The sequence below is a fragment of the Solanum stenotomum genome, unplaced genomic scaffold (genome assembly GCF_019186545.1).
Source record: "Solanum stenotomum isolate F172 unplaced genomic scaffold, ASM1918654v1 scaffold19040, whole genome shotgun sequence".
Taxonomy (NCBI): Eukaryota; Viridiplantae; Streptophyta; class Magnoliopsida; order Solanales; family Solanaceae; genus Solanum; species Solanum stenotomum.
In genome coordinates this window covers 62930-130969 of record NW_026025338.1, presented here as the reverse complement: position 1 = coordinate 130969, position 68040 = coordinate 62930, and the positions used below count along the sequence as shown (strand labels likewise).

General features: G+C 36.0%; 1 protein-coding gene and 1 pseudogene across 2 annotated transcripts; one reads left to right on the top strand and one right to left on the bottom strand.

Moving 5' to 3' along the window:
* Positions 1 to 25331: 25331 nt before the first annotated feature.
* LOC125850765 (uncharacterized) lies at positions 25332 to 26504 on the bottom strand (annotated as a pseudogene).
* A 1559-nt stretch (positions 26505 to 28063) lies between these two features.
* Positions 28064 to 48195, top strand: LOC125850767 (D-2-hydroxyglutarate dehydrogenase, mitochondrial). 2 transcript variants are annotated; one of them, XM_049530610.1, is made up of 15 exons: positions 28064 to 28236; positions 29866 to 30209; positions 30319 to 30420; positions 32744 to 32791; positions 33041 to 33111; positions 33640 to 33758; positions 34062 to 34157; positions 34238 to 34347; positions 34439 to 34519; positions 34855 to 34955; positions 45625 to 45733; positions 46522 to 46627; positions 47005 to 47090; positions 47167 to 47292; positions 47975 to 48195. In XM_049530610.1, the coding sequence occupies exons 1-15, from the start codon at positions 28131 to 28133 to the stop codon at positions 48068 to 48070; spliced, it is 1701 nt and encodes a 566-aa protein (XP_049386567.1). In that variant the 5' UTR covers positions 28064 to 28130; the 3' UTR covers positions 48071 to 48195. The 2 variants fall into 2 exon arrangements, with proteins under 2 accessions (XP_049386567.1, XP_049386566.1); XM_049530609.1 differs by having other exon boundaries at positions 34828 to 34955.
* Positions 48196 to 68040: the final 19845 nt, after the last annotated feature.

Below are 68040 nucleotides of genomic sequence, written 5' to 3'. Positions count from 1 at the left end.
CATCACATGTCATGATGAATAAAAGGTTTATTAATCAGAATGATTTCATCATTTGGCATGACCGATTGGGCCATCCCGATTATAATATGATGCATAAAATTATTGAAAATTCACATGGGCACACTTTGAAGAATAAAAAAAATCAATCTAAAGAATTCTCTTATGTTGCTTGTTTCCAATGGAAACTGATTATTAAACCATCAACAACTAAGGTTGGGATTGAATACCCTACATTTCTGGAACGTATACATGGTGATATTTGTGGACCAATTCACCCTTCATGAGGACCATTTAAATATTATATGGTCTTAATAGATGCATCTACAATGTCACGCCCCGAGCTACTCCCGAGATGCGGACACGAGACCTAGGACCACAAGTGATCCCAAGCTAACCCTGCTGGCATGATCATGAGCATACTAAATATAATCTGAATAATAGAAACTGTGCGGAAGCTAAATCATAAATAAATCTGAAAAGATGGGGAATACCCATATACTATAACTGAATATATCAAATCTGAGAGTTTAATACAAAAGAAATATCAAACTCAAAATACTAAGCTAAATCTGACTATGTCTGAAATAAGCCTCTAAACTGACTAGAAATGTTGGGATATGCCCCAACTAGGTCTAGCAAAACTGAAACTAAAGACTAAAAGCGATAAAGATAAACATGTCACTAGTCCTCAAAGAATGAGGACTCACCACTGATGCTGCTGAATTGAAGATCGAAAATTGATCTAAGCGTGATCTGGATGCTAAGAACCTGAACCTACATCACGAGAAGATGTAGCGCACGTATGCGTCAGTACTTGAGAGGTACTGAGCATGCAGGATAGAGTAAAGCTAAAATAACATATAACTGAACAAAGCAATAAAGCAATGAAATCATCTGAACATGATATAGATACTGAAATACTGAAATACTGAATACTGAATACTGAATACTGAGCTAACTGATGCAATGACCAAATTTCTAACATGCTGAAACTGAATACTGACTGTACTGAAATATAGTCAATGCAAAAGAGTCTGACTGAACTGTGGGAGCTACTAATAACCGACATTAAACCACATGAGCTAAATGTGGAGTCCGATGTATACCCCTCATCGAGAGGACCCAATATACCCTGCCAGAGGTATAGAGGCATGCTGGCGTGATCACTAAACTAATGTTGCCCACAAAGGGGACTTACACCTACGTGACTCGTAGTTCTGGGACTAAATGGGTACGCTGAACCCTAGTCCAACTCGGTATTATGCTACTCCCAATGAATTAAGTGGTTAACTGGTTATGACTGAATTTCTGTAAATACTGGATAGCTCGAAACTGAACATGCAAACTGAGAATGCAACAATTAATCTGATAATGATGCATTCATAAACTGAGGCATGTAAAACTGAATACTGAAATATCTGACCTAGCATGTGTAATTCAAGAACTAAAGAAATACATAGCTAGGGTTCTGAAATTCATGCGATAAACTGAGCAATAACATGATAATCTGATTTGGAACATTTAAATAACTAATTCATGATGATCTCCTGTAATTCTAGAAACTCTAGGTCTGTTCATAATCATGGAATCAAGAATCTGACTTAATTCTAGGGACCTAATAGGCGAAAGGAATCCACTAGTGAAATCCCACATACCTGGTGACGAATTCCACGGAGAAATCTTTCGATTTCGGGGCTGGAACTGATGGAACCTTGCTGCGTTCTTGAACTAGGGTTCTTGACCTTTTTCTCCTTTTAGCGTTCTAATTTCTTTTAAGTTTGATTAATGAATTTGACTTAGGTAAGTTCTAGTTATGTTTCTAGGCTTAAATTGATTAAAATCTCTTGATTTAGGGTCTAAACAACGTATCTTAGGGGTTAAACGAAATAGAAAAAGACCAAAAGACCCCTGACTTAGCTGCTGTCGGAATGACTGACGGACTGGACTGACGGGCCGTCATTCAATCGACGCTTCGTTGATTGGATCCGTAGGTCGAGTCTGCCCGACAGGGCTTCACTAAAACGAGCATAACTTTTTACTCGGAGGTCGGAATTTAGCAAACTCGGTGGCGTTGGAAAGATAATTCAATTATATATCTAACCATAGGTTAGGGGATACATAATTAGTTTTGTGCTAACATTTAGGACCATCTGAAGTTGACCCATCACCAATTTTCAGCTAATTGGTTGCTGACCCTCATCTACGGTCAGACCTACGGATCGTGGATCGATTGACGGTCCGTGCTGGTCGACCGTAGTTTGTGTCAGAGGCTGGTAAGGGAAGTCTCAATCCACAGACACAGACCACGGACCATGGTCTGATCTACGGACCGTGGGTCTGTCCGTTAGTCGGGACTTAGCCAATTTTCTGAGCTGGTTTGGGGAGGGGTTGCAGTAGTGAACAACGGACCACCAGCACAGGCCGTGGTCTGACCTACGGTCCGTGGATGGTGACGGTAAGTTGCACCTGCAACTTCTCAAAATCTGCATTCTTGTTTGTTTCCAATACGGGGTGTTACATACAAGATAGTCACATGTGTGCTTATTATCAACTTACAACATGATTTTTGCGAGATTGTTGGCTCAAATTATAAGGCTGAGAGCATAATTTCAAGATTATGATAACTAGATCATTACTAATGAGGACAAAACTTCTTCTTTTAGTATGGGGCATGCTATTTTGCATGCAGCAAAACTTGTGCACATAAGGCCAATCAATTTTCGTGATTTCACCCCATTACAATTGGCTTTTGGAAATGAGCCAAATATTTCTCATCTTAAATTTTTTGGATGTGCGATATATGTTTCAATTTCTCCACCATAACGCACAAAGATGGATCCCCAAAGAGGGTTGAAAATATATGTTAGGTATGAATCTCCTTCTATTATAAAATATTTGGAACCCATGACTAAATATTTATTTACAGAAATATTTGTTGATTGTCATTTTGATGAATCTGAATACCCAACATTAGGGGAGAAACATAAGCAATTGAAAAATGAGATAGATTGGAATGCAATATCACTATCTCAGTTAGATCCTCGAACAAATCAATATGAACAAGAGGTTCAAAAGATGATTTATTTGCAAAATATTGCAAATCAACTGTCAAATGCATTTACTAACCTTTCAAGGGTTACTAAATCTCATGTTCCAGCTGCAAATGCTCCAATTCGAGTTGATACTCTGATAGAACAAACTGTTAATGCAAATGAGTCCAGACCACGTCTGAAACGTGATAGACCAATTGTTCTAAGGATAAAAATTCTCGAAAAAGAAAATGAGAAAATGATCATAATATAAAAGTGAGTGCTCAAGGAGAGCCTCAAGACATAACAAATGATGAGACAACTACAAATGTTGACATGTCTGAAAATAATGAAAATGAAGAGATCTCAATAAGTTATGTCTCGACAGGAAAAATGTGGAATTGAAATGATGTTATGTTTGATAACATTTTCGCTTAAACTGTTGCTACTGAAATAATGCAATAAGATGACGATCATGAACGAAAATTTGTCGATGAATGTAGACAGAGAAATGATTGACCAAAATGGGAGGATGCAATTCAAGCAGACACTTCACTTGAAAAACGTGAAGATTCTGGATTAATAATTCGAACACCTGAAGGTGTCAAGCCAGTGGGGTACAAATGTGTTTTTGTGCAAAAAAGAAATGAAAAAGATGAAGTCGTTAGATATCAAACACGACTTGTGGCTCAGAAATTTTCGCAAAGGCCTAACATTGACTATGTAGAAACATATTCTCCTGTGGCAGATGCAATTACTTTCAGGTATTTAATGAACTTGGCAGTTTATGAAAATCTTAAAATACACCTAATGGACGTGATCACTGCCTATTTATGTGGCTCGCTGGACCACGATATTTTTTTGAAAATTTCTGAAGAACTCAAAGTGCCTGAAACATACAATGATTCTTGAGAAACTTGTTNATTTTTCCTTGTGTCTTCATGAAAAGGTCTGGATCTGAATTTGTCATAATAGTTGTATATGTTGATGATTTGAATATCATTGGGACTCCTGAGGAGCTTTCAAAGGCATTAAAATATCTGAAAAATGAATTTGAAATGAAAGACCTCGAAAAGACAAAATTTTGTCTTGGACTACAAATTGAACATTGAAAATGGGATATTTGTTCATCATTCAACATATACTGAAAATATATTAAAGATATTTTACATGGATAAAACACATCCATTGAGTAGTCCGATGGTTGTGAGATCTCTTGATATTAATAAAGATCCATTTCGACCTCATGAAAATGAAGGAAAACTTGTTGGTGCTGAAATATCATATTATAGTGCAATTGGTGCATTATTGTATCTTGCTAATAATTTTAGACCTGATATAACTTTCTCTGTATGTTTGTTAGCAATGTTTAGTTCTTCTCCAACACGAAGACACTGGAATAGGATTGAACATACAGTCAGATACCTCAGAGGGACTATTGATATGATATTGTTTTACTTAAATGAAATCAAGTCACAATTGATTGGTTATGCAGATGTATGATATTTGTCTGATTCCCATAAAGGTCGATTGCAGACAGGCTATTTATTTACATGTGGTGGTACAACTATATCATGACGTTCAACAAAACAAACTATGGTTGCCACTTCTTCAAATCTTGCTGAGTTAATAGCCATTCATGAAGCAAGTCGAGAATATGTTTGGTTGATATCAATAACTCAACACATTCAAGAAACATGTGGCCTTTCTTTGGAAAGAGATGTTTCAACAATATTGTATGAAGACAATGCTACATGTATAACTCAACTAAAGGGGGATACATTAGAGGAGATAGAACAAAACACATTTCACCAAAATTCTTTTTCACTCATGATCTTCAAAAGATGGGTGATATAGATGTTCAACAAGTTCGCTGAAGTGATAATTTATCAGATATGTTTACTAAGGCATTGCCAATTTCAACCTGTGAGAAATTGAGATACAAAATTGGAATGCGTCGTCTTCGAGATATTAAATGATATTTTCCTTAATCAAGATTTTTGTCCCACTGAATTTTTTCTTGATAAGGTTTTTAACGAGGCAACAAATAATGCGTATTAAGAATAACTATGTATACTCTCTTTTCTTCTTCTAGATTTTTTTTGTACATGGACATCCAAGGGGGAGTGTGGTAAATAATGAAATGTGGATGTCATGTGGCAAATCCACACTTCATGACTTTGGAGATTTCCTTCATGACTTTGAAGGATTATAGATATACTTTTACTTTCTATATGTATTCATCTTATATGTAGATATAAATGAATTGAAAGATTGGAAGAATAACATTACTACTCTTTCTCTCCATTTCTTTGTTATTTAATTTCTAATACTTTATTTTATAACAATTACTAAATTAAAAATATAATAAGTAAAAAAAATGCTTTTTCATGATTCGTAAAAAAAAATTTACAAATAAAAAGAATAATTGTACAAGTAAAAAGGGGCTTTGAATTAAAGGTGACATTAAGGTGTCAAAATAAAGGGGCGGTGACATAAGTCTTAATTATTGAGTGTATGTGACAACTATGTGATTAATGATTAAGGATTGTGAAGTTGCCCTCAAGTTTATAAGTTGACAGTTTGGTCCATTGAATTAAATGAGGGGTAAAAGGGTAAATGACTAAAACCTAATTTAACCAATTTTGGTGGGAACGAAAATTGGAGGGAAGCCATCAGCTGTACCAAAAGGGGGGAAATAAAACATTCCNCCCCCCCCCCCCCCCCGTATTCCTCTTCTTATTCTTCTTCTACTATGTTCTTGCTTGGTTGCCTGTCTTTCTTCTTCCCATTCTCTTCATCTTCTTCTTCTTGTTTTCGTACATTGTTGGTCTTAGATACTGGTCCTTCTTGAGCTCTTTTCATCTTCTTGTATCAGATTTAACTAATCTAATCAGTGGACCAGATTTTGTTATGTATCAATTGGAATTACTTCATAAGTGATTGGGTTCACACACCATTGTTTTGGTAGGTAAAATTAATAGTTCTTTGAAATCATTTATCATCATCTGGGTAGCCGCAATTTTTTCAATAATTTGCATTCGTGTTTCCAACAGACGGCTATAAATGTTGCAACATATGACTTATACATTTTGTCACAACATGTGATTTATGTTTCGCAACAGAAAAATTATATGTAGCAACATATGACTTACATTTCGCAACATGATAGCCATATGTTGCTACATATAACTTACACATGTTGCCATATGTGATTTATTTGTCACAACATATCAGTTATATGTAGCAACATATGGCTTACATGTCGCCACGTAATAGTCATATGTTGCAATATATGACTTACACATTTCTTCATTAGTACTAATTGTTTTTTTAATTAATTTCTTCAGGTACAATAAATGGAGGGATTATTTGTAGGGATTGATTGTCGTGGTGAATGGGTCGAGAAAAAAAATCGATACATTTGGCATTGGAAGGATGGCAAGAAATGGGAAGGGTCGATAGGGATGACTGTCGAAAGAAATATTTTGTATGATGATTTTGTGAATTGAGTCATGGAAAAATATGAATACAATTGTCAACTGAAAGATCTTGTCATGAGTTACATTCCCCATTTTTTTCATAATGAGAAGATCTTACCTTTTAAAATAACTGATCAGCCTAGTTTGGTTGTTTATTTTGAAGGAGCAAAGAGACTGCCCATATTAAGAGTCTACGTGGATGGAAATCCTATCGAGGAGGATCATAATCTAGAAGAAGACCAAGAAGATATGTTAAATAATGAATTTGATGATGTGGACATGAATAATCACGATGCTGAAATTGGAAAAGATGACGTGCCGGACCTTGAGAGCCATAATCTTCCTATACCTATTGTTGGCAGTAACATTCCATGTTCTTCTCAGTCATCACGTGTGAATAATGTTCGAGATGATGAAACCGATTTTTATAAGGGAATGACATTCAAGAACAAGGAAGAACTGGCAAATTCAATGAAAATTGCTTGCTTGAAAAAAGATTTTAGACTTAAAAAAGTGATCAATTCTCGTAATGTGTTTTCTTTTAAATGTTCATATCCGGAGTGCAATTGGTGGCTGAGGGCTGTGAAATTTACAAATAGCAACATGTTTGTCATTAGAATCTATGAAAAGTACCATACATGTGGTTCAAAGCATCTTACAAGCCATAATCCTCATGCCACGACAAAAGACATAGGTAAGTACTTTGAAAATAGGTTTCCCAATGGTAAAGGCCCATCCACAAGAGACATGTCAAATCAACTCCGCACAAAATTGCGTTGTAAGGTAAGCTATTGGAAGATTTATAAGGGCATAGATCATGCTAAGTCTAATGTTAGGGGAACACATGAGCACAGATATGCAGTGCTTAATGCGTACCATTATATGCTTGAAGTTGCAAATCCTGGAAGCAAGAAGACATTGTCACTTGATGAAAATGGGAGATTCAAGTACTTCTTTGTATCATATGCCGCTTGCATAACTGGTTTTCAAGAAATGAGAAAAGTAATAGTCGTTGATAGAACATTCCTGAGGAGTAAGTATGAATGAGTTTTGCTATCAGCGGTGGCACAAGATGTTGAGAATCATATATTTTCAGTGGCTTTCTGTGTTGTGGACAAGGAATGCGATGCCTCGTATGAATATTTTTTTCAAAATATGAAAAGCTTTGTAGATGCTACTGATGAGTTGTGCATTATTTCTGATAGGCATCCAAGTATTTGAAAGATGGTTTCGACTTATACCCTACATCTCATTATGGTTGTTGTATGAGACATCTTGGGGAAAATATTCGAAATAACTTTCACAATTCAAACGTAGTGACCCATTTTTATAAAGCAGCAAAGGCGTATGATAGATGTGAGTTCAATGACCATTTCAATCAAATAAGTGATTTGGTACCAAAGGCGGCAGAAACTCTTGAACGTACTGGATTCCATACATGGAGCAGGGCATTTTGCCCGAGAAATAGGTACATTATTGTCTATACCATCTTATTTGATTTTATTGTAATTTTATGTGTTTTGATTGATTTTTATGTTTTGTTGTGTAGATATAATATTATGACGTCAAACATCGCGAAGTCGATGAATTCTATGCTTGATATTGAAAGAGAATGTCCCATTGTCGCTCTATTTGATGAAATAAACAGGAGATTTGCAGTTTTATTTCACCAGAGGCGTATGGAGCTGGTAAACTCTGGAAATAGATTTATTCCTTCAATTGAAAAAGACATATCAAAGTCTGTCAACGCAGGCAACAAGTTGTTGGCTCATCAAATAGCTAACTACAAGTTCAGTGTCACTGGTCATGGTGATGTTGCTACGGTGGATCTACAAAGAAGTCTTGAAAGAATAAGAAATCTTCAAAAATGACTATGAGTAAAAAAAACTACATTGAATCTCTTCCGAGGGAACTACTAATTGATATCGTTGAAAGGATTGCTTCCTACTCCCTCAAATATTTAATAAGGGTTAAATTAAGGTATGTATGTATTAAACAATTTTCGCTCTTTAATTTGACTTCCTAACCATCTGATTTGATTTCTCAGTTCCAGGGTCCTCAATCAGAAGGTAACATTGGTCAACATTCCTTATCGTATATGGTCGATAGTTCAAGAAGCCATTTCTTTCCTGGAAATATGCAGAGCATCGGGGAATTTAGAAGCCTTATATAGAAAAGGCGTGGTAATTTTTTATGTGTTTCGTATGCATTTAAGTTTTTATCAATGTATTTTGCCTTTTAAATGTGTTATTTCTTCTGTAGTTTGATTTTTTCAACCATAACTGAAACGACCCCAAAAAAAAAATGCCCGAAAATGTGCTTCGGAAACACCTAAAATTGTAATTTCCATATATCTCAAAATCCGTGCATCATTTCGGAAATTCGACTTCATATTCTTATTCAGGGGGTCAAATTGAGTGGGAAATGGGTCTAACCCGAATTTTAGAACAATCGTATCAAAATTCGAAAATCGCAAAAAATGCGATTTTGAGGGTCAACTTTAAAGGGGCATATCTCTCAGCACACAAGGAACTAGAAGGAGCTCAAACTATCAAAATTAAAGCTTTGTGAGTTAGCTTTCCAACGCAATTTGTTTCGCCTCATTCCGAGTTAGGATGAAGGAGTTATAACCATTTTCGTAAAACCTCGCCGGCAGAAAAGTGCCATTTCCAGTAAGCCGAAACACTGTTCACCCGCCCCATTATTTTTTCTAAGTGTTGGACAATTTTTTTCCAAAGGGCATATGATATTCCCTATATATCATTAGTTCATTCCAAGTCTCTAAAACATTTCTCAAACATCCAAAAACTCTCTCTAAACCCTCTCCAAAATTCCACCAAGATCATCAACCAAATTCAAGGATCCCAAGCTTTAATTCCGGATTCAAGATTCAATCTCAAGCAATTCTCCATTCCAATCTTCATCAAGAATTCTCCAAAGTTGAGGTATGTGGGTTGATTGTGGAAACCTTCCTTTCCACAAGTCCAACCATTTATCCTCTATTTTACTTCAAGTTTATGGGTCCTTATGATCATTTATGAACTCTTGAATTATGGAATTATTACTACACATCCTATTATGGTCTATTTTTGTATATTATCATGAAATGGAATGATTATATGATGTTTATGGTTTTCATGCCTCCATGATCAAATTATGAAGGTTGTTATATATGTATATATATATGTATGTTGTTGGTGGGCTGTTTTATATGGATTTTGAAATTGGTTGGACTTAGTACTCTTGAAACACATGATTTTATTTACATGAACAAGTAGCCCACCATATGTTTGATAAAATGCCATTTATAGAATTCTTATGAAATGGAAGGTCCAATGTACGTCCTATGAGTCGGATGATTATATAAGTATTGAAATGATGATGAAATGGATACATGTATATGATTTTCTCTATATAGTGTGTGAGTCGACCAAGCCTAGCTCGGGGGGTTGTAGGCCCGGGTAACCGTATCAAGGGGTTGGTACCTTGGTTGCCTAGTACGGGGGGTAGTAGGCCCGTATAACCGTATCGAGGGGTTTGTACCTTGGTTGCCTAGTACGGGGGGTAGTAGGCCCGTATAACCATATCGAGGGGTTTGTACCTTGGTCCCTAGCTCGGGGGGTGGTAGGCCCGGGTAACCACATTGAGGGGTTTGTACCTCTTTCGCCTCTCCAAGGGGGTGGTAGGCCTTGGAAATACTATATTGATGGTCACTCACTACACATATACTATGCCCTACTAAATATGATTTTTATATAAGCATCATTATACATATCATCTCATTAATATGCTATCTATCGGGTACGATTATGCATTTTGCCTATGATGTCCATCCCTTGTTGCATTGCATTGCATCCCATATACTTAGTACATTCAAACGTACTAACGCATACTCTATGCCTACATGATGTCACCATGTAGGGACCGGAGCACCGCTTGACCCTCGTCCTCCGCGTGGCTAATACGATTTTCTATCAAGGTTATTGGTGAGTCCTCCATTCCGGGGACGTTGCTTATGATCTTTTGCTATGTATAAGACTTTTCCTTTTAGTTATGTTTTGACTATGAGGGTGAGCCCAGTTGTTTGTCTTGGCCCCCGCTAAAGTACCTATGTTTAGAGGTGGTGTTGGACAAGTTGTGTATTATGTTTGAGCTTGATTCATCTATGGTATTTATGTATCATTTCTTCTTTTTTTTTTTTTGCTCCCTTAGTCCCGATTTCCCCCTTGATTATGCTTATCGCTTATGGTCATTTTAATTGCTTCCGCGACCAATGATGTGTAAGATACGCTATGAGGCTTGTTTGGGGTTCCTTCGGGTTCCCCATTCGCCGGTCACGTCTAGGCCCTAGGCTTGGGTCGTGACAAACTTGGTATCAGAGCACTAGGTTGATAGATCCTCGGAGTCCAACACACCGCGTTGATTAGAGTCCGATTCATGGTTGTGTTGTGCACCACAACTATGAGTAGGAGGCTATGAGACGTTTTAGGAAATGTTTCACTTCTTCATTCTCTAAGTCGTGCCATAGATCTATAAGCTCTCTCTCTTATTCCTTGTCTTATGGTGTTTAAAGTTGGACCACTTGAAGGGTTCTTGCTAGAAGGAGCGAGTGGTTGTAATGCCAATTATGGCTATGTGACTTGTGAGCTTTGATGGAATAGATTATGAAGTTGTATTTTGTGTGATTAATGCTTCATAATTGTCTTTGTGTTGGTTAGAAGAACTTGTGTAGGCTTACTCCAAAGGGGGAGATAGTGTGCCTACCTAGCAAGGTAATTGTGAAGTTATGTTTAGTTGATGGTAGAACCCGTATGGTCAAATTGTTGATTCCCAAAGGAGCCTATCCGAGAGTGGAGATGGGAAAAGAAATTATATGCCCTAGGTCGGGATTATGTTGTGTTTTGAAGTTGACTTTGAGGGTTGCATGTACCATCTAGTTAAGGTGAAGAATAAGAAGTATAAGTGTTGACCAACTTCAAAGGGTTAGTTGTTGTATTTTAAGATTGATCCTAAGTATGGTCACTTAAGTAGGGTGCTTAGATAATACCTAGGCATAGTTGGTTGGTAGACCCCACCAAAAGTGGTGATAAGGGTTGACATGGTCTAGAGTTGTCTTAATCCAACTTTAGTGAAAAAAAGAAAGGTTTCTTGGTCAAAATTCCTCTAAGTTCCTCTAAGGTTTAACCAAGAAAGGATGTCTACCCGTAAGTCTCAAAGAGTGAGTGGTAGTGGATCTTAAGGGTTCCGGTATGTGTTTTATGTTTTATTGAATTGCGGAAATTCCATGGGCCAAAGATAGAGGAAGATCCTCTAGAGTTTATAAAGGAGTTATCTAAGGTGATGAACCTTGTAGGAGTAATCTTAGTAATACTTGTCTTTCGTGACTTGATAAAGAGAATATCGCGAATTTTTTTTTTGTGTCGTCCTTAATATTCATGGGTTTAGTTATGGCCATATGTGAGTGATTAGTATAACTCAACTTAGTCCTTATGAGTTTTATGATGTGTTGGATTTTGACGAATAGTGATTCTTAAGTGGTACCTAGAGATGTTGAGTGATTAAGCTCCTTTAAAAGAGGGTAGGAGTGAGATCCTCATTGGTTTGAGAATCATGTTGTGTAATGAGATAGTTTAGGCTTACCCCAATGCGGGATAATATGCTTAGATGGTAAGGTTATTGAGTGTCCTTGACGTTTATGAGATAGGTTTGCTTGAATTCTCACCTTATGTGGTTTAGTGAATTGGAGCAATCTAGACCCGGATTGGTAGATTCATATGAGATCTTGAGTGATATCCTAGTGACGGCCTTAGAAAAGGATGCTACTAGGGTTGACTTGGAAGAATTTTTGGGATGAAGGTACCGGTATGTGGTAATTTCATATGAGAGTAAGTGTTATGTTGATTTCCGGTACTACCTTATCTTGTATGATGCCTTATGAGGCTATGAGGCTTAGAGTTCTCCGGATGAGTTAATAGAACCTTTTTCGGATTTTACCCCGGTTAATGGTTTAAAGTTAGAAAAAAAAAGGGGGTTTGTGAAGAATATCTCTTACCTTGTTCCCCTAGGAATACTCTTGTTGACTTAGTGAAACTTGGCATGTTAAGCCTTGATGTGACTCTTAGTATGGATGGGTTGCATACTTGGTGTGTTTTTATTGATGATAGGGCTCGGATGGTTAGAAGAATATGGGGCCCTTGAGTGTGTACTAGTTATCACCTTGTTGAGTAGGATGACATTTGGGTACAATTTCTTCCTATTATGGATTTGGTGTTTGATTGTGTCATATAAGGGTGGTATGGCTAGATGTTGAGGACCATAGACTTTTGCAAAAATGGCAAAATGTGAGTTTGGTTATGTCTTTAGGAGTGCTTGGAAAAAGTTTTCTTGAGGGTTGTAGTGAGGGCTTCCTCCTAAGGAGGGGATGGTGTGCTTAAAAAGCATGATTTGTTGAAATCCCGACATCCTCATCTCTTTCTTCCATTCCTATTCTAGCTTGAGACCAAGAGTTCCTAGATGGGCCTATGTTATGTTTTAGAAGTCATGTGTGATTTTTATATTCTGATGATTTCCTTATGAAAGGTATGTTTTTGAAAATTCATGTTTTGAGATAAAAATGAGTTTTCATGTTTCATGCCCCTCATGTTGATAGGCAATTAGAGTAAGTAACCTATGTGATTCATGAGGTGAATGGTTTAAATGTGCTTTTAAGAAGTAATTGCATAATTGGCCGAAGATCATATGATAAGCATGATTTGAGTTGGAGGAGGAAATTCCTCCAATGAAACGGAATATGTCTAAGTTGCATGCATATTGAGTTCGTAGAAGTAGTCCTATTCTCTCATGTTGTATGATGTGTGTTTTAAATGGAGATTTTTTTTCTCCTAAGTTGTGCATTGTGTGTAATATGGCATACTTGACTTGATGATGTGAATTAAATGAACATGCTTGAATGTGTTCTTATGAAATGGAATGTTAGCTTCTTATGTGGTGGAAACTTTCCTAAAGAGTAGAGGAGGTAGTTCCTCCCATGTTTATGTGAATTAATGAGGTTTGCGCATTTCCATAAAAACTTGTGTTTTTGAAGAAAGATGAGTTGTATGAGTTGTTTCCCTCATGTTGTAGTGCATTGGTTATAAGTGATCTATTGTACTTCATGAAAATAAGGTATGAGCATGTCTTAGTAAGGAGTTGAGAAGTTCCTCCTTGAAAGAGTGCTATTGAACATGGAAACTTGCATATGTGCTTAATGATGTATGGACTATGTAATGACTAGGAGAAGGTAGTTCCTCCTATGAACATGAGAAATGTTGATGTTGGTGTGTTATGACTAGGAGAAGGTAGTTTCTCCTTGAACATCACTAAACATGATAATGTCATTGCATACATTCATGTTTAAGTTGACAATTGGTTCATTGTGGTTTTACAATTATGTTGAGGTTTTTGAAATAAGGTGTAAGTGCATTGTTGCATCCTTATGTGGGCTGAAATTGCCATGTTTGTGTCTCTCATGTATGTTTCTTTAACATTCGGGGACGAATGTTCCCAAGGGGGAGATATTGAAACGACCCCAAAAATGCCCGAAAATGTGCTTCGGAAACACCTAAAATTGTAATTTCCATATATCTCAAAATCCGTGCATCATTTCGGAAATTCGACTTCATATTCTTATTCAGGGGGTCAAATTGAGTGGGAAATGAGTCTAACCCGAATTTTAGAACAACCGTATCAAAATTTGAAAATCGCAAAAAAAGCGATTTTGAGGGTCAACTTTAAAGGGGCATATCTCTCAGCACACAAGGAACTGGAAGGAGCTCAAACTATCAAAATTAAAGCTCTGTGAGTTAGCTTTCCAACGCAATTTGTTTCACCTCATTCCGAGTTAGGATGAAGGAGTTATGACCATTTTCGTAAAACCTGTCCGGCAGAAAATGCAAATTCCAGTAGCCGAAAACACTGTTCACCCGCCTCAATTTTTTTTTAAGTGTTGGGACGTTTTTATAAAAAGGGGACATATCCATACTTAGTCATTTAACTTCAAAACATCCAAAAACTCTCTCTAAACCCTCTCCAAAAATTCCACCAAGATCATCAACCAAATTCAAGGATCCCAAGCTTTAATTCCGGATTCAAGATTCAATCTCAAGCAATTCTCCATTCCAATCTTCATCAAGAATTCTCCAAAGTTGAGGTATGTGGGTTGATTGTGGAAACCTTCCTTTCCACAAGTCCAACCATTTATCCTCTATTTTACTTCAAGTTTATGGGTCCTTATGATCATTTATGAACTCTTGAATTATGGAATTATTACTACACATCCTATTATGGTCTATTTTTGTATATTATCATGAAATGGAATGATTATATGATGTTTATGGTTTTCATGCCTCCATGATCAAATTATGAAGGTTGTTATATATGTATATATATATGTATGTTGTTGGTGGGCTGTTTTATATGGATTTTGAAATTGGTTGGACTTAGTACTCTTGAAACACATGATTTTATTTACATGAACAAGTAGCCCACCATATGTTTGATAAAATGCCATTTATAGAATTCTTATGAAATGGAAGGTCCAATGTACGTCCTATGAGTCGGATGATTATATAAGTATTGAAATGATGATGAAATGGATACATGTATATGATTTTCTCTATATAGTGTGTGAGTCGACCAAGCCTAGCTCGGGGGGTTGTAGGCCCGGGTAACCGTATCAAGGGGTTGGTACCTTGGTTGCCTAGTACGGGGGGTAGTAGGCCCGTATAACCGTATCGAGGGGTTTGTACCTTGGTTGCCTAGTACGGGGGGTAGTAGGCCCGTATAACCATATCGAGGGGTTTGTACCTTGGTCCCTAGCTCGGGGGGTGGTAGGCCCGGGTAACCACATTGAGGGGTTTGTACCTCTTTCGCCTCTCCAAGGGGGTGGTAGGCCTTGGAAATACTATATTGATGGTCACTCACTACACATATACTATGCCCTACTAAATATGATTTTTATATAAGCATCATTATACATATCATCTCATTAATATGCTAACTATCGGGTACGATTATGCATTTTGTCTATGATGTCCATCCCTTGTTGCATTGCATTGCATCCCATATACTTAGTACATTCAAACGTACTAACGCATACTCTATGCCTACATGATGTCACCATGTAGGGACCGGAGCACCGCTTGACCCTCGTCCTCCGCGTGGCTAATACGATTTTCCATCAAGGTTATTGGTGAGTCCTCCATTTCGGGGACGTTGCTTATGATCTTTTGCTATGTATAAGACTTTTCCTTTTAGTTATGTTTTGACTATGAGGGTGAGCCTAGTTGGTTGTCTTGGCCCCCGCTAAAGTACCTATGTTTAGAGGTGGTGTTGGACAAGTTGTGTATTATGCTTGAGTTTGACTTATCTATGATATTTATGTATCATTTCTTCTTCTTTTTTTTGCTCCCTTAGTCCCGATTTCCCCCTTTGATCATACTTATTGCTTATGGTCATTTTAATTGCTTCCGCGACCAAGGATGTGTAATGATACGCTATGAGGCTTGTTTGGGGTTCCTTCGGGTTCCCCATTCGCCGGTCACGTCTAGGCCCTAGGCTTGGGTCGTGACAATAACGATCCAACTGCATTGGGAATGATTAGTTAAGCAGCAAACGATGGCTACTTTGGTGCATCCTATGTGCTTGCCATTATTTTAATCTTCAGTGGCGTTAAATCCATGAGAGAAGGTTTAATGTTCATTGCCAACATGAAAAAAATGGAGCCACTCAAAGTTAGAAGATGTCGACATAATTTGTGAAATATTTTAGGTGGAATGTGGGTGCTAGAACCTCATTTGTTGGGAGGAAGACCCATTTGTTGCACTGTTCATCAATTTGAGCAAATCAGACACAGGAATGGTTAACCTATGGAAGCGACAATGAAGATGATATTCATTGTGACATAGAACTAAATTATGTAATTAAATTTCTGCCTTATACCACTGTGTGGTGTTAATTAATTTACTATCTGTGGCAACATATGTACATAACTTGCAAACCAAATTCACGGTGAAAAAGGTTGTCTTTTTGTGTTTTGTACTTATTTTTGAATTTGTTCTTTATAAAATGTTTAGTCCAAAAATATTTGTTTTTTTCCATAGTGTTCTCATTTTAACCATCCTTGAAATGTCATCTGTGGCAACATATGTACGTTCTGTGGTATAAAATGTTGTATTTAACAGTTTAAACTTCAATAAATATGTCATATGTGGCAACATGTGTATATCTTAAAATGTTTTTTTTGGGGTTAATTCGATTGAATTACGGTCTAATAATTACAACTCTTCATATTTTACCTTTTTTTAAAAAAATTAAGTACTTGTATTTGAAAAGTCAGAAGTGCCTCTTCGTCTTCAGAACTTGCGACTTTTCACATTCATTGCATTGGGATTATATTATATAAGAAGAACACAACAATAGAAGGTCCTTTCATTTAATTTTCTCCAAGATGGAAACGAAGAATAAGAAATCTTCAAAAATGACTATGAGTAAATAAACTACATTGAATCCCTTCCGAGGGAACTACTAATTGATATCGTTGAAAGAATTGTTTCCTACTCCCTCAAAAATTTAATGAGGGTTAAATTAAGGTAAGTATGTATTAAACAATTTTCGCTCTTTAATTTAATTTGATTTCCTAACCATTTGATTTGATTTCTCAGTTCAAGTGTCCTCAATCAAGTCTCTAATGAACCTTCTCTATATCAGAAGGTAATATTGCTTAGCATTCCTGTATTTATATGGCCGTGTTCAGTTGTTCGAAGATGCACTTCTTTCCTAAAAATGTGCAGAGTATCGGGGAATTTATAAACCTTATACAGAAAAGGGGTGATAATTTTTAATGTTTTTCGAATGTATTTACGTTTTTATCAATGTATTTTGCATTTTAAATGTGTTATTTTTTCTGTAGTATGATTTTTTCAAACGTAGCAATTCAAATGGATTGGGAATTCTTAGTCAAGCAGTAGACGGTGGCCATTTTGGTGCATCCTATGTGCTTGCCATAATTTTAATCTTCAATGGCGGTGAATCCATGAGAGAAGGCTTAATGTTCATTGCCAACATGACTCCACTAAAACTCAGAAGATATCGAGAGAAGTTGCATATACTTTATATGGATGGGTGCCAGAACCTCGCTTGTTGGGAAAAAGATCAATTTGTTGCACTGTTCAAAGCCTCCACTTTCGTTGTGAATTATGTAGATGTGATTTAGAAATAGATGAAGTAGTTAAATTTTTGTATTAATTAAATTTTCATGTGTGGCAACATATGCACATTCTGTTTTTGAATTTGTTCTTTATAAAATGTTTAATCTAATTTTTTTTTGACATTTTCCCATTCCTAAATCGCTCAATTTATTGATTAACCGATCCTTGAAGTGTCATCTGTGGAAACATATTCACGTTCTGTTTGATAAATTGCAACAGACATGTAATATGTGGCAACATGTGTATATCGTAAAAGGGTCTTTTTGGGGTTAATTCAATTAAATTGTCACCTAATTCAACTTGTAACACTAATATATAGTCCTACAACATGTCTAAGTACAAAATTATGGTCTAATACAACAACCTTCATTCAATTCTATCAATTATTTTTACAAAGACTATCATCTCACTAGTTCATCATACAATGACCAAGTAACTCCATATGATAGTTCTATAACACCCTTGTAAATCGTTGTTTCAAGTGTTATAACATATTTTATTGCTTAATTGTGGTTCACAGTACTAAAATTTGGTCCAATTTGACATTTTCCCATACCTAAATCGCTCAATTTATTGATTAACCGGTCCTTGAAGTGTCATCTGTGGCAACATATTCACGTTTTGTTTGATAAATCGCAACAAACATGTAATATGTAGCAACATGTGTATATCGTAAAAGGGTCTTTTTGGGGTTAATTCAATTAAATTGTCACCTAATTCAACATGTAACACTAATATATAGTCCTACAACATGTCTAAGTACAAAATTATGGTCTAATACAACAACCTTCATTCAGTTTTATCAATTATTTTTACAAAGACTATAATCTCACTAGTTCATCATACAATGACCAAGTAACTCCATATGATAGTTCTATAAGACCCTTGTAAATCATTGTTCCAAGTGTTATAACATATTTTTATTGCTTAATTATGGTTCACAGTACTAAAATTTGGTCCAATTTGACATTTTTCCATTCCTAAATCTCTCAATTTATCGATTAACCAATCCTTGAAGTGTCATCCGTGACAACATATGCACTTTCTGTTTGATAAATCGCAACAAACATGTGGCAACATGTGTATATCATAAAAGGGTCCATTTAGGGTTAATTCAACATGTAATGTAACAGATCATTCTAGAATACTTCACTAACACAGACTCCACTCACTCTCACTCATTATAAAAGGGTTAATTAGGGTTCCCGTAATTCACAAAAATAAGCTCTCGTTTTATATTTTCTTTCCTTTATTCTTTCTCCTCTCCTCCTCTCATCACACTCAAATTTCCCTGAGAAGATGCTACCACCTTGGACAAATTTAAGTCTCCGCATGCTCTTATTATGGGTGATCAACATAATTATGTTGTTCTCAATTAATATGATGTCTTCTTCATGTGTGTTCTCAGTGCATGGGTGATGTTCGTTGTTTGTTTTTGTCGGATCTTGTCTAATGGAGGGTAGCTTCATCATTTGGTAAGTCTTCTTACTTTATATATAACATCATGTCTACTGTAACGGCGTGTATGGGGTAGTTAACTATGGTTGTTTGTTTTTCTGTAAGTGGTCTTGTGATAGAGTGCATAGGTAGCTCTGATCCACCACCCTTCAAGAATGAATGGTGATGCCCCTCTAGGTTTAATTGCTCAATGTTGACTCTAGATCCTCCAATCAAGTCCTTTTTTGCTGGCTGAAGTAGAAGTATAGGGCTAAAGCGTTTTAAATGTAAATTTTGTTGTTTTTGTTGACGTTAGTGCCTTGTAAATATGGATATGTAGTCTAGCCTAGCCTTTGCATGTCACTAGTTCAACTAACAACTATCAATGACATGTTTATGTTTATGTTTAATGTTTTCCAAGTTTATGTGCTTGAACTCCTCTCTATTGATGATGATACTACTTACATGTACACATAATTGACATATGTTGCAACAACTTAAAAAACGTAAGTACTTTATAAAAGTCATAAGCAAGCCCAACCTGTCCCTGTCCCTTCGGGGACATCCAATTAAAAATAGGCAAGCCCAATCTCTAAAACTAGCCAATCGACCATTATTTCATTTCTAGAAGGGATATATATATATATAAATTAGGGTTTCCATTTTCATTTCAAAAATAGGGTTTTCATTTTCTTCCCTGTCACTTCGGTTCCTCTTTGCGCTTTCTCTCTCTCTCCTCTCTCTTCGCATGGATCTCAGATCTCTGGAGTGCATGGGATATAATGATGTTTTTTATTTCATCTGTCTTTTCTGTTCTTTGTTTTTTAACACGCAACTAATTTGATTGGCCTTTGGTTAAACCAAATCTTAGCACTATCATGTATTGTCAAATCAATAAAATTATTAATTTTGAAATATAGTGGTTGGGTAAGAATTTTTGAGTTCTTTAAATATTGATCAGTACTCTAGATCTAACGAATGAGTTTTGTTTGTTTTTGTTACTTTTGATATAATGTCAAATGCAATATTGAATCGAATTTGTAATGATGAAAATGATCCCATGTTGGGTGTGAAAATCTGTTGCAAACATGGAGACTTACTTTCAATGAAAACTTCATGGTCGAAGGACAATCCAGGTCAAAGATTTTGGTCTTGTGCACGCTATCGTGTATGTACATTTCTACATCTTAGTCTGGAGACTTCTCTTTATTTTTTATTTATTTTTAAATTTAAATTTCTTTGTGGTGTGTATTTTAGGAGAATGCATGCAACTTCTTTAGATGGAGGGATCGTGAAAATGTTGATATTCGATCCAAGTTCGTTATTCTAAGATTGGCGAATAGAATTAAGGAGTTAGAAATTGATGATGAAAATCATATTAAAAGAAGTAACAAATGTGTGATGAAGGAGAATAAGACCAGATGCTGTAACAACTGGAAGTTAATCTTCGTGTTGTTTGTTGTGGTTTTTTTCTATTTTTAAGCATTACCAAGAAGAACACTGTGGAGGATGGAAAATTCATATGTAGTTGTGTACAACCATTAAAATTATCATAGTTGTGGAAATAAAATAAATAAACGTAGTTTTGCACTCCTGTTCTAACATTTTTACTTGTTCTTAACATAACATATGAGTCAAATGTTGCTACATATGAGACATATATTGCTACAGATGACCCATAGGTTGCTACAGATGACCCATAGGTTGCTACATATGAGACATATGTTGCTACAGAGGACTCATATGTTGCTACAAATGAAACATATGTAACAACATTTGATCAAGTACTTGCTCTCAATATAACATCACATACTATGTACTTGCTATCAATATTTAGATAAAATAACATAAGTGATAAAATAAAACATTGTCTTTAATTACAAACACATTATCAAGGTTCCAAGCTCCTAGATACTATCTCAGTAGCCCAAACCCCTTGCATTCGACGAACTGCATTGTCACACAGCGGGGTTTTGGGAGGTTGAATTGTTGTCCTTGTAATCAAATGCTCAATAAATGCAAGCGAATATGACGCGCATGCGGCTTTGCTATCATTTGTTACCATGGGTTCTAATCGACCTTTAAATTCCCATGGTTCATTGAGGAACTTATTTGGCAAAATGCTTCATTATTCCACTTTGCTTCAACAATTTTGGCAGAAACTCAAAGACAGGTTGTATGAATGTAAAAAACTTGGCATGTTCCATACCCATCAGCAGGCAGTCATAAATATTCATGCGACCCTCGTGCAAGAGGATATCAAGGGTCACAAAATGAGCTTTGTTAATGTTCATGACTGCCAAAAGCCTTTTTGCACCAATCCAATCCATGCCTCCATGATATGGTCTAATGCCCCTGACATAGTTAATCATATCTTTATCCCATTCAAACTCATTAATTAACTGCGTAAAGCTTCTGCCACCAATTGTTGTTGCCTCCTCACTCATTTCGTCATATCTTAGTTTGAAGTTGAAATAGTAGTTGAGATCCAGGATTCTATCTGTGGAATCATAGTACTCAGGGTATCTCACATGCCTCTCCCGCATGAGGCTAAAGATTTCATCAACATACTAAAATAAAAAATAATATCCAAGAGTAAAGAAGAGTAATCATTGAAAAGATTAAAAAAATGAACAATATAAATTGAAGGTAATAGAAGAGAAACATTACCTAGTCTTCCCACAAATGTCCATACTTGTCATGATCCTGAAATCTTTTCCACGAAAACAATGCATGTCGTATTCTGCACGCAAATCCTTTGCTCTCACTAGGTCCACCAGTTTGTTCTTTTCAGCTATAGTCATACGCTAATAAACATTCACATGCTTGAACTCAACACTTCCTCTCCTACGGCCATTGACAATTCTCCAAAGATCTTCTTCTTCAAATTTTGTATTGCCTTGATAAAGGATTTTTTCCTCCTCTTTGCCTGTGGAGTATATGGATGCCGAACATTCTTTGATGGAATGACCTTGACCCCCATCTTGTTTTTAAATTATTGATAGCCTGACTCAATAGTTGAAGATACATGATAGAATCTTTATCTTGTTTCTTGCACTTCTCACAGAAAAAGCCAAAGCATCTTCTACAAGAGGTAGCCCCTTGGTCTTGTCCAGCACCAACACCAACACCAGCACCAACATCAATACCACGACCATCACCCCCATAAAAAACAACTAATTCATTAACAACTCTGTCTCTTTTGATGGTTCTTGCTTCAACCAATTCCATTTTAACTCTATCCATAACAGGATCAAATAAAGTTTCAACCAACCCTAGAGTGATTAGATATGACATTTGCAATTCCTTTTCTGTTGGGACAAGCCATGGATGCACAACCTAAATTTATAAACATGAGTCATCCGTAGGAATATTTGGATCAAATATTGCCACATATGTGTCATATGTCGCTACGGATGGGTGATATGTTGACACATATGGTGCATCTGTAGCAATATTTGTGTCACATGTTGCAATAGAGGGATCATCTGTAGCAACATATGAGTCATCTGTAGCAACATTTGTATCATATGTTGCAATAAATGGATCATATGTAGCAACATATAAGTCATCTGTAGCAATGGGCCACATGTTGCTACATATATGAGTGTAATATAATAATAACTTACTACATCATGAGGAGGGTTATAAAGATCTGGAATATTTTTGGCAGTTTTTGTTTTTGATCTCAACCATTTCAATATCCTTACAGATGAGATCTCTTATTCTGCATTTACTTAATGGGTCAAATGAGGAATGACTTCAAATGCCCAAGCCTATGAAAAAGGAAAACATGTTACAAATCAAATGTTGAATTATTCAATATAATATAAAAGATTAAGAACATTTATGTTTATCATGAAAGCCCATGGAAAGCCAAATAAGTTATTGGTCTTTGGTCCTAAAGGTTTCAACAAGTATTTGACAATTAATTCAAAGCTCTCATGACCCCAAGGATAGTTGTTGAAAGCCTCAATATCCTGAGATAAATTCACCCATTTAAGGGATATGTTGTTGTTGAGATCTTTGGCCAAAAGTACATTATGTACAAACCAAAGTAAGCACAATGACTCCTTGTGCTTCCTTGGTGTATCCTCGACCTTCAACAAATATATTAAATTGGGATTTTTGAAGCTTGTGCCAACAAGGGACATCAAGTCCTGCTCCTCAATTGACTGTCTTGTTTCTTCTTTTCCTCCTTTCTTTCGTCTTTGTAGTTCTTTTTTTATTATGAATTCAGGGACTAGCTCAGAAGGAGGATGACATTTTAACTTTGAAACTATGGCAAACTCTCTTCTGCCAAAGAAGAGTGGCATGCCACAATAATTAATCAAAACCTCATAATTCTTTTCAGGATTCTGAAAAATGAACCTTCTTTTCAGAAGTTCATAGACCATGGTCATTTGAAAACGTGCGTTATTATTCTTTGGCAAATCAAGAAAATGGCCAAAACAACTATTCCAAAAAAAATCTTTCAAACCATTCTGCTTGAGGGTGATCCTGAAGGTATCAAAAGGTTTTCCCATTGCTGACCTCATAATGCTATCACCAGTAGCATTAGGATGCAAATGCACAGAAAAAGTGTGTGCATTGATAGTTTTGATCTCATCTTCTTCAACTTCTTTTTGTTTTCCTTTGTCTTCATCAACTTCATTTATTTTTTCTTTTTCCTCCTCAACTACTTCTTTATTTTTTCCTTCTTCTTCCTCAACTTCTTTTTGGTTTCCTTTATCTTCCTCAACTTCTTTTTTATTTCCCTCTTCTTCCTCAACTTCTTATGCTTTTTCTCCATCATCATCTACTTCATTTTTTTCTTTTTCTCTTTCTTCATATTCTTTTTGAGAAAATCCTACTTCTACTTGAGAAGAAGAAACTGCTTTAGATTCAAGTTCTTCTAAAAGAGTGGTAGTCGAATTTTCATTCTTCTTCCTACAAGTTCTAGTCCTAGGCCTTTTTTGGATCTTTGTGTCAGTTGTTTCTTTTGTTAATACAATTTTTCTTTTGACAGGAGCCATTATATTTGTATCTGCAACCACAAAAATTAAATATTTCTTAACAAAAATAACAACAACCAAATACAACAACACAAACAACAAATACGATTTAATACCACACATGAACCAACCAACAAATCACAAAACCCTCCCTAAACCCTAACCAACGAACTACAAATTAAGGAATAACTATCCAACCATCCTACAAACAAAAGGAATAACTATCCAACCATACAAGTGATAAAACCACTAAAAAGGTCCTGATTTAATACTAGTAAGTATTTCTCAAAACTCTAATTAAATTTTACCTGACAAGATATCAACGATAAACTAGAAATGATGAGGGCAACGATGCCTTGTTGTAGAAGAGGATCGCAACAGATTACCACTAATGTTGTAGAAAATATCGCAACAACAACCTTGATCTGTGAAGGAATAATGGAACGAGAGAAAGGAAGGAAAGCAGAGAAAAGAAAACAGAAATTAGTAAAATTAAATTAAATTTGGAATATGAAATGACCTTTTATCTTATATAGATGAGAGGAGAGAGGAAAAAATGAAGGAACGATTGTTTTAAACCTTTTCAATTTTTTTTTAAAATTTTGACAATTCAAAGTGTGACATATGTTGCCACATATACCCTTTCTGTTGGGGCACATGCAGATAATTCTGTGGTGTTTTTTTTACAACAGAGGTTATAAATGCTGCCACAAACACCACATTTCTTCCTTTCCATCATAATTGACATTTGTTCCAACAAAATAAAAATAATATTAATAATTATTAATATTAATATTATCAGCAAAAATGAACAATTGATGACAATATAATGTTGCCACATATCTCCTTTTTGTGACATATGTTACCACATATCTTCTTTCTGTGGCATATGTTACCACATGTATCCTTTATGTTGGGGAACATGCAGATAATTCTGTGATATTTTTTACAACAGAGGTTATATATGTTGCCACACATACCACATTTCTTCCTTTTCATCATAATTGACATTTGTTTCAACAAAATAAAAATAATAATAATAATCATTAATATATATTATCAGCAAAAATGATCACTTCACCAATTATTTTATACAACTTATCAACAAAAAAGTAATTCAAAACGGTATACATAACCATCAATCTAATCAATGGTGGTAACCACAACATTTTCATCGAACTTTGCTTTTTTAGGTCTAGTCCTCTGTGAATCTTCATTGTTACTAACATAGCCACTCCGAGCCTTTAAAATCCCATAATTCCATAGGAGTGAAGCATATCTCAAGCGAAGGGATTGAAAAATAATTCCATCAGATGGTATTTGTAGTCCATCACTAAAAAACTCAGCGTATGCAGTTACAAAAACTCCACAATCACTGCATGGTATATCATCAATTATAAAATATAATAAGCCTAATATCAACATCACATTTCGATAGTGGTAAGACTAAAAAAATAATGTGATACTACTTACAAACTATTGCTTGCTTGTTGGGCAATACCAGTAACATGTATGACTTCGAATGGGTGAGATTTTTTCTTGCCCTGGTAAGATTCAAGAACTGACTAGTTGGCTCGGTCTTTTTGCTCATAAAATCTGCTGGATTCAAGGTACTTGGCAACATTGTAGACAACTTTTGAATCTCGGTGCACAATTTTCTGTTAGTCCTAGATGAGGACATCGAATCATACACCTTTATGCATCGTTTCTTCAATACAACGACTGCCAAGACCCAATGAAACTCCCCATTACAATTTACAAGGACATAAACCTCATCTGTGAGGTGCCAAGGCAGTCCAGCAGGTATACCAAACCCTTTGAAAATGCCAACGATTTTATTCTCATATTCAGGAACAACACTGGCATTGTCAATGTATGTTTTGAAAATACAATTAGTAGTGGTATATCGATATTTAGAATGACTCTGTTGCTTCAACTTCTTCCGCAAATAGTATAAAATGACATCCACATACTGCACAAATGCATCAACAAATGTATTTATGTATCAATTTATTTGTATGTATTCATGTCTTAATCAAAAGATAAAAATGACATGAATTTACCTCATCAGTCTAACACTTATTGGGTTGAGACATTACGTAGAACCAGTCTTTCTTCTTTGGAAATGGAAATACAAAATCAAGTTGTTTGAACTCAAGATCCGAGCAATTGGCTAAGTAGTGATCGTCCTTGTCTCTTCTGCAATTTTGTAATTATTATAAATAAATATTTAGTGGACAACAAGAAGAAATACTAATAATAGTTGAACGACTTTACTTTTTTGCATGATGCTTGTAAAGACCCTCGTTTATCCATTGTGAGAAGGATGACATTAGTTTAGTTGGACCTTCGCCGTCAATGTTAAAACCTTCAAATGGATATTGTTGCTTCACATCACCGACGACTTCAACTTTCTTCTCTTTCTTTTTCTTTCTCTCTTTCTCTTTCGCTTTCTTTTTCACTTTCTCCTTCCTTCTTCTTCTCTTGCTCCTTCTCCTTCTCTTCCTCTTCCTTCTCCTTCCCCTTCTCCTTCTCCTTCTCATTGCCTTTTGGGTTTCAGTGTGATACTGGAGCAATAGTCATGATTTTTTTCTTTCATTAATTATAGATAGTGATTGGGAAATAGATTTTTTCAACCTCCTACACTTCAAAGGCTGTGAAATCTTCTTGGATGTATGGACATCAATATTATAAGTCATTTTCTTAAAAATATCAGTCAGTTCTTTAACACGACTAATAAAATAATCATGTTACTGCTCACATTCTTCGCATAGACAAAAAGAGCATTTGATGTTAGAAGAGGAAGCAACACCAATAAAAGATTGAGTTGTTGTCATGAATGAAGCTTCTTGTATCATTTCATCTACAAGGTAAATAAAAAAGGTTGAGAGTTTACAATTGATTATAAAATAATAATGGATAGCAATTTATACTTATGTTGACACAGATGGATATTATGTTGCCACATATGTACATTCTATTGCCACGAATGAGTCTTCTGTGGCCACAAATGAATCTTCATATGCCACAGATTAATCTTCTGTTACTACAGATGACCATTTTGTTGTCCTAACACATAGGTGATATGTTTCAACATATGACAACTCTGTTGGAATATATACCAACATATCACTAAAATGTAGCAACATACGACACATCTTTCAACAAATGAAATATATGTTGGACAACTGAACAAGACTATATTTCTAAAATCATATGAACAAAATGGTCACAAAAAGAACAACAAAAGCAACAAAAAAGATAAATTTTCACTGAATGTTAACAATACATATACATTTCCTCAAAATTAGGGTTTTTTTGGGTTTGCTGATTTTCTTTCAAAAACAATAAATAATAGCTACCATTACACCATTATTCAACTTTCACATCTATAAAACGATTTATTTTTCATTAACCCAAGAAAAAAACTTAGTATTGTTCAAAAATTGTAAAATCTTTCAAAAAAATGACTTACCCATTTTAACTCGAACACAATCTTCAGTTCCGAAAGATGAGAGAGTCACGGTCGGAGATGAGGAGGAAGATAAGATAATGGGGGAGAATATTTGTTTTGACAGTCAGATTTTCGAATTTTCTAAGGAAGAAGAAGAAGAGAAGAGAGAACGTTGGGAGAAGAACATAAAATTTTATCTTCTTTTACTCTTTTTTTAAAATGGTTTGGATAGACTTATAAAACTTGAAAAATGAAGTGTTTTTTTGTATTTTATAAAAGATTAGAAAGTTCTGAAAATATTAATTTGGTCTCAAATTTACTTACTTACATTTTAAAATGAATTTGACCCTTTCTTGGTTAAAGTGTCACCAAAAATCAAAACAAGATTTAATTGACATCTTTCATTTAATTGTCTTCAAGTAAAAAGGGGGAAAAGTGATTACTGTTTCATTAATTAAGGAAGCAGAAGAGTGAAGGCAGTTGCAGAAATGGAGGACTGGAAATCGACCTACCGTTTACTTACACACTGCAAACACTTTTTTCATCGCCGATTGAGCCCTAATTTTGACAATTCTAAGCCATTTTGCACCTCAGGTACCGCTATTATTGTCCAATTTTTCTCTCAGTTTGATACAATGCTTTGCTCTATTATTGCATTTCATCTCAGTTAAATTTATGCTTTGTTCTATAATTTTAGCAATCCTGAGAGTTTCTCATAGCATTAGAAACTCCCAAGTCCGGATAAATGAGATGAATTATGGTAAAACGAGGGAGTTAAGCTAAATTGACGATCAGGTAAAATAATAGCGAAATTGAACTGTATTGTATGGAATGGATTCATATTGAGTGTGCTTGGTAGGACACAAGTTATTTTTCTGGAAAATTGCGGTCGAAGAAAAACTTGTTTGACTCTCTAAACTCGAAAGGTCCTCATAAATTGAGATGAAGGGAGTGATATTACCGAAGCGGAGAGTGTTTAGACAAAATATGTTAGTAACATGGTCAGTGAGTATGCCACATCCGTGTTATTCCAATAATGTCCTAAGTTGTTCGAACTCTTCGCTTTCGCTACCGCACCCCTGACCCATGTTGACATGACGTGTGTGAGATCCATTCTGGATTTGGTTGACCGATTTTGGGTTCTTTGACTATAATCGACCTGAGAAATTGGGATAAATACCTATGATTTATGAAATCAAAACAAAATCTAAGGGGGATTGAAGAAAATGGAATAGCTTGTATATAATATTTTTTATGACAGTCCTTCTCCTTTTATACCCTTCTGGAATTCTCGTCTTAACCAATATTTTCTCCTTGGAACACCTTGTAAGTTTTCCACTAATGTCTCATAATTTAGGCATATAACTCTATTTTTAGATATTTGAATTATTTTAGCTTTATCTCCGCACCTGTATCCTAATCCCAAATCTTAATATTTAGATCATGAATGATCCAACTACTAGATCCACCTGTATCGGACACCTGCACCTGTGTCCGAGCAACTTAGATGGTGTCCAAGTTTTAGTTGGAGTAAGTAAAATGTAGTTAAAAGTTTAGATAGTTGTAACAAAAATAACACTTCCATCTATAAGGGAGGGAAGTCACTTTTTCCATTTTGATGGAAAATATTTTCCTCGAAAAATGACCTCCACTTGACTTCCCTCGTAAGTGGCTTATCTAGAGCTTAATTTTTGCACTGACCTTGTATATATTAAGAAACCAAATGAATATTTTATTGTGAATGCAACTATCATTGTATATTAACTTGAGGTCGTTGTAGGAATCCCCAAACGTCAAATCCTGGATCCACCTCTATCGTCTGTACCAAACAGTCTGATAGTTGACTCAATTAATTTTGGACTGAGACGTAATTTTTTGATGATTGCATGTGGAGCTGCTCTGATTTAGAGCCTGCAATTTTTTGACTTTTGTTACTTGAGGATGAGGATGCTTGATTGAACCGTTCTCATTTTGTCTTGATTTTTGACAACAAAAAAAATTAGTCACATGGTTTTGGGGTTACTGATTGAATAAAAAATCACTGAGGTAGAACTCCGGTTGTTATCTACTGAGTTTGTTCTGATAAAACCTCAGGTTCAATGAATGAAGTGGCGTTATATTAAGGTTTAGTTGAAAATGAACCCAACTGGAACTAATTGTATGTGTATTCTAAAAGATACTCTGATGAAGCAAACTGACAATCTTCATTTTCATGGTTTGTAGGTTCAAGGTATCATTGTAGCCAACCTTCTGAGTTGGTAAAACCTTATATTGGTAATTATCAACAAGAATTTCAAACATTTAAACATCTCCCGGTATCTCTGGGTACGAATCCATGGAACACATGCAGAAACCAGTATAGATGTTTTGCTTCTCAGGCCACCATTATTCAAAGAAGACCAGATTTTTCAACAATTAGTTCAGAAGACTTGAGCTATTTCAAAAATATATTAGGGGAAAGAGGGGTGGTTCAAGATGAAGAGACACTCGATGCTGTGAACACGGATTGGATGAGGAAATACAAGGGCACCAGTAAACTTATGCTCCAACCTCGGACAGCAGAGGAGGTTGAAATGTCACGTCTCTTCACAAATCTTTTGCTCCTTATTGATAATAGATACTAATATCTACACCTTTTGGTTTCCCATTTGTGTTTCTTTGACTTTGGTTCTACAGGTATCTCAGATTCTTAAATATTGCAATTCCAGGTGCCTGGCTGTTGTTCCACAAGGGGGGAATACAGGTCTTGTGGGAGGAAGTGTTCCTGCTTTTGATGAGGTAAGGAGTTCTTGATTACTTGATGACCACTGATAATTTAATTGTGGGTAGATGGATACAGTACCATGAATGTCGTATGTCCAAGTAGAGATTGTTAGTTTGTTTTCCATTAGTCATATTAATTATAGAATGATAGGCTGCCGTCACATTGTATTATAGCTTCTTCTATTTGGTTNATAAATCGGTAAGTCAGATTTTAGTAAAAAGCAAGAGATCGGAGTTCTCTCTTCCATTGAACTCTAAGGTTTCAGTCTCCCTTCAATGAGCTGAAGTTATATACAAAAATAGGTCGATCTAGGAGTTCGAACAAAGGCAAGGGAAAGTCAAAGTCAATTGATTTAGATTTTCCTGTTCATCGTCCTGTGACTCGATCCTTCTCTAAGAATCCTAACAGATAGGCTGCCGTCACATTGTATTATATCTTCTTCTATTTGATTGTTTACCACTGTTTTTAAAGGCTCATTTGTGGCGCATTTAAGATCTGAAGATAGGTGACGCTTACCTAGTGCACTTCTCCCGCTTAACTGGCATTCAATGTTGGTTTCAAGGCATGAAGATGTGCGCTTCATTAACCATGCTATCTTGAAGAGGTTGGCACTAAAAAATAAATATAATTGGAGAAGAGATATTTTAATTGTTAAGAAAATGGTATGAATGAATTTGGTACTTATTTAGGAAAAGGAGTTTATAGATTTAATATAAGAAAACTTAACCTAAACGGAATAAAAATCTTAAAACTGCATTTTTCATCTAATTGAAATTTTGCTTTTTTTTCCAACCTCATCTATTCCATTTAAATATTTTAATTATAGTTTGTTTCAACTACTTGTTCATATAATTATTATTTTCTGTGATTATAGTTATTTTTTCTTGCATTACATACATAATTTTTGTTCTTCATCGCGGTTTCCTTTAATAACATCCACAGTTTAATTGCGCTTTGAGCTTAAAGCCCTAATAGACTCTCAAAACTTTTCGCCCTCAACAACACTGTTAATTACCTGGTATAGATGTTGTTGATTTGGATCTTAAAACAGATAAACAATTAGTTTCATTAAAGCCATTTTAATAAGAAAATGCTATTTTATAGATCGATTGTCTTAGTTTGTAAAATCAGAGTGAGAGCACAAGTAGCCAAAAACCTTTAAACATAGTTTACCAGGGTATGTTTTAATGTTTCATATCATAGTTTAAGGAGCCCAAAATCATAATGATAAAGAGTACTTTCATGTAAAGTATACATGAAGACTTAATAATTCAGAATAGTTGGCACAATAAAATACTTGTAGAAGTTTTTGGGATCAAATTTTGGTTAAAGTCAAGCCGAATCCATTCAAACAAATTGTCACTGAACTGTCCAAAGGACAAAGGGTAATAATTGGGTCATTAAATTTGACATTTCTGATACCAGTGTGTCCTATTCGGAAGGGCCAAACCTTAATTTTGCTAATTACCTATGGGAATGAAGTTTTCTGATAATTGCCTAATCATGTGAAGTAAACATAACTATTGCTGCATCATGTTGCTTAAACCATCTTCTGTTAAAATGGTAAGAATAGGGGGGCAAACGGATCTCATTTTACTTTAAAGCTTCACCTAGGAGGAATACACTCATGTTTCAGTTACTCTCTTATCGATGTTCTTACAACTTCACTCCGATGCTGCTTAAACCCTTATTTCCACTTTTCTCTCTTTCGGAAGTGGGAAGGATCTGCGGCGGCATTATTGCATTGTTCATTGGGCTGCTTGAAATGTAAACACTGACAAGAAAACTGCTGAATGTTTTCTTGACTCTATAAACAATTGCACTGTGAGGAGAGTTTAAACTTCAAAGCTGTGGTAATGCAAGTCTTTTTTCTCAATTTAACAGCTTAGAACCAAGCCAGAACTTCCTCCTAACTCATTTTAGAGATATTGAACTTGTATTTCTTTTCAAACCAATCAGTTTAGATATCTATGTCTCACACACGAGCTAATCACTGATACTCGTCAAGCTAGAATTAGTAGTAATCGACATCTATCAATCATTATCCATGTTTTCTGAACTTCTAGTCATTTTAAACATCAATATTATTGCTACTGTATTTTTTTTCTGGGATAAGAAATGTGAAACAGATATAGATGATTTATATAGCCGACCACAATTAGTCTGGGATTGAGGAATAGTTGATAGACTGATTGATGTAACTAGTGGTTTTGCTGCTGGATATGTTCGTTGCTGTGAATGTTTGAAAATTCTCTGACATAAATATGTTGGCTGGTCTTATAATTCTTTTCTTAACTGATTACTGATGTATTCTTTCTTTATTTTGAAAATGTCCAGGTGATTGTCAGTACTAGTCATATGAATAAAATCATTTCTTTTGACAAGGTAAGAGTAAGTTTATTCTGAAAATGTGCTGGTGAGTGTAAATACTACATGAACCCTTGCTTTTGCAGGGTGATATAAATATTATTTCAGCGTAAAAAAGATGTCAGTGACAAGATTAAAGTAACTCTACTGATCTATCTTCAATTCTTATTCTTGTCAGATTTAAACTTGATGAAGGAAAGAGTTCTTTACGAATGCATAAAGTCTATGCAGATAGAATAAGTTGTCCTCCTTTACATCTTTTTGTAGGTTAGTGGCATACTGGTTTGTGAGGCAGGATGCATTTTGGAAAACCTCATCGCTTTTCTTGATAACCAAGGGTGATTTTTTCTTACTTGAGACCTTTTATGATTACTATATGAATCATGTCAAGGATAGTGTTTTTTTTTTTGGATAATTCTGCTTGTGCAATTTTTTAGGTTTTAATCTAGAAACAGTGGAACACCTTTGAATACTTTATTGTCATATATTTGCAACTTTCTGACCAAAGAATGTTTCTTTCACCATTTAATTGGCATATAAACTCTGTAGTGTTATCCATCAGAGTGACTCTATTCTAAGCATTCTTACCATGTAATAGCAAGGTGTTTCAGTTTAATATTACCATCTGCAAATTCGTAGACTGATCTTCTCCAAACTCTGTTATCATCTTATTTTAATATCATGACAATAGAAACAAAAACAGCATTGAAAATTCTGTCCTGTTTCTTACATCTATCTTCTGTCTAGTTCGTTTCTATTTATAAACTTATTCTGGGTACTTCTTACTAGCTCTTTTGATGCCACTGAATAAGTTCTTTTTTATTCTGTTTCCTTATGAAATCAATGTCAATCACATTCTGTCTTAGGTTTGTTATGCCACTAGATTTAGGTGCTAAAGGAAGCTGCCAAATTGGTGGAAACGTCTCAACTAATGCTGGTGGTTTGCGACTTCTCCGCTATGGTTCACTGCATGGCAGTGTGCTTGGTAAGATCTGATTGTGCTATCTTATGGAACTTCTGAGTCGAAGTTGTTGACCTAAATGAATCTGTGAGTCTGTTAATGAGGCTGATGAAAGATTTAACCAATAATGAAAATTATGTTCCTTCTCTTAGATCTGTTAGATAAACTTGGGATCCATTTTGTCACATTCGTTTGAGGACAAGGCTATGTATGAGTCTTTCAAGATCTTTCTGTCTGAAAAACATAAAAGTAATGTTGTTCTAAAAAAACATATAAGTGAAGTCCATCCTTCTGTATGTGTTCTCAAATGTACTTTCATCTATTCAGGTCTTGAAGTGGTTTTAGCAAATGGAACGGTGCTTGATATGCTGGGCACTTTACGGAAAGATAACACTGGATATGACTTGAAACATTTATTTATAGGTGAGATTATATTATTTATTCTATGTCAACAGAAGTTGTTTTACATTGTGATAAACATTTTATTTTATTACATGGCATAGGGAGTGAAGGATCCTTGGGTATTGTAACGAAGGTTTCCATTTTTACTCCTCCAAAGTTGTCCTCTGTAAATGTATGCTTTCTTGCTTGTAAAGATTATGCAAGCTGCCTGGTAATAAAGGTTCTACCCTCTGAAGTATGATACAACTATGAAGTTGCTTGGAATGATAACTTTACTTGCTGAAAATTCTGTTTGCCATCAGAAACTTTTGTTAGAGGCAAAGAGGAAACTTGGGGAAATTCTTTCTGCATTTGAATTCCTTGATCATGGCGCAATGGATCTGGTGAGCTTTATGTGTCTTTTTAATCCATCAAGTCACCTGACGATATCATCTGGGAATGTCAAGTTCTTTTTCCTGTTCTATTTGAGTTGCTTTATGTAGGTTATTATACTTGATGAATGATAACTACTGCATTGTTACTTCGTCTGTTATTCAAAATTGCATTGTAAGCTTGCAGGTGCTGCATAGTCAGCCATCTTTCCTTACCTGTCAACTTTGTGCTTAGACTGTTATTTTAAGTTGGAGATTCAAGTTATTTTGACGACTATTATAAATGCTATAGGTCACTCTCATGCAGTATATTAATGCAGCATTATCTATTATGTTACGTGGAGCAGGTCCTGAAACATCTAGAAGGTGTCCGTAATCCATTTCCTTCCTCAATGCATAACTTTTATGTTCTGATTGAGACAACTGGCAGCAGTGAATCTTATGATAGGTAACATCCTCATTGCTTAATATGCTCTACTTGCTTAAAATACTTCATTAACCTTTGGTTGCTCATAACTATTTATATCCTTTATTTGAAAGAACTTTAGTTCATGTTTGTTTTGGATTTTCTGTTCTGGAAAAATCGGAGGAACAATAACCTTTTCCACACAACTTAATCCTTATAAAGGTCCATGTTTCTTCCTGTGCCTCTCAGAGTATAGAGGCGAGCCAATGGATATTATACCGTGCCTTTGTTTTCAGACTTCAAATGTATCATGAAATGTCTATATATCGGAGGACTTTGGCTTAGTTTACTTTCAGACCACTACTGAACAATATTTTAGAATGCCTTTTCATTGTTTGTACCATATGCTGGGTAGTAAGCCGTTTGTGTCTTGCTTACCATTTTGTAAACCCACTCTTGAGTCTGGAAAGAACTCAGCCACATTTTATCCCTCATTTCTTATTAATCAATAAAGTAAAATTACATTGAGCTGTTCCAATTTTCACTCATGAATGTGCTTGCTAATTCTGGTTTCTTCATGTTGATTGTTTTGTACTTTTTCACCTGGTTATTAGATGCTCTGGTTGTAGGATGGCAGTAGGTTGCGCTTCATTAGCTAACCTAAACTATTAGCGGCCCGGATAGACTTCTTATGATCAGAATCGATATACTTTAAGAATCATTGATCAAAGAATTGCTAATTTTGTATGTTATAGAATTTTTGACAAATATGTTATAGAATTTGAAATGCTTAAAATGGTAAAATTACCAAGAAAACATTATTTGTTACTTGAGTTGAAGTTATAAAGAAAAGTTATTAATTTTTATGATGAAAATTTTGACTTCTGAATTTAGCGTTTAGCTATTCATTAGGACATTAGTCAAGTTTTAACTATGGATTTGCTAGTTACTTTATTAAGTCTACCTATCACATAGAAAGGATACAAAGTAAATCCATGCTTGAGTGACCTATTGTAAATAATATATAGCGTTTGAGAGTTGATATCCTTTATGTTTAGTTGCTTTATGAAGCTGATTGGATGTCAGTAGCTGTAAGGAATTAGAGCTTGTCTGTCATTATCAATAAAAGGGGACACGTGTACTGTAGAGATCAAAGAAGAAAAGAGCACGTGGGAGGAAAGGAATTAATAAAGATGAGTGGCTCAGATTATTCGAAGGGATCGAACGGCAAATACTCCAGTTAGTTAGTTACTTAAACTAACTAGATGAAACGAGTTGGGCAGTTAGGAATTTGGTATAATTCTCACTCACAAATATTCTCTCTCTAAATTCTCTTCTTCCTTCTCTTATCTCTCTCGTCTAACCCATCATTCTAATTCTCTCTTTTCAGGTTACTGTAATCACCATAGCTAGGGTTACATCTTGCTTGAGAAGTAAACTGTTGCTGTAAACTTTTCCCCATATCAATAAAATTCCCGATTTGTTCGAATATACTACTTTTTCGCATTTCAGTTCATTACAAGTTGCTATCAGAGCACTTTCTTGGCCCTAAGAACAAGAAGATGACAGGTGCAGAAATTAGAGCTAAATCTACAGGGGAATTTGTGAAGAAATTGGATGGCCAGTTACAAATGTATATAACAGAAAACAACAAAAAAATGGACATGAATGACTCCAAGTTGGATAATCTGAGCCGTTCATCTTTATTAATTCCTTTCCTCCCACGTGCTCTTTTTTTCTTTGATCTCTACAGTACACGTGTCCGCTTTTATTGATAATGACAGACAAGCTCTAATTCCTTACAAAATGCGAAAAAGTAATATATTCGAACAAATCGGGAATTTTATTGATATGGGGAAAAGTTTACAACAACAGTTTACTTCTCAAGCAAGATGTAACCCTAGCTATGGTGATTACAGTAACCTGAAAAGAGAGAATTAGAATGATGGATTAGACGAGAGAGATAAGAGAAGGAAGAAGAGAATTTAGAGAGAGAATATTTGTGAGTGAGAATTATACCAAATTCCTAACTGCCCAGCTCGTTTCATCTAGCTAGTTTAAGTAACTAACTAACTAACTGGAGTATTTGCCGTCCGATCCCTTCGAATAACCTGAGCCGCTCATCTTTATAAATTCCTTTCCTCCCATGTGCTCTTTTCTTCTTAGACCTCTACAGTACACGTGTCCCCTTTTATTGATAATGACAGACAAGCTCTAATTCCTTATAATCCCCGCCCCTTCGAAAAAGACCTTGACCTCAAGGTCGTAGTTGTGCGACAAACTCCGGAAATTGACCCTTGATGTAGCCCCAGTCCTCCCAAGTAGCTTCATCTGGTCCTAGGTTAGCCCAATGGACAAGGACCTTTACTCCCACTGCGTGTTAACCTTGACCATTTTCCGCTGCAAGATGGCAATCAGTTGGATCAAAATGTGACCCTCTGAATCACAGATGGGTGTTGATTGTTGGACCTTGATAGCTGGTCCCACACGCTTCTTCAGCTGGGAAACATGGAAGACAGGGTTGATCGTCGACCCAGTGGGAAGATCCAGACGATACACTACTGAACCAACTCTAGCAAGGATCTGAAAGGGTTCGTAATATTTAGCACTCAACTTAAGGTTATGTCGGACTGCGACGGAGCTTTGACGATAGGGTTGAAGCATGAGGTAGACGTAGTCACCAACTTCCAAGACCCGCTCCGTCCTATTTTGGTCTGCGAAAAACTTCATGCGGGCTTGTGCCTGGATGAGATTATCTTGTAATTTCTGCAACATACTTTGGCGCTGGGACAAAGAAGCTCCAGCAGGGTTGGAGGTTGGATGTGGTAAGGACCCCAAAGGCAACTGGGTGGTGGATAACCATAAAGGGCTTCAAACGGGGTCACTTTCAAGGCGTTGTGATGGTTTGTGTTATCCCACCACTCCGCTATGGGAAGCCACTTAGACCACTGTTTAGGTTGAAGAGACACCATTGCTCGGAGATAGGTTTCTAAACTACGATTGAGCCTCTCAGTCTGTAGATGGTAAGAGGTAGACATGGTAAGTCTAGTACCCATGGATTTGAAGAGTTGTTGCCAGAAATGACTTGTAAACACCGAATCTCTATCAGTCACAATGGATTTAGGGAGACCATGAAGTTGATAAATTTCCTTAAGAAACAAAGTTGCAACCTCCTAAGCAGTATAAGGATGTCTCAGAGCTAAGAAATGATCATATTTTGTCAATCTGTCCACCACCACTAATATAGCACCCTTGTTTCAATGAAATCCATGGCTATATCCTGCCATGGCATGTCAGGGATAGGGAGGGGTTGTAATAAACCTGGGGAATACACATTCTCCACCTTTGTCCGTTGACATAAATCACATTCCGAGACCCACTTAGCAATATTCTTCTTCATGTTGGGCCAACAAAACAACATTCACACTCTCTTATAAGTACCCAACTTCCCTGAGTGACCCCCTAAGGGAGATTGATGTAGGGCTTCAAAAATGAGGGATCTAAGTTGTGCAGATCTGCCCAGAAAAATTTTCTGGTCCTTTCTAATAATACCTTGATGTAATGAGTAGTTGGGTAGTCGGGAAGAGGTAGTAATCAACTCCAATAAAAGTGTATTAGCTACATGGTCATCCTCATAGCTCGAAGCAATTTGTTGCATCCAAGTAGGATCAGCAGTGGTGATAGCACATAAAGAGGCATCCTCACCCCTTCTGGATAAAGCATCAGCTACTCTATTTTCAGTGCCCTTCTTGTATTGGACTTCATAGTCCAGTCCCATCAACTTAGTAAGCCCTTTCTGTTGGAGTACGGTAGTTATTTTTTGTTCAAGGAGATATTTCAAGCTCTGATGGTCAGTCCTAATATTGAAGTGGCCCCCTTGTAAGTAGTGTCTCCATCTGTCCACAGCAGCCAAAACAGCCATAAACTTTTTTCATATGTAGAGAGACCCATATTTTTAAGAGACAAGGCTTTGCTAAAGAAAGTCAAGGGTCTGCCTTCCAGCATAAGCTCAACACCCATACCATTGTAGCATGCATCAGTTTCTATGATAAATGTTTTGGAAAAATAAGCTAAGGCAAGTACTGGGGCACTGGTCATGGCCCCCTTAGGTTTTGAAAGGCAGTGTCTGCATTAGGACACCACTTGAATGCATTCTTTTTTAGCAAATTGGTCAAAGGTCTACTGATTGCTCCATAAGACTGCACAAATCTCATGTAGTATCCCGTAAGTCCCAAAAAACCCCTCAAGGCTAGAGCTGTCAAAACGAGTAAGCCCAGCCCTACCCCACGGGCCAAAGAATTTGATGGGCTGGGGCGGGCCGGCCCTTCATTTCAAAGGGCTATAAAATGGTCAACCCGGCCCAGCCCCAGAAGGGTCAAGGGCTGGGGCGGGCCAACCCTCCTTTTTCTTTATGTCAAATCAATGTCACAAACAGTAACATTGTTTCAATAATTCTAAATAAAAAATCTAGCAATTTATATTTAAAGAAAAAAATAATAATCTCTTAAGCAAATAATATCTGAAAAACAATCTAGTAAACTAAAGAACACTTCTGACTAAAACTTTAGTTAGCAATACATAATTACTTAAAGTATTTTGTTAAATGAAATCAAGAAAATTGTAAAATTGTCCAATGTCGTAGCAGAAAGGAGATGACAATAAAACTATAGGAGTAAAGAGACAGAGAGTTGTAGTTCAAGAATTTAGATATTAGGGTTTGGGGACTTAAGTTTTTAAGAGTAATGGCTTTAGCTTTTTAAATCTTCACGTACTAGTAGTCTAGTAGTAGTAATCTACTATAGCCATATAGGTTAGAGGTTACATTTAGGTTTTCTAGTTTTTTATTTTTATTTTTTTAATATTTATTTTAATTAAAATTAAATAATTTGGCCCATGGGCCGACCCCAGCCCGTCCCCAATCAGGCCTCAAGGGCTAAGGGCCTAAAAGGGTTGGGCTTATAATCCCTGGTTTTTAACGAGCTTGAAAAATTCTATCCCAACCCTGTCCCAATAACGGGTTGGGTCGGGCCGGCCCCATGGGCTAAGCCCTTTTTGACGGCTCTACTCAAGGCGTTAAGCGACTTAGGAGTTGGCCAGTTCACCATAGCCTCTATTTTGGAGGGATTTGTGGAGACCCCTTTCCCAGTGATAATATGACCTAGATATTCTACCTTAGGCTGTCCAAAAGAGCATTTGGACCTCTTGGCATACAACTTTTCCTTCCTCAAGATAGACGTCACCGTCTCCAAATGGACTACATACTCCTCAACACTAGAGTTGTAGACCAATATGTCGTCAAAGAATACTAGCACAAATTTCCTCAAATATTGCTGAAAAAAAGAGTTCTTCAAGCTCTGAAAGGTGGCAGGTGCATTGGTCAATCCAAAGGGCATCACTTTGAACTCATAGTGACCCAAGTGAGTTCGAAAAGTTGTTTTATAAATATCTTCTGCATGCATTGAGCCTCAATAGGAAGGGGGTGAAAATTTAGTAGATATGGAGGAATTAGAGGCTGTGACAAAGGCTATTAGCCTTAATGCACTATTGAGTACAGAATTAGTTAATACTATTCGACCGAAGGGCTATGCCAAGATGAAGTTGTCCATCCTTCTAGACTCGGGAAGTACCCATAGCTTTGTAGACTTGGAGACTGCTAAGCAAATTGGGTACCCTATCAAGGAGGCTCGACGTATGAGAGTTACTATGGCTAATGGGAATTACATCATGAGTTTGTACTCTTGTCCAAAATTTCAATGGAAAATTCATGGAGAAGAATTTAAGGACTCAGTGAGGTTACTTACTGTAGGAGGGTGTAATATGATATTAGGGGGAGATTGGATGAGAAATCACAATCCGGTGTTATTAGACTTTGTGGCTTATGAAGCACAAGTGTCTCACTTGGGGAGAAAAGTGAAGCTAAGGGGAATATGTAATGAAGGGGAATTACAGAAAATGTCATCGAGTAGCCTTAAACAATTTTTCAAGAAAGGAAAAGGAATGTGGGCTCATTTGTTCACCATCACAGCTACCACAGTGGAGAGCACTGAACTTCTACCTCCTGCCATTACTAGCACCTTAGACAAATTTTCAGATGTATTTGAAGTACCTTCTACTCTTCCTCCAAAGAGAGTGCAGGATCATTTCATTCCTCTGGCGCCGGGAGCAGTCCCTGTCAGCATCAGACCCTACAGGTACAGTTTCTTTCAAAAAAATGAGATTGAAAAACAAGTCCGAGATATGTTAGATAGTGGAGTTATCCAACCCAGCCACTCCCCCTTTTCCTCACCAGTGCTATTAGTTAAAAAGAAAGATAGTACATTGAGATTTTGCATTGACTACAGAGAACTTAACAAGATGACTATTAAGGATAAATTTCCCATTCCCCTAGTAGATGATTTGTTAGATGAACTATGTGGATCACAAGTTTTCTCTAAGATCGATTTGAGAGCAGGGTACCACCGAATAAGAATGCATGCGGAAGGTATTTATAAAACAGCTTTTCGAACTCACTTAGGTCACTATGAGTTCAAAGTGATGCCCTTTGGATTGACCAATGCACCTGCCACCTTTCAGAGCTTGATGAACTCTTTTTTTCAGCAGTATTTGAGGAAATTTGTGCTAGTATTCTTTAACGACATACTGGTCTACAACTCTAGTGTTGAGGAGTATGTAGTCCATTTGGAGACGGTGATGTCTATCTTGAGGAAGGAAAAGTTATATGCTAAGAGGTCCAAATGCTCTTTTGGACAGCCTAAGGTAGAATATCTAGGTCATATCATCACTGGGAAAGGGGTCTCCACAGATCCCTCCAAAATAGAGACTATGGTGAACTGGCCAACTTCTAAGTCGCTTAAGGCCTTGAGGGGTTTTTTGGGGCTTACCGGATACTACAAGATATTTGTGCAGTCTTATGGAGCAATCAGTAGACCTTTCACCAATTTGCTAAAAAGAATGCATTCAAGTGGTGTCCTGATGCAGACACTGCCTTTCAAAACCTCAAGGGGGCCATGAACAGTGCCCCAGTACTTGCCTTAGCTGATTTTTCCAAATCATTTATCATAGAAACTGATGCATGCTACAATGGTATGGGTGTGGAGCTTATGCTGGAAGGCAGACCCTTGGCTTTCTTTTGCAAAGCCGTGTCTCTTAAAAATATGGGTCTCTCTACATATGAAAAAGAGTTTATGGCTGCTGTGGACAGATGGAGACACTACTTACAAGGGGGCCACTTCATCATTAGGACTGACCATCAGAGCTTGAAATATCTCCTTGAACAAAAAATCACTACTGTACTCCAACAGAAAGGGCTTACTAAGTTGATGGGACTGGACTATGAAGTCCAATACAAGAAGGGCACTGAAAATAGAGTAGCTGATGCTTTATCCAGAAGGGGTGAGGATGCCTCTTTATGTGCTATCACCACTGCTGATCCTACTTGGATGCAACAAATTGCTTCAAGCTATGAGGATGACCATGTAGCTAATACACTTTTATTGGAGTTGATTACTACCCCTTCCCGACTACCCAACTACTCATTACATCAAGGTATTATTAGAAAGGACCAGAAATTTTTTGTGGGCAGATCTGTACAACTTAGATCCCTCATTTTTTAAGTCCTACATCAATCTCTCTTAGGGGGGTCACTCAGGGAAGTTGGGTACTTATAAGAGAGTGTGAATGTTGTTTTGTTGGCCCAACATGAAGAAGGATATTGCTAAGTGGGTCTCGGAATGTGATTTATGTCAACGAACAAAGGTGGAGAATGTGCATTCCCCAGGTTTATTACAACCCCTCCCTATCCCTGACATGCCATGGCAGGATATAGCCATGGATTTCATTGAAGGCCTGCCTGTGTGTGTCTGACCGCAAGGGTGTTATATTAGTGGTGGTGGACAGATTGACTAAATATGGTCATTTCTTAGCTCTGAGACATCCTTATACTACTCGGGAGGTTGCAACTTTGTTTCTTAAGGAAATTTATCGACTCCATGGTCTCCTTAAATCCATTGTGACTGATAGAGATCCGGTGTTTACAAGTCATTTCTGGCAACAACNTGATTACTACCCCTTCCCGACTACCCAACTACTCATTACATCAAGGTATTATTAGAAAGGACCAGAAAATTTTTCTGGGCAGATCTGCACAACTTAGATCCCTCATTTTTGAAGCCCTACATCAATCTCCCTTAGGGGGTCACTCAGGGAAGTTGGGTACTTATAAGAGAGTGTGAATGTTGTTTTGTTGGCCCAACATGAAGAAGGATATTGTTTAGTGGGTCTCGGAATGTGATTTATGTCAACGGACAAAGGTGGAGAATGTGTATTCCCCAGGTTTATTACAACCCCTCCCTGTCCCTGACATGCCATGGCAGGATATAGCCATGGATTTCATTGAAGGCCTACCCTTGTCTGACCACAAGGGTGCTATATTAGTGGTGGTGGACAGATTGACTAAATATGGTCATTTCTTAGTCTGAGACATTCTTATACTACTTAGGAGGTTGCAACTTTGTTTCTTAAGGAAATTTATCAACTCCATGGTCTCCGTAAATCCATTGTGACTGATAGAGATCCGGTGTTTACAAGTCCTTTCTGGCAACAACTCTTCAAATCCATGGGTACTAGACTTACCATGTCTACCTCTTACCATCCACAGACTGAGAGGCTCAATCATTGTTTAGAAACCTATCTCCGAGCTATGGTGTCTCCTCAACCTAAACAGTGGTCTAAGTGGTTTCCCTTAGCGGAGTGGTGGTATAACACAAACCATCACAACGCCTTGAAAGTGACCCCGTTTGAAGCCCTTTATGTTTATCCACTACCCCAGCTGCCTTTAGGGTCCTTACCACATCCAACCTCCACCCCTGCTGGAGCTTGTTTGTCCCAGCGCCAAAGTATGTTGTAGAAATTAATGGATAATCTCATCCAGGTGCAAGCCCGCATGAAGTTTTTCGCAGATCGAAATAGGACGGAGCGGGTCTTGGAAGTTGGTGACTACGTCTACCTCAAGCTTCAACCCTATTGTCAAAGCTCCGTCGCAGTCCGACAAAACCTTAAGCTGAGTGCTAAATATTACAGACCCTTTTCAGATCCTTGCTAGAGTTGGTTCAGTAGCGTATCGTCTGGATCTTTCCACTGGGTCGACGATCCACCCTGTCTTCCATGTTTCCAAGCTGAAGAAGCGTGTGGGACCAGCTATCAAGGTCCACCAATCAACACCCGTCTGTGATTCAAAGGGTCACATTTTGATCCAACCGATTGCCATCTTGCAACGGAAAATGGTCAAGGTTAACAACGCAGTGGGAGTAAAGGTCCTTGTCCATTGGGCTAACCTAGCACTTAATGAAGCTACTTGGGAGGACTGGGGCTACATCAAGGGTCAATTTCCGGAGTTTGTCGCGCAACTACGTCCTTGAGGTCAAGGTCTTTTTCGAAGGGGCGGGGATTGTAAGGAATTAGAGCTTGTCTGTCATTATCAATAAAAGGGGACACATGTACTGTAGAAATCAAAGAAGAAAAGAGCACGTGGGAGGAAAGGAATTAATAAAGATGAGCGGCTCAGATTATTCGAAGGGATCGGACGGCAAATACTCCAGTTAGTTAGTTACTTAAACTAACTAGATGAAACGAGTTGGGCAGTTAGGAATTTGGTATAATTCTCACTCACAAATATTCTCNAGTTTTTTTGCAGATCAAAATAGGACGGAGTCTTGGAAGTTGGTGACTACGTCTACCTCATGCTTCAACCCTATCGTCAAAGCTCCGTCGCAGTCCGACAAAACCTTTAGTTGAGTGCTAAATATTACGAACCCTTTCAGATCCTTGCTAGAGTTGGTTCAGTAGCGTATTGTCTGGATCTTCCCGCTGGGTCGACGATCCACCCTGTCTTCCATGTTTCCTAGCTGAAGAAGCGTGTGGGACCAGCTATCAAGGTCCAACAATCAACATCTGTCTGTGATTCAGAGGGTCACATTTTGATCCAACCGATTGCCATCTTGCAGCGGAAAATGGTCAAGGTTAACAACGCAGTGGGAGTAAAGGTCCTTGTCCATTGGGCTAACCTAGCACCTGATGAAGCTACTTGGGAGGACTGGGGCTACATCAAGGGTCAATTTCTGGAGTTTGTCGTGCAACTACGACCTTGAGGTCTAGGTCTTTTTTGAAGGGGCGTGGATTGTAAGGAATTAGACCTTGTCTGTCATTATCAATAAAAGGGGACACGTGTACTGTAGAAATCAAAGAAGAAAAGAGCACGTGAGAGGAAAGGAATTAATAAAGATGAGTGGCTCAGATTATTCGAAGGGATCGAACAGCAAGTACTCCAGTTAGTTAGTTACTTAAACTAACTAGATGAAACGAGTTGGGCAGTTAGGAATTTGGTATAATTCTCACTCACAAATATTCTCTCTCTAAATTCTCTTCTTCCTTCTCTTATCTCTCTTGTCTAACCCATCATTCTAATTCTCTCTTTCAGGTTACTGTAATCACCATAGTTAGGGTTACATCTTGCTTGAGGAGTAAACTGTTGCTGTAAACTTTTCCCCATATCATAAAATTCCCGATTTGTTAGAATATATTACTTTTTCGCATTTCAGTTCATTACAGTAGCACTCTCAGTTTCCTCTGGACTTGGCTAATTTCTTGCTTATTCAGTATGCAATTTGATAAGTTGAATTCATTCTTTGTTGGGTTCTGCTACGTGACTATGCAGAGAGAAACTAGATGCCTTCTTGCTTCACTCAATGGAAAATGACTTGATAAGTGATGGAGTTGTTGCACAAGATATAACTCAGGCATCTTCTTGCTGGCATATTCGTGAGGTTATCACTCTATACTTGACGAGTAATCTGACACATAAGCTTGCATTTGTAATCTCTCTCTCGGAAAAAAAAGCTTGCATCTGTAACTTGTGATATTCGACTATTCAGAGTTTTGATAAGTAAATATTTTTTTGGAGAATGAAAGGATGCATAATTTGATAAGTAAATATTCCGTCGTCACTAAAGTAGGGCTGTTCAAAAGTGGTAACCACCATATAGAAGAGGTGATATGGAATATCATATAGAACCTTCAAGATCCCTAAAGTAAATTAAAGTTTTCCAAAAATATCATCCAGTCATCTATGCAAGTGAGAATATTATGTGATCTCCACAATAAATAAAAACAATTCCATCTTTAATTTGGGTAAAGGAGTTCTGTGTCCCTTACAAATCTCTGTTATTAGAAACTCTGTTACTATTATTAACTTTCGTCTGGATCACATTTTTTCAACTCTTACCATTTGTAGATTTTATAGTAGCTGCACCTGTTTTTTATAAAATTGTCAAGACTCGAGACCTATATGTCATCTTTAAAGTTTTACTTGATTAGAACCAAGATATCTGCATCTCCTTCAGTAATGAATAACTGATGAAAACTTTGCCCTATCACTTACTATTATGTATTAGAACCATGGATTTGAAGGTTGTGTACACACCACCCTCCCCAGACCCCTGGATTACATTGGGTTTGTTGTTGTTGTAAATTTATGTTAAAAAAGTGCACATTTTCATGTGGTACGATTCTGTTCATGTCTTGATAAATAAAGGTGTTAATATTTATATTGTAGGGTATTCCTGAAGCTTTGATGAAGGCAGGAGGTGTATATAAATATGATTTGTCAATACCAGTTGAAAAGATGTATGATCTTGTTGAGGAAATGGGAGTCCGACTTGGTAAGAATGTCAAAATTCTTGCTTCGCTGAAAGCATGTTCCATTTCATTCTTATTAGTGTGTCTGGATTATTTATGGGATCAATTCTTCTTAGTGCTTCCTTAATTAGGACTCAGTTTTTCGCTTTTGCCACAGACTCAATTCCAAAAAATAAAAATAAATTCCTTTTCAAAAATCATGACTCAGTTACCTGCAGAAAAAGTAAATGCACAGTTAAATTTGAATGTCTCATTCAGAGATGCCATTTATCATAATTGATGCTTTCATTTTTATCCATCTCTCCATTTTCTGTTGAATCAACAATTTTAGGGGCATGCCATCTGTTAATAGTAACTAACAAACTCAGAATTTAATGTTGTTTTAATTGAAATTTTACAGGTGCTTCAGCAAAAGTAGTCGCTTATGGTCACCTTGGGGATGGAAACTTACATCTTAATATCTCAACTCCTCAGTATGATGATAAGGTACTGCCTTGGCATTCTTGCTTCTCACTAAATTTTATTAGTTGATTATCCCATTAATTGGATATGTTGGTTCCAGATTTTATCACAGATTGAGCCTTTCGTTTATGAATGGACTTCTAAGCACAAAGGGAGTATTAGTGCCGAACATGGCCTTGGACTGATGAAAGCCAATAAAATCCATTACACCAAGTCACCTGAAAATGTAAGACCAGTACTTTTAGTTATCATTTAAATAAAGTGACATCAGTACTACTGAGTCTTCTGTCAGGATGTAGTGTTTGGAAGCACCAATTGTCGACACATCTCAATTTACAAAGTTCTCATTTCTTTCAACGCCAAAAGAAGTATCACTAGTTAGGAAATACTGAAATTTCATGTGAATATATATTCTTTGCATGATGCCCAAGAGAATTTACCCCAAAATGCAGTAAATCCTCGGTATTTTCTTTCTAGACATTCTGGAATAATGTGACTAAGTTCAAGAGATGTGATGAATAATAGTTCTTATCATAGGTTAAGACTGAATGTGGATAAACGATCATCTATGATTGTGTACTGACATCGAGCCCTTGTCTCCCTCAAAAGCATCACGTAGTGAAGATAACGTGAGCTTGCTAAAACATCTCTGTAAACACCCATCTAGCCAGCATGTTTAATAGACTGCCATCAAGTATACATGCCAAAATAATACAATAAAAGAACGGAATGTGGATATTGGTATCGGTTGTCAATTGTCTGATTTAGTCTGCATAGCTTACTGTAAATTGAAAAACTAGAAGGTGAAAATACTACATGTATTATTTTCCTTCCCCTCCCCCTCTCCCCTCAATGTGTGGGTAAATTCTCCTTCATAAATTGCTAAACCGATGCATTTCTTTTCCCAGGTGCAACTGATGGCCAACATTAAGAAGCTACTGGACCCTAATGGAATTCTGAACCCATATAAAGTTCTCCCGCCTTCTCTTTTTACAAAAAACTGAGGTGACTAGTTCAGATTTCCATACTAATTTTAGTTCTCTCTACTTGTATCACTGAATAAAACAGTAACTTGATATCTCGTACTATTTCAGATTTATACAGAATGAACCTCTCCTTAGTTTTTCTATTACGAGTCTGATTGTTTCTCAATGCAAGTGTTACTTCCAGACGAACGTTGCAATACATTGTATTGCAGTAGTAAGATATGACTCTTGCGTGATAGAAGCATGATGTCCAGGCAATCTTTCTGTTTCTGAAAGGGTCATGACACATAAATGTATGGAATAAAGCCATAACTTGCCAAATAATTGAAGAATTTCCATTGAAGACAGTAGTAAAGTATATGCAGGTTATGGGATTGAGTTGGAAAATTAAGGACTTAAAAGTAATTTAAATGTGACTTTTTATTTTCTGATTTAAAAGCTACTTTTAAAACCAATCTAAACGGGCTCTTAGACTTTTGATCACATACAATTTGGTGAAAAGAAATGTGACCACATAATAGCCTTTTTGCCATTCGAAGTGGCTTGCATCGACTGCTAACTTATCACTTAATAAAAAATACTAACAAAAAATCAATTTATTTGGTGAAAATCATTTAAATAAATCTCACACGTCATTCAATTCAATGTTTTAGAGTAATTAGTTAGTAAATATAATCTAATTACTCTTCCCAAGATATGGAGTATAATTTTAATAGAGATAAATTTCATAAATAGCAAAAGATTAAACTTAATTAGTCTTCTTAGCTACGATTTACATAATTACGCTCCATAGTTTAGGACTTAATTACTATGATTCAAGATAATTTCAATAATTAAATCATATACCGTGTTGTCCGTCAGATACATGTATCCGACGGTATGAATTAAAGAGATTCATATTTTAATAATTTTGAATTAAATGTGTGTAATCGATTTTTAAATTTTCAGACTTAAAAACTTATAGTTGTTTGTCAGATACACATTTATTTTTGTTGTTCATATACATGGGAATGGTAGTAGCTCATATAATTGATACAAACTGTTAGATACACTGCTAATTCTCTAAACTCGTTGATATGAGTTTTAAGTTAGAGGCATTGTAATTTATCATTTTTTTGCTAAGAATATATATTTTTTGATAGTTTCAGATACACTATTTATCATATTAGATACATATCTATTAAACATCTGTAGAATACATATAAAAACATGTTTAGATACATGAAATAATTAAATCAGATACTCGTCACCGCCATGAAAGAAATAAAAATTAAGATACGTAAAATGAATTGTATGACCATATACATGACATATATATATATATATATGACAACTAAAATAATACATTGGAGGGGGGAGGGGTAGCGGATAGGCGATTTATGGAGGAGGTTGGGGGAGCGGGGTTGATGAGAGAAAAAGATATTTGTACCATTGTCACGACCCAGACCGTCGTGATTGACACTCATACTAACCCTCCGGTGGGAGAACCATTTCTACAGCCCAACTAACCAACTTAACTAAAATACTACACATTTAAAGATACGAAAGCATGTTTAAATGTCTAAGAAAATAGGGAGCTTTCATAAACTCCGAAAGTTTAACAAAACAATTACTAAAACATTTGCGGAAAAACAACCCCTAGAAACTGAAAGTCATTGTACCAAAACTCTGATTAACTAACAAGTCTAAGAAAATGGGGTACAATCCCCAACCAACATACGAAATAGCTAACAATAGTCTGAGTTTGAAGAAAATGGACTTAAACAAAATAAAGGACTCCACGACAACCTGAAAGAACTGGCTCGCCCTTGAAATCCGGTTTCGATCAGTGATCACCTAACTGAGGTTTATCCGTAGACGCCTGAAGATGCCCTGTACTCAACAAAAAACGAGCAAGTGCAGTATCAGTACACAACCACAGTGTACTGATAGGATCACGCGGCTACTCCAGTAAGCGAAATACATACCAACAATCACAACACAGTAACCAAGCATATACAGAATATATATAATCAATTATCATTTCAGGAGCAATGTACAATTCCACATTCTCAATAGCAAATAGATAAGACCACAATGGTCCTCTCATGGAACCCATACCCAAACTGTTAGTGTGTCGGAACGTGACACCCGATCCAATTAGTGTGTCCGAACGTGACACCCGATACAATGTATGTGTCGGAACGTGACACCCGATCCAATGTACATGTCGGATCGTGACACCCGATCCAATCAACACAACCACAACCACATTCGCACTCATAATGTACATACTCATAATCATACAATCAAGTGTTGATTCATGGCATACAATTGTTCATTTATACTCATTTCATTAGGTTTGATCAATAGTGCCTCATTCACATGCATTCATTACAATGAAGGTCATCCTTCTCGCAATGGATAAACGAGGGTCTTTACAAGCATCATGCAAAAAAGTAAAGTCGTTCAACTATTATTAGTATTTATTTTTGTTGTCCACTAAATATTTATTTATAGTAATTACAAAATTGCAGAAGAGACAAGGACGATCACTACTTAGCCAATTGCTCGGATCTTGAGTTCAAACAACTTGATTTTGTATTTGCATTTCCAAAGAAGAAGGACTGGTTCTACGTAATGTCTCAACCCAGTAAGTGCTGGACTGATGAGGTAAATTCATGCCCACTTTTATCTTTTGATTAAGACATAAATACATACAAATAGATTGATACAGAAAAACACTTGTTGATGCATCTGTGCAGTATGTGGATGTCATTTATACTATTTGCGGAAGAAGTCGAAGCAACAAAGTCATTCTAAATATCGATGTACCACTACTAATTATTTTTTCAAAACATACATTGACAATGCCAGTGTTGTTTCTGAATATGAGAATAAAATCGTTGGCAAGGGCTTGGTATACCTGCTGGACTGCCTTGGCACCTCACATATGAGGTTTATGTCCTTGTAAATTGTAATGGGGAGTTTCATTGGGTCTTGGCAGTTGTTGTATTGAAGGAACGATGCATAAAGATATATGATTCGATGTCCTTATCTAGGACTAACAGAAAATTATGCGCCGAGATTCAATAGTTGTCTACAATGTTGCCAAAGTACCTTGAATACAGCGGATTTTATGAGCAAAAAGATCGAACCAACTGGTCAGTTCTTGAATCTTACCAAGGCAAGAACAAATATCACCCATTCGAAGTCATACATGTTACTGATATTGCCCAACAAGTAAGCAATAGTCTGTAAGTACTATCACATTATTTTTTAAGTCTTACCATTATCAAAATGTGAAGTTAATATTAGGTNGGTAAATTCATGCCCACTTTTATCTTTTGATTAAGACATGAATACATACAAATAAATTGATACAGAAAAACACTTGTTGATGCATCTGTGCAGTATGTGGATGTCATTTTATACTATTTACGGAAGAAGTCGAAGCAACAGAGTCATTCTAAATATCGATATACCACTACAAATTGTTTTTTCAAAACATACATTGACAATGCCAGTGTTGTTCCTGAATATGAGAATAAAATCGTTGGCAAGGGTTTGGTATACCTGCTGGACTGCCTTGGCACCTCACAGATGAGGTTTATGTCCCTGTAAATTGTAATGGGGAGTTTCATTGGGTCTTGGCAGTCATTGTATTGAAGGAACTATGCATAAAGATATATGATTCGATGTCCTCATCTAGGACTAACAGAAAATTGTGCGCCGAGATTCAAAAGTTGTCTACAATGTTGCCAAAGTACCTTGAATCCAACTGATTTTATGAGCAAAAAGACCGAACCAACTGGTTAGTTCTTGAATCTTACCAAGGCAAGAACAAATCTTACCCATTCGAAGTCATACATGTTACTGGTATTGCCCAACAAGTAAGCAATAGTCTGTAAGTACTATCACATTATTTTTTAAGTCTTATTATCAAAATGTGATGTTAATATTAGGTTTATTATATTTTCTAATTGATGATATACCATGCAGTGATTGTGGAGCTTTTGTTGTTGTATACGCTGAGTTTTTGTGTAATGGACTACAAATACCATCTAATGGAATTATTTCTCAATCCCTTCGCTTGAGATATGCTTCACTCCTATGGAATTATGAAATTTTAAAAGCTCGGAGTAGCTATGTTAGTAACAATGAAGACCCACAGAGGCCCAGACCTAAAAAAACAAAGTTCATAGATGAAAATGTTGTGGTTACCACCATTGATTAGATTGATGGTTAAGTATACCATTGTGAATTACCTTTTTGTTGATAAGTTGTATAAAATAATTGGTGAAGTGTTAAATTTTGTTGATAATATTAATATTACTGATTACTATTATTTTTATTTTGTTGGAACAAATGTCAATTATGATGAAAAGGAAGAAATGTGGTGTCTGTGGCAACATATATAATCTCTGTTGTAAAAAATACCATAGAATTATCTGCATGTTCCCCAACAGAAAGGATACATATGGCAACATATGTCACAGCAAGAAGATATGTGGTAATATATGCCATAGAAAGGAGATATGTGGCAACATTATATTGTCATCAATTATTCATTTTTGCTGATAATATTAATATTAATGATTATTAATATTATTTTTATTTTGTTGGAACAAATGTCAATTATGATGGAAAGGAAGAAATGTGGTGTCTGTGGCAACATATATAACCTATGTTGTTAAAAACACCACAGAATTATCTGCATGTGCCCCAACAGAAAGGGTATATGTGGCAACATATGTCACACTTTGAATTGTCAAAATTCAAAAAAACAATTGAAAAAGTTTAAAGCGATCGTCCCTTCGTTTTTCCCTCTCTCCTCTTCTCTATAAAAGGTCGTTTCATATTCCAAATTTAATTTATTTTTACTAATTTCCATTTTCTTGTCTCTTCTTTCCTTTCTTTCTCTCGTTCCATTATTCCTTCACAGATCAAGGTTGTTGTTGCGATATTTTCTACAACATCAGTGGTAATCTGTTGCGATCCTCTTCTACAACAAGGCGTCGTTGCCCTCATCATTTCTAGTTTATCGCTGATATCTTGTCAGGTAATATTTAATTAGGATTTTGAGAAATACTTACTAGTATTAAATCAGGACATTTTTAGTGATTTTATCACTTATTTGTTTGTAGGATGGTTGGATAGTTATTCCTTTTGAAATATTATCTGATTTCAAAAACCTTAATTTGTAGTTCGTTGGTTAGGGTTTAGAGAGGGTTTTGTGGTTTGTTGGTTGGTTTATGTGTGGTATTGAATCATATTTGTTGTTTGTGTTGTTGTGTTTGGTTGTTATTTTTGTTAAGAAATATTTGATTTTTGTGGTTGCAGAAACAGATACGAATATAATGGCTCCTGTCAAAAGAAAAATTGTATTAACAAAAGAAACAACTGACACAAAGATCCAGAAGAGGCCTAAGACTAGAACTTATAGAAAGAAGAATGAAAATTCAACTACCAGTCTTTTAGAAGAACTAGCATCTGAAGCAGTTTCTTCTTCTCAAGTAAAAGCAGAATTTTCTCAAAAAGAATATGAAGAAAGAGAAAAAGAAAAAAATGAAGTAGATGATGATGGAGAAATAGCATAAGAAGTTGAGGAAGAAGAGGGAAATAAAAAAGAAGTTGAGGAAGATAAAGGAAAACAAAAAGAAGTTGAGGAAAAAGAAGGAAAAAGTAAAGAAGTAGTTGAGGAGGAAGAAGAAAAAATAAATGAAGTTGATGAAGACAAAGAAAAACAAAAAGAAGTTGAGGAAGAAGAACAAGAAAAAAATGAAGTTGAGGATGATGGGATCAAAACTATCAATGCACACACTTTTCCTGGCATTTGCAGTCTAATGCTACTGGTGTTAGCATTATGAGTTCAGCAATGGGAAAATCTTTCGACACCTTCAGGATCACCCTCAAGCAAAATGGTTTGGAAGATTTTTATAGGAATAGTTGTTTTGGTCATTTTCTTGATTTGCCAAAGAATAATAATGCACGTTTTCAAATGACCGTGATTTATGAACATCTGAAAAGAAGGTTCATTTTTCAGAATCCTGAAAAAAATGATGAGATTTTGATTAATTATTGTGGCATGCCACTCTTCTTTGGCAGAAGAGACCTTGCCATAGTTTCAGGGTTAAAATGTCATCCTCCTTCTGAGCCAGTCCCTGAATTCATAGTAAAAAATAAAACCACGGAGACAAAAGAAAGGAGGAAAAAAACAAACAAGACAGTCAACTGAGGAGCAGGACTTGGTGTCCCTTGTTGGCACAAGCTTCAAAAATCCTGATTTAATATATTTGTTGAATGTCAAGGATACACCAAGTAAGCACAATGAGTCATTGTGCTTACTTTGGTTTGTACATAATGTACTTTTGGCCAAAGATCTCAACAACATATCCCTTAAATGGGTGAATTTATCTTAGGATATTGAGGCTTTCAACAACTATCCTTAGGGTCATGAGAGCTTTGAATTAACTGTCAAATACTTGTTGAAACCTTTTGGACCAAACACCAATAACTTATTTGGCTTTCCATGGGATTTCATGGTAAACATAAATGTTCTTAATCTTTTTATATTATATTGAATAATTCAACATTTGATTTGTGACATGTTTTCCTTTTTTATAGGCTTGGGAATTTTAAGACATTCCTCATTTGACCCATCAAGTAAATGCAGAAGAAGAGATCTCATCTCCAAGGATATTGAGATGGTTGAGATCAAAAACAAAAACTGCCAAAAATATTCCAGATCTTTATAATCCTCCTCATGATGCAGTAAGTTATTATTATATTACACCCATATAAGTAGCAACATGTTGTAACGTCTCGCACCTAAAAACGACTAGAAAGAGTTTAAAATTTGAAAATAATGATTTTTGGAAAGAATAAGGAAATCTGGAAAATTATGTCTAAGTTAAGAAAGTGAGTTTTTGCCATTTTCAAACGGCCATAACTCCTAGCTCAGAATGAGTTAGGAGCAGTTCTTGATATGGTTGGAAATCCCTTGGAGATATCTTTCCAACGCCGCCAAGTTTGCGCGATTTCGACATCATATGAGTGAGTTATGTCCTTTGGAAGTTGGCCTGTTGGAATACGGAGTTGTCTAATCCGGATTTGAGAAGGGGGATTCAGTCTTTTCCTTAACTAATTAGTCTAATTTATTTTTAGGAGATTAATTGGGGTAAAACCAGACTTTATTCAGTTTTAAAAATTAGAATTTACGCTTAGGTCATGGAGAAAAGTGAAAAGGAACAAAGAAAGGGAGAAAAGCCAAGATCTCGCCAAGAACGTCAAGCGTTTGGAGTGGAAATTCGTCGGGGGTGATCGCTATTAAGGTATGTGAGATATTTTTGTGTTGGGTTAGTTCACCCACACACCAACTTGTTTCAATTCAGCGATTTGGAGTTGTTTACATGTTAAGAAGTGAAGTTCTTGAAGAACATTGTTGAATTCTTGTTGGTTGATTGTTGATTGCATAGTGTTGATTTGATTCGTGTTTCCGGGTGGTTTTTTGAGTTAAATATATTGGGTATTGAGGGTACTAATGATCCTAAGTGTTTGGGAAAGAACCGTAGAATTTTAGAGGGTTTATAGATGAAAAACGAAGGAGAAAAGTTGGAGTTTGCTGGGCAAGGGGTTGGGGAGCCGCGTCTCTCAGAGCGCCCCACTTCAGAGTCTGAAGTTTGGCCTCTGGGGTGACGCGCCAGCCAGAGTTCCACGACTTCACCTCTGAAGTTTGTGCTCTGGCGCCCCACGCCTCTCAGAGTGCCAAGGACGCCAGTTCACCCTTTTTCCCCCATCCTTTCGTACTAGTTTCTAAGTGATGTACCTATATTTCCTAGTTGATTCTAACACTCTAAGGTACATCTAACCATCATGAAATCATCCATAAACATGAGATCATGAACCTTGAATCCAAAATCCAATTCAAGGAAAGTTAAGATCAAAGTGAAAGAAGTTAAGAGTCAAGTCAAAGAAGTTAAGAGTCAAGTCTAGAAGTTAAGTAACAAGTCAAAGCAAAGTTTCTTAAAGTTTTCAAGAGTCTTTAACAATGTTCTAACTTCGTTTTAAGACTCAAGTTTTCAAGTTAAGCAAAAAGTAAAGAGTGGAGTTCATTTCTCAAAAAGCTATTAGGGAACTAAGTATTCCCAAAGAAGTTTATAAATGTTTTCACATTTGAGCAAGAAAAGGGAACATCGATTCCAAGAGAGCTTTTATACTAAGTTTTGAGTAATTATCTCAAACCAAAGAAAGAAGATTGTTTTTAAAACATATGAGCTAAGTATATTTTTGTGAGTAGTATTGAGCACCGATATGGGGATGCGAGTTCATATTAACTCAAGTCTCCATAAACCATGTAGCCATCATGGGTAGTAAAGGATCATATTTTTTAGATGACTCCTTAAGATGCTTTTAGCATAGACTAGTGGATCCACTAAGTTAAGCGTTCTATATGACGGCAAAGTATAGGACAATTCTGGCAGCGTGGGCAAGACGATGTATCACCACTTAGGCTCATAGTGGTGATTGTCGGTTAGAGAATCTCCCACAAAAGTTATGTTACTTTAATATATAAGTAAAGCTGAGTTTGTTATTGCTTTATCTTTAACGAACTAAGTTGTTTACACTATTTTACAAGCTTTATATATATATATATATATATATATATATATATATATATATATATTGCATGTGTCTTATTGCTTTATATTGAGTTCAGTTATTCATGAGTTGAACAGAGTCAAGGTAAGTGTTCCTTTGTACTCCTTTTAAGCTTAAGTTGTTGTTTAGCTTTCCAACTCGCATACTTGTACATTCAATGTACTGATTCCAGTTGGCCTGCATCTTATTATGATGTAAACGCAGGTAACCAGGATCAGCATCCAGCGCGTCGTTGATCTAGTCGAGCACTCCAGAGTCAGTGGTGAGCCTCTTTGCATTCCGGAGGACTCTTTTATTTGCTTTCCTAGTTTTTCTTATTAAGATGTTGTGGGGTCTGTCCCAACATCCATCTCAGTATTATAGAGGCTTTATAGACAGTCAGACAATTAGTTACGAGTCTCTCATCTTTGTATTGCAGATGTTTTGCTATGAGACTTAAGTTGCCAATTTGGCTAAGATGTTATTTTTTTAAGTTATTGCTTAAACGTATTTTGTTGAGTAAGTTTTCCGCTGAGTTCAGAAAGCCAGGCCAAGGGTTCGCTTGGGGCCAGCAATGGTCTTCGAGTGCTAGTCTCGCCTAGGGTGTAGACTCGGTGTGTGACACATGTGACCCAAATATTGCTATAGATGACTCATATATGATCCATCTATCGCAACATATGATACAAATGCTGCTACAGATAACTCATATGTTGCTACAAATGATCCCTCTGTTGCAACATGTGACACAAATATTGCTACAGATTCCCATATGTGTCAACATATCACCCATCTGTGGCAACATATGACACATATGTGGCAACATCTGACCCAAATATTCCTACGAATGGCTCATTTTTATAATTTTAGGTTGTGCATCCATGACTTGTCTCAACAAAGGAATTGCAAATGCCATAACTAATTACTCTAAGGTTGGTTGAAACCTTGTTTGATTCTATTGTGGATAGAGTTAAAATGGAATTGGCTGGAGCAAGAACCATCAAAAGAGACAGAGTTGTTAATGAATTAGTTGTTTTTGATAGGGGTGATGGTCGTTGTATTGATGTTGGTGTTGGTGCTGGACAAGACCAAGGGGTTACCTCTTGTAGAAGATGCTCTGGCTTTCTCTGTGAGAAATGAAAGAAACATGATGAAAATTCTATCATGTATTTTCAAACATTAAGTCAGACTGTCAATGAATTTAAAAATAAGAGGGGGGTCAAAGTCATTCCATCAAAGAATGTTCGGCATCCATATACTCCACAGGCCAAGAATGGTAAAAAATCATTTATCAAGGCAATACAAAATTTAAAGAAGATCTTTGGAGAATTGCTAATGGCCGTAGGAGAGGAAGTGTTGGAGTTCAAGCATGTGAATGTTTATAAGCGTGTGACTATAGCTGAAAAAGAACAAACTGGTGGACCTGACGAGAGCAAAGGAACTACGTGTACAATACGACATGCATTTTTTTAGTGGAGAAGATTTCAGGACCATGACAAGCATGGACATTTGGTGGGAAGACTGGATAATTTTTCTCTACTAGTACCTTCAATCTATAATGTTCGTTTGTTTTATATTTTCAATGATTACTCTTCTTTACTCTTTAATATTATTTTTTATTTCAATATGTTGATGAAATCCTTAGCCTCATGCGGGAGAGGCATGTGAGATACCCTGAGTACTATGATTCCACAGATAGAATCCTGGATCTCAACTTCTATTCCAATTTCAAACTAAGATATGACAACATTAGCGAGGAGGCAACAATAGTTGGTGGCAGAAGCTTTACGCAGTTAATTAATGAGTTTGAATGGGATGAAGATATGATTAACTATGTCAGGGGCATTAGACCATATCCTATAGGCATGGATTAGATTGGTGCAAAAAGGCTTTTGGCAGTCATGAACTTGAACAAAACTCATTTTGTGACTCTTGAGATCCTCTTGCACGAGGGTCGCATGAATGTTTATGACTTCCTGCTGATGGGTATGGAACATGCCAAGTTTTTGACATTCATACAACCTGTCTTCGAGTTGCTGCCAAAATTGTTGAAGCAAAATGGAATAATGAAGCATTTTCCAGATAAGTTCCTCAATGAACCATGAAAATTTAAAGGTCAATTGGAACCCATGGTAACAAATGATAGCAAAGCCGCGTGCGCGTCATATTCGCTTGCATTTATTGAGCATTTGATTACCAGGACAACTATTCAACCTCCTAAAACCATGCTGTGTGACAATGCAGTTCGTCGAATGCAATGGGTTTGGGCTACTGGGATAGTATCTAAGAGCTTGGAGCCTTGATAATGTGTTTGTAATTAAAGACAATATTTTATTTTATCACTTATGTTATTTTATCTTATATTGAGAGCAAGTACATAGTATGTGTATAGGATGTTATATTGAGAGCAAGTACTTGATCAAATGTTGTTACATATGTCTCATGTGTAGCAACATATGGGTCCTCTATAGCAACATATGTGTCATATGTAGCAACATATGGGTCCTTCGACCATAAAGTTTGCATTGAAAGCAAATCTTCATGCTTGCAACAGGTTTTCACACCCAACATGGGATCATTTTCATCATTACAAATTCGATTCAATATTGCATTTGACATTATATCAAAAGTAACAAAAACAAACAAAACTCATTCATTAGATCTAGATCTAGAGGACTGATCTATATTTAAGAACTCAGAAATTCTTACCCAACCACTATATTGCAAAATTAATGATTTTATTGATTTGACAATACATGACAGTGCTGAGATTTGGTTTAACCAAAGGCCAATCAAATTAGTTGCATGTTAAAAAAACAAAAAACAGAAAAGACTAACAGAAAAAAAACTGATGAAATAAAAAACATCATTATATCCAATGCACTCCAGAGATCCAAGATCCATGCGAAGAGAGAGGAGAGAGAGAAAGCGCGAAGAGGAACCAAAGTGACAAGGAAGAAAATGAAAACCTATTTTTGAAATGAAAATGAAAATCCTAATTTAGATACATATATATCCCTTCTAGAAATGAAATAAGGGTCGATTGGGCCTTTTTTAGAGGTTGGGCTTGCATATGACTTTGATAAAGTACTTACGTTTTTTAAGTTGTTGCAACATATGCCAATTATGTGTACATGCAAGTAGTATCACCATCAATAGAGAGGAATTCAAGCACATAAACTTGGGAAACATTAAACATAAACATAAACATGTCATTGATAGTTGTTAGCTGAACTAGTGACATGCAAGGCTAGGCTAGACTACATATCCATATTTACAAGGCATTAACGCCAACAAAAACAATAAAATTTACATCTGAAACGCTCTATCCCGTTGATAGTTGATATAGTGATATGCAAGGCTAGGCTAGGCTACATATCCATAGTTACAAGGAATTAACGCCAACAAAAACAACAAAATTTACATCTAAAACGCTCTGACCCTATACTTCTACTTCAGCCAGCTAAAAAGGACTTGACTGGAGGATCTGGAGTCAACATTGAGCGATTAAACTTGGAGGGGCATCACCATTCTTTCTTGAAGGATGGTGGATCAGAGCTACCTAAGCACTCTGTCACAAGACCACCTATGTACTGAGAACACACATGAAGAAGACATCATATTAACTGAGAACAATATCATTACGTTGAAACCCCACAACAAGAGCACGCGGAGACTTAAATTTGTCCAAGGTGGTAACATCTTCTCAGGGAAATTTGAGTGTGATGAGAGGAGGAGAGGAGGAGAGGAGAAAGAATAAAAGAAAGAAAATATAAAACGAGAGCTTATTTTTGTGAATTAAGGGAACCCTAATTAACCCTTTTATAATGAGTGAGAGTGAGTAGAGTGTTTGTTAGTGGAGTATTCTAGCCGAAAAGACCATTTTATGATACACATATGTTGCCATATCACATGTCTAATGAGATTTATGAAACAGAACGTCCATATGTTACCACAGATCACACTTCAAGGATCGGTTAATCGATAAATTGAGCGATTTAGGAATGGGAAAATGTCAAATTGGACCAAATTTTAGTACTTTGAACCATAATTAAGCAATAAAAATATGCTATAACACTTGGAACAACGATTTCCAAGGGTGTTATATAACTATCATATGGAGTTACTTGGTCATTGTATGATGAACTAGACTAGTGGGATTACAGTCTTTGTAAAATAATTGATAGAATTGAATGAAAGTTGTTATATTAGACCATAATTATGTACTTAGACATGTTGTAGGACTATATATAATTGTTACATGTTAAATTAGGTGACAATTTAATTGAATTAACCCCAAAAAGACCCTTGACGATATACACATGTTGCCACATATTACATGTCTGTTGCGATTTATCAAACAGAACGTTCATATGTTGCCACAAATTACACTTCAAGGATTGGTTAATCGATAAATTGAGCGATTTAGGAATGGAAAAATGTCAAATTGGACCAAATTTTAGTACTTTGAACCATAATTAAGCAATAAAAATATGCTATAACACTTGAAACAACGATTTACAAGGGTGTTATATAACTATCATATGGAGTTACTAGGTCATTGTATGATGAACTAGTGAGATGATAGTCTTTGTAAAAATAATTGATAGAATTGAATGAAGGTTGTTGTATTAGACCATAATTCTGTACTTAGACATGTTGTAGGACTATATATTAGTGTTACATATTGAATTAGGTGATAATTTAATTGGATTAACCTCAAAAAAACCCTTTTACAATATACACATGTTGCCACATATTACATGTCTGTTGCGATTTATCAAACAACACGTGCATCTGTTGCCACAGATGACACTTCAAGGATCGACTAATCGATAAATTGAGCGATTTAGGAATGGAAAAATATCAATTTTTTTAGATTAAATATTTTATAAAGAACAAATTCAAAAACAGAACGTGCATATGTTGCCACACATGAAAATTTAATTAATATAGAAATTTAACTACTTCATCTATTTCTAAATCACACCTACTGAACACGGCCATATAAATATAGGAATGCTAAGCAATATTACCTTCTGATATAGAGAAGGTTCATTAGCGACTTGATTGAGGACCCTGGAACTGAGAAATCAAATCAAATGGTTAGGAAATCAAATTAAAGAGTGAAAATTGTTTAATACATACATACCTTAATTTAACCCTCATTAAATCTTTGAGGGAGCAGGAAGTAATCCTTTCAACGATATCAATTAGTAGTTCCCTCGGAAGGGATTCAATGTAGATTTTTTTTACTAATAGTCATTTTTGAAGATTTCTTATTCTTCCTTCCCATCTTGGAGAAAATTAAATGAAAGGACCTTTTATTGTTGTGTTCTTCTTATATAATATAATCCTAATGTAATGAAAGTGAAAAGTCGCAACTTCTGAAGACCAAGAGGCACTTCTGACTTTTCAAATGCAAGTACTTAATTTGTTTGAAAAAATAGTAAAATATGAAGAGTTGTAATTAATGAAGGAGGTTGTTATATTAGACCGTAATTCAATTGAATTAGCCCCAAAAGCACATTTTAGGATATACACATGTTGCCACATATGACATATTTGTTGCAGTTTAAACTGTTAAATACAACATTTTATACCACAGAACGTACACATGTTGCCACAGATGACATTTCAAGGATGGTCAAAATGAGAACACTACGAAAAAAAATAAAATATTTTTGGATTAAACATTTTATAAAGAACAAATTCAAAAATAAGTACAAAACACAAAAAGACAACCTTTTTCACCATGAAATTGATTTGCAAGTTATGTACATATGTTGCCACAAATGGCAAATTAATTAATACCACACAGTGGTATAAGGCAGAAATTTAATTACATAATCTAGATCTAAATCACAACTACAGAAATCACAACAAATATCATCTTTATTGTCGCTTCCCATGGGCCAACCATTCCTGCGTCTGATTTGCTCAAATTGATGAACAATGCAACAAATGGGTCTTCTTCCCAACAAATGAGGTTCTGGCACCCACATTCCACCTATCACAAATTATGTCGACATCTAAATATTTCACAAATTATGTCGACATATTCTGACTTTTAGTGACTCCATTTTTTTCATGTTGCCATTGAAGATTGAAATTATGGCAAGCACATAGGATGCACCAATGTGACCACCGTCTGCTGCTTGATTAATCATTCCCAATATAGTTGGATCGTTACGGTTGAAAAAATCAAACTACAGAAGAAATAACACATTTAAAAGGCAAAATATATTGATAAAAACGTGAACACATACAAAAAACATAAAAAATTACCACGCATTTTCTGTATATGGCTTCTAAATTTCCCGATGCTCTGCACATTTCCAAGAAAGAAATGTCTTCTTGACTATCGACCATCTACAATAAGGAATGCTGACCAATGTTACCTTTTGATATACAGAAGGTTCATTAGCGACTTGATTGAGGACCCTGGAACTGAGAAATCAAATGGTTAGGAAATCAAATTAGAGAGCGAAAATTGCTTAATACATACATACTTTAATTTAACCCTCATTAAATCTTTGAGGGAGTAGGAAGCAATCCTTTCAACGATATCAATTAGTAGTTCCCTCGGAAGGGATTCAATGTATTTTTTTTTACTCATAGTCATTTTTTAAGAGTTCTTATATAATGAAAGGAAAATGAAATGTGTGAAAAGTTGCAACTTTTGAAGACGAACAGAAGAGAAGAGACACAACTTTTGACTTTTCTAATGAAAGTGCTTATTTTTTTTTTGGAAAAAAGGGTAAAATATGAAGAGTTGTAATTAATTTTTTTCTTGAAAGTTGTTCCAATGACAGTAATTATTGTTGATGGTTCACACACCTTACACGTAATTATTTATTAGAAATATGTTGGAACAAATGTGTTTTCTGTGGTACTTGTGACACATAATTGACATATGTTGGAGCATATGCAATATTATGTTGTAAGATCTAACACATAATTAATATATGTTGGAACAGATGCGTTATTTTGTAGTACATGTAACACATAAATGACATATGTTGGAACATATGCAATATTTTGTTATAAAATCTAACATATAATTGACATATGTTGGAACATATGCAATATTCTGTTGTAAGTGGCAACACATAATTAAATAAATCACACATTTTATATAAATAACATAACATAAGTTGATTCAAATTAAGATAAGAAGATAAGGAACATCATCCTCAAATAAAAAAGAACATTCATTAAAATTCAACAACATTTATGGAGCATTTCGATTTGGGCATGTAGTTCTTTTGTGGCCAAAGTCCCTACATACGGAACACTTAGTTTTTCTTGTTGGAAATGATTCATCAACTCCACGCCGTCTCTTATAACTCTTTCTTCTAGGTTTTCTTTGATCAACATATGGAGGAGGTATTTCTCTCTCTATGACATTCAAAGGGACAATCTAAGAATCTTCAGGTGGCACCGGATGAATTTCCTCACAATATGCCATTATGTATTTTTTTTCTGCTGAATAATATGGAGAGGAGTACTCATAAATCTGATTTCTAAAATCGGCACCATATTGGGCTCGAAGCGCTGCCATGGCATGTGGACAAGGTATTTTGTCCAAGTAAAAAATTCTACAAGTACAAGTTCTTCTTTGTAGATCCACCGTAGCAACATCACCATGACCAGTGACACTGAACTTGCAGTTAGCTATTTGATGAGCCAACAACTTGTTGCCCGCGTTGACATACTTTGATATGTCTTTTTCAATTGAAGGAACAAATCTATTTGCAAAGTTCACCAGCTCCATACACCTCTGGTGAAATAAAATTGTCAATCTCCTCTTTATTTCATCAAATAGAGCGACAATGGGAAATTCTCTTTCAACATCAAACATAGAATTCACCGACTCCGCAATGTTTGACGTAATAATGGTATATCTACACAACAAAAAATAAAAATCAATCAAAACACATAAAATTACAATAAAATCAAACAAGATGGTATAGACAATAATGTACCTATTTCCCGGGTAAAATGCCCTGCTCCATGTGTGGAATCCAATACGTTCAAGAGTTTTAGCCGCCTTTGGTACCAAATCTCTTATTTGATTGAAATGGTCATTGAACTCACATCTATCGTACGCCTTTGCTGCTTTATAAAAATGGGTCACTACCTTTGAATTGTGAAAGTTATTTCGAATATTTTCCCCAATGTGTCTCATGCAACAACCATAATGAGATGCATGGTAGATAGTCGAAACCATCTTTCGAATATTTGGATGTCTATCATAAATAATGCACAACTCATCAGTATCATCTACAAAGCTTCTCATATTTTGAAAAAAATATTCATATGAGGCATTGCATTCCTAGTCCACAACACAGAAAGCCACTAGAAATATATGATTCTTCGATAGCAAAACTCATTCATACTTGCTCCTAAAGAATGTCCCATCAACGGCTATTACTTTTCTCATTTCTTGAAAACCAGTTATCCTAGCGGCATATGATACAAATAAGTACTTGAACCTCCCATTTTCATTGAGCAACAATGTTGTCTTGCTTCCTGGATTTGCAACTTCAAAGCATATAACGGTACGCATTAAGCACTACATATTTGTGCTCATGTGTTCCCCTAACATTACTTAGCACGCTTCATGCCCTTATAAATCTTCCAATAGCTTACCTTACAATCCAATTATGTGCGGAGTTGATTTGACATGTCTCTTGTAGATGGGCCTTTACCATTGGGAAACCTATTTTCAAAGTACTTACCTATGACTTTTGTCGTGGCATGGAAATTATGGTTTGTAAGATGCTATGAACCTTACGTATGGTACTTTTCATAGATTCTAACGACAAACCTGTCGCTACTTGTAAATTTCACAGCCCTCAGCCACCAATTGCACTCCGAATATGAACATTTAAAAGAAAACACATTACGAGAATTGATCACATTTTTCAGTCTAAAATCTTTTTTCAAGCAAGCAATTTTCAATGAATTTGCCAGTTCTTCCTTGTTCTTGAATGTCATTCCCTTATAAAAACCGGTTTCATCATCTCGAACATTATTCACACGTGATGATTGCGTAGAACATGGAATGTTGCTGCCAACAATAGGTATAGGAGGATTATGGCTCTCAAAGTCCGGCACGTCATATTTTCCAATTTCAGCATCGTGATTATTCATTTCCACATCATCAAATTCATCATTTAACATATCTTGTTGGTCATCTTCTAGATTATGATCCTCCTTGATAGGATTTTCATCCACGTAGACTCTTAATATGGGCGGTCTCTCTGCTCCTCCCTAATAAACAATCAAACTAGGCTGATCAGTTATTTTAAAAGGTAAGACCTTCTCATTATGAAAAAATGGGGAATGTAACTTATGACAAGATCTTTCAGTTGACAATTGTATTCACATTTTTCCATGACTAAATTCACAAAATCATCATACAAAATATTTCTCTCGACAATCATCCCTACCAACCCTCCCCGTTTCTTACCATTCTTCCAACACCAAATGTATCTTTTTCTTCTCGACCCATTCACCATAATAATCAATCCCTACAAATAATCCCTCCATTTATTGTACCTGAAGAAATTAATTAAAAAATAATTAGTATTAATGAAGTAATGTGTAAGTCATATGTTGCAACATATGAATATTATGTGGCGACATGTAAGTCATATGTTGCTACATATAACTGATATGTTGGGACAAATAAATCACATGTGGCAACATGTGCAAGTTATATGTAGCAACATATGGCTATCCTGTTGCGAAATGTAAGTCATATGCTGCTACATATAACTATTCTGTTGCGAAACATAAATCACATGTTGTGACAAAATGTATAAGTCATATGTTGCAACATATATAGCCATCTGTTGGAAATGCGAATGCAAATTATTGAAAAAATTGCGGCTACCCGGATCATGATGAATGATTTCAAAGAACTGTTAAATTTACTTACCAAAACAATGGTGTGTGAACTCAATCACTTATGAAGTAATTCCAATTGATACAGAACGAAATCTGATCCACTGATTAGATTAGCTAAATCTGATTCAAGAAGATGAAAAGAGCTCAAAATGGACTAGCAGCCAAGACCAACAATGTACGAAATCAAGAAGAAGAAGAAGAAGATGAAGAGAACGGGAAGAAGAAAGGCAAGCAACCAAGCAAGAAGAGAGCAAGAACATAGCAGAAGAAGAATAAGAAGAGGAATACGGGGGGGAGGGGGGGAATGTTTTATTTCCCCCCTTTTGGTACAGCTGGTGGCTTCCTTCCAATTTTGGTTCCCACCAAAATTGGTTAAATTAGGTTTTAGTCATTTACCCTTTTACCCCTCATTTAATTCAATGGACCAAACTATCAACTTATAAATTTGAGGGCAACTCTACAATCCTTAATCATTAATCACATAATTGTCACCTGCACTCAATAATTAAGACTTATGTCACCGTCTCTTTATTTTAACACCTTAATGTCACATTTAATTCAAAGCCCCTAGTTACAAAAAGGATGAATATTCAGCAATATACACAATAATCCCTATTCTAGAGTTAGTGACTATAAAAAAAATCTAATAGCTATGTTGGAGGACACCACCAAAAACATATTAGGGGCTGAAAAATTTAAGCAAAGGGATTAGCATAACCTATACAAATGTAACACCCCAGAAAATTTTTGAACTAAGACTCGAACCGTTCTTCATAGTGAGTGAGATTTTACCAAGGAATTTAAAATTTCCTAAGTGTTAAGGTCACTAGATGTAGCACCTTGAGTTTCAAAAAGAATTAAATTGGAAATAGCAAAATCTGAAATTTTGCAAGTTATGCTTAAGTATGAGTTTTGGGTCAACTTCAAACGACCATAACTCCTAGCTCAGGATGATTTAGGTGTTCTACCAGTTACCGTAGGAAACATCTTTGAATTATCTTTCCAACGCCGCTGAGTTTGCTAAGTTTCGAGGTCGGATGTGTGAAATATGACCTTTTGAAGTTAGGCTGTCCAGTTAAGGAAAGTCAAAAGCGGGTTTTAGAGGGGTAGTTTGGTCTTTTCCTTACCAAAACAGATTTAATTCGTTTTTAGTAATATTTTAGGGGTCTAATCTGATTAGGTTCAGTTTTATAATCCTAAAATACGCCTAGGGTTTTAGTTGAGAATTCAAGAAGAGAAAAGAAGAAGAGAAAAGAGGAGAAAAGAGAAAGGATGAAAGCGTTCGTCGAGATTCTTGCATCTTGTTGCGGATTTTCGCCATGGGTTTAATCCCTAAGAGGTATGTAAGCTTCCATAGTGTTGGGTTCTTTCACCCACACGCCAATCATGATTTATTCAGCGTAATTTCGTTCTTGAAATTTATGGATTTAAGTTCTTGATGAGTTCTTGAT

Bases quoted from the DNA above. Each gene is read 5' to 3' on its own strand.
- LOC125850767 (XM_049530609.1), top strand. From the start codon at position 28,131: ATGGAGGACTGGAAATCGACCTACCGTTTACTTACACACTGCAAACAC. The intron at 34,158-34,237 runs GTGAGATTATAT...TACATGGCATAG, and splicing joins CTTGAAACATTTATTTATAG to GGAGTGAAGGATCCTTGGGT. The intron at 34,348-34,438 runs GTAATAAAGGTT...GTTTGCCATCAG, and splicing joins AAGATTATGCAAGCTGCCTG to AAACTTTTGTTAGAGGCAAA.